We start from the raw sequence: 70271 nt of genomic DNA, 5'->3' as shown, positions 1-70271 counted from the left end.
CGCCATCATCCACTCCCTCTGTGACGCCCACCGTTTCGATGAAGCCCACAACATCTTCTCCCCTTCCTCTCCTCCGGCTTCCTCCCTGACTACCGCACCTCCAACGTTCTCCTCTCCCGCCTCCTCCCCTCTCGAACCGCGCACCGAACTTGGGCTTGTGCCCTTTCTTTGATCCATGCTAACCACGGCTTTGTTCCTCCATTGTCACCTATCACCGCTTAATGGATCACTTTTGCAGGTTCGGTCAACCCCAACAAGCACACATACTGTTCTTCGACATGAAGGGTAGAGGGCATTGCCCCAATGTGGTTTCTTATACTACTCTCATTAATGGGTACTGCTTAATTGGTGGAATTGGTGATGCCGCAAGGTGTTTGATGAAATGCTTGATAGTGGTATTGCGGCAAATTCTTTGACTTATAGTGTTTTAGTCGGCGGGTTTCTTAGGATGAGGGATATAGAAGGAGCAAAGGGAATGATGTGCCAGTTATGGGAGAAGATGAGGGTTGAAAGGGAGGCTTCGATGAAGATGGCAGCCTTTGCGAATCTGGTTGATTCTCTGTGTAGGGGAGGGTTCTTCAATGAATTGTTTAGGATAGCCGAGGAGTTTGCATTAGGGGGCAGTTTGTGTGAGGAGGTTGCATATGGACAGATGATAGATTCACTCTGCAAGGTTGGGAGGTATCATGCGGCTGCTAGGATTGTGTATATAATGAGGAAGAGAGGATTAGTTCCGAGTGTAGCATGTTATAATTATATTATACATGGGCTTAGCAAGGATGGTGATTGTATGAGAGCTTATCAGTTATTAGAGGAAGCTGAATTCGGATTCTTGCTTTCTGAGCATACCTACAAGGTGTTGGTGGAAGCTCTTTGCCAAGTGCTGGATGTGGACAAGGCAAGGAAAGTTCTTGAGCACATGCTAAGTAGGGAAGGCGTCGACAAGACTAGGATTTACAACATCTATTTAAGAGCTCTTTGTATTGTGAATAATCCAACAGAACTCTTGAATGTGCTTGTGCTCATGCTTCAAAGCCAGTGTCATGCAGATGTGATCACACTTAACACAGTTATCAATGGATTTTGCAAGGTGGGGAGGATTGATGAAGCTCTAACGGTATTACAGGACATGTTGAGTGGTAAATTTTCCGCTCCAATGTTGTGACCTTCACTACTATAATTTCTGGTTTATTGGACACTGCAAGAGTTGATGAAGCTGTTGAGTTGCTCCATAAAGTAATGCCTGAAAATGGTGTAAGACCGAGTGTTGCGACATATAATGCTTTTCTCCGAGGCCTATTCAAACTAAAGAGGCCAAATGATGCATTGAGGGCCTTCAATAATATGGCAAGTAATGGCATTACTGCAGATAGTACCACTTATACTGTTGTGGTAATGGTCTATGTGAATCTAACCAAATAGATGAAGCGAAGAATTTTTGGCATAATGTTATATGGCCTTCAGGGATTCATGATAATTTTGTTTATGCAGCAATTCTAAAAGGGTTCTGTCGCACCAATAACTTTAATGAAGCTTGTCATTTTTTGTATGAACTGGTAGATTCTGGGGTGTCTCCAAATATATTTAGTTATAATATTGTGATCAATTGTGCTTGCAATCTAGGTTTGAAAAGGGAGGCTTACTAGATTGTTAGAGAGATGAAAAGGAATAAACTCACACCTGATTGTGTGACATGGAGGATTCTTGACAAGCTACATGGCAAAGTGAGGACGCACAATCATTTTGAAGATCGAAATTTGTCAACACTCTATGACAGAGCTTCACTTGGTACTTGATGGATGGTGCTGCCATTTTTTAGACCTTGGTGGGATTGATACCGTCTTGAATTGATGTATGTTGCATGCTTTAATCCTACATTTGTGCCTTTGGACAAGTAATTATTTTTAAATAAAGAAAGCTACATATCATTTACATAATTCAGCATCTCCAAGCCATAAAGTTCATTTTGTTTGTTTTACTTGTTCTTTAACAAAATCCTTAAAGCATAGAATACTGAAAATGAAAACAGAAACCAAACAATACCGGGCTCCCTTTGCAAGAGCATCTGATGCAGGTTGTGGCCTCCCACACTCAATGTACAATTCCGACGCCCTTTCGAGAGAAGCTCACAACTTCTCTCCAGTTTCTGAGTTCCTTTGCCATATTAGCAGCTGATTCCATGTGCTTAGCTGCATCCCAAGGGCTGGTTTACTTGTCAAGGACACAGAAACACAGAATCCTTTCACAGTGATTATAGAACAACCAGTTATAAATAAGGATACGAAGCAAGCATCTCTTGTCCCTTGGAAGCTTTCTCATATGCTGCTTTTGATCTCTCATAATCCTTGGCAACTCTAAATCGATTAGCTGCCAAAATTAAAGAGTTACATGCTTTAATTTTCATACATCTCTATCTATATTATCAGAATTTAAGGTATGAATAAATAATGTTGTTTTACCAGCCTGTTCATAAAGGGAAGTAGCACTACTCCAATCTGCAGCCTAAAATACTACGAATTTTAAGGACATCCTATCAGACTAGCCACGAAAAAATTTAAATAAATAAAATACCAAAAAAGCAATAAAGATTCAGCAGTCCATCATCCATATTTTACACAAGATTTAATTGGGGAATGCTGCAAAAGTAAGGAGACAGGGAAACAGATTATCAGCAAAACATTTGCTATGCAGCCGAAAAACTGGAGAACATACAGAGTTAGAAATAAAGAGCATCCAGTCAATTATCAAAGCCTCATGAAAGATGAAATGCTAGAAAAAATAATTAAGAGTGAATTCAAAATCGAAATTGAAAATATTATTAAGAGAGGATGTAATTAGAATAATTAGCATATAACAATCATTGAAGTAATCAAAACAAGAGGATGTGAATTTAGTTACAGATCTAAAAGTGAGAAGTTAGAATGCAAATTGAGAAACAGATCGAGGAGGCGAAGGCACGTTAATGGATAAGGAGAAGCTACCAGAGCAAAAGCTCCAGGAAGGAGGAGAAGCTCGCAGGAGCAAAAAACGGCGTTTTGCACGGCGGCAGATTAGACTCTTTCATATTATTTCCATTTCTTAATTGAAAAATTAAAACTTCGAGAAGAAAGAAACTAAATTGAGAGATACCTGAATTGATCTACCGAACTAAAGCAGAAAGCCAGAGTGAGTCCAGACAAGAGAAGAAATGTTGCTTCGACTTCGAGCAGACACGGAAGCAAGACACGGCGAGATCACCCACCAACGAACGCGAGACATGGGGAGGAGCAGAGCAGTAGTGACGGCGCACGGTGAGAAGCAGAGAACCAACGACGGTGCACGATGATCAGAGATAGGGACCACAGAGGGAGAGGAATAGAGAACCAGCGACTTGGTAGAAGGAGGCAAGAACCCTAGCAGAGCCAAATGTCTCGTCTCTTTTGAAACTGATTAAAAGAAAAAGGAAGAATGTGTAAAAAGAAAAAATACAGGGGTAAATGTTTAATTATAAATTCTTCCAAAAATACAAAAACGGAGTGCTATTTATAAATATTTTTATGATGGTTAATGTTACTCCCACATAAAAGTAGGAGTAACGAATCCGTAGCCGTAATTTTATAGCTTATTATTATTTTCATAGTTAATTATAACAAGTTCTTGACCTCAATAAAGGAGAAGAGAGTTCTAATAGAAATAAAAATAAAAAATAAAAAACAGCAATAAAATATACATTGACACACATTTTATATTTATTTTTTTTCACCTACCATATCATACACAATATTAGTGATTAGATTATGTAAAATCAACATTTAATATTGAAAAGTATTTGTTATCATCGTTATTTTAATATTCATTCTCTTTTATAAAAAAAAATTATCTTTTGAGTTATTTATCCAAACGCTACAATTTTAAAATAAGTACTTTTATAACTAAAAATCCAAACACAAAATAACTTATTTATAAGCTGCTATTAATAAAATTTCTTATATTTTAATCTCATTTTCTAAAAAAACTTATTTAAATTATTTACCAATTGGGCTTGAAACATAAATCTAAAGTTACTATCGAGGGAGAAGAAGAGAACAGCCACCAGACACATGCACGATGCGTGTCCCATGGTACCCAAATCTAAGGCTCAGATTAAATTATGAGAGTTTGATTTCTTGTAATTCAAATCTAGTCATTCGATTGTTGAACGCGTGTCCCATGGAACCAAAAACATGAGGCTCCTATTTGTTGGGATGAAGCTGTCCGCCAGACTGGTTAACACACCAAGTTTCAATGGTTAAAATACTATTGTGCTGTCAATATCAAAATTAAAAAATACAAAAAGAAAATTTAAATGTTTGTTATGATACAATGTAAAATGTATCTAATGTTTAAAAAATATACATTACGACACCGTAAATATTTAGTCATATTTCAAGAATGAGACCTAAAAGGGTTAATCACTATGATGAGCAAAAAGTAGAGTTCATGGATATCAGCGCGTCGGATCGTTCAAGTAATATTACGGTGAGTGGATATCATTTTCACGAGAATTAACAGAATTGAGCACGCAAATATAAAATTATACTAATTAGATCAATAAAACTTAGAACTGTTGAGTGCTGAAATCTTGAAGACTTGTTGGAAGAGTAAAATCTTGAAGAAACTTGAAGACTAGGGTTTTAACTTGCTTGAGACAGTACATGTGATTGTTAGAGGAAAATATATATGATGGAGAAGTCAAGGGTTTTGGAGAGGCTTAAGTCTTCAGAAGAATTAAACTTAGTTTTCTCTGTTCAAAGCAAGCAAGGATCGTTTACGACGAATCTTAATTAACCAATTTTCAATTCCTTGACTCCTCAGTTTTTCCTTAGTTAATCAAAAGCCAATGTCTTGGTTAGTTGATTAACCGAAGTTAAGTACAAAAATTGATTCAATTCCACATAAGATTCAAGAATAGTCCTTAAGTCGGATTATATGTCATGTAACCAAGCTAGTTCTGTCCAATTGAATCTTATATGAAAACACAATTTTCGAAAATCGTCCTAATCTGAATTATATGTCATGTATTCAAGAGTAGGGTAAAAAAAGTCATTTGCTGTGTCGCACACTTTTAAAACGCTATGTCTAGTCAATTTAGAAAGAGTTTTCAAGTACAATTTGGATATATGCTTTGTCGAATCAGTAAGTGAATTCAAAACAGGATTAGCAACCATTCAACACTACTAATTCTTTAAGGATGAAGAATGAAATACTCAATCATAAACAGATCAATGCAAGCTTTAAAATAGAAAGAAACTTAGATTAATAATTCATAGAAACAAAAACAAAGCCCCTAACCCTTTGACAAAGAATTAGTGATTCATGAAGAATGCAAAAACACAAAGATGAAAAATCTGCGGAGAAAGCTCGATGCCTCCTTTGTGAATGTAATTCACTTGTTATACCTAGGTTTTTCTAATTTAAATTCAAATTGTAATTTTATCTTAATAAGAATAATTAAGATCATCTCTAATTAATTTAAATCTTAAATGTCAAAATAGAATTAAAAGAAATTCAGAACTAATTAATTACAAAATCTTCTTTAATCTTCAAAATTAAAATAAAATCTTTAAGGTTAGACTTGTGATGAGTCAACATCAGACAAGACAAATTTAGGCTAGTGTGGCACACCCATGACTCCTTGTGGCACACCTAAATTGGACAATACTCCCAGGCTTGAAATTGGGTTAGGGTGTGGCACGCCCACTGCTCTCCCGTGGCACGCCCTTGCCTGATTCCATAGGGCATGGCATGCTCTTGTGCTCTTTTTCATGGGCATGACACTCCCCTCTTTCTTGTGTTAGAGCATGGCATGCATGGTGCCTGGCATGGCATATTGGGTGACTTCTCCTGAGGGCATGGCACGACTGGACTTGATGATGCTAGGGCGTGGCACACCCTCTTTCCTCTCCTCCAAGGCATGGCACTCCCTGTTCTATGCTTCTTTGTATGGCTTGATCCTTGTATTATTGGCTCGTGGTTCTTCATGCTAAACTTGCTCCTTGATTAACCTTTAATTTGCCACTTGATTTACCTGTCTTTTAATTATAATTCCTTAAAAATACTTAGCAAATATCTTAGTAGTACAAAACACTTAAAAGTGACAAGATTAGAAGATAAGACTGTAATTAAACCAAAGAAAACAATGAATGAAAGTAAGAAAAACAACTAATGATGTGAGCACATCACAATGCCAAACTTAAAACTTTGCTTGCCCTCAAGCAAAAGGAAAAGGAAAGAAAATAATTGAATGGAAGAGAATTGAATCTTCTTGAAGTTCATGTTCTTCTTGAGGGTGGGGTTTAGCAAACCATGTGATTATAAATAGATTCTCTTCTTTCTTAATGAATATTGAAGTCTTGAGAGTGAGGAATCCTTTAGAACTGAAGCTTGGATGATAATATGAGATTTCTTTCCTTTAGCTTTGATTGATTCTTGAATTCTTTATTTATAATAGAGAGAGCCTTTTGGTTGACAACTCTAAGTGTTCAGTCTCAAGACAACTCTTGATAGTGGACTTTTGATCAATAATCCCGGGCTAGTTGATCCAAGTTACCGGGTGATAAAGCACTCCACATATCTAGTTACCCAAGCCTCTCCTTGACACGGTCGCACCACAAGCATATAGCTAAAGACTTTAAATTCCCAGACATCGATGTCTAGAGTCTCTTTGGGCTTCTAAATATTTTGTCTCAAGGAAATTCTTAATTGTGGGCTTTGGATCGATAATTCCGGATCAGTTGGCCCATGTTACCGGGTGACGAAGCACCCCTCGGATCTAATTACCGGAGCCCTATCCTTGGACAATCAATACCACAAACACATAACTAGGCTCTTTAACCATTGATACTAAGAGATTTGCAACTTTGATTTTCTTTTGATCTTTTCATTTTTCTTTTTTTTCTTTGCTATTTAACCAGTGAACCGCCAAAACTGACCAGCTTTTTTCTAGGATTTTTGGTTCGGGTATATAAGCTCTAACGCGTCATTCCCACGCCACCCCCACCTATTTCTCTCATCTTTGAGAATCAGAAACCTTACCCTAACCTAAACCCAGCCTCCAGCCCACCATCATAATCTCCCATGGCCGAACTCTTCTTCTCCGGTAGATGGTGCTTTCGCTGCCGGCGGGAATCATGGGTGCTATCGCGCTCTTCTCATCGCCAATCCCTTCTCATCTTTCCTCTTCTCGTCACTGTCGCACGAAGGAAGCGTTGACCCCGTGGCATCACTATTGCGAAGGTTGCCCGGTCGATCGTCATCTCTTCAAGCGTGCGCTCTCTCTCACACACTCTTTCTGTGTCTAAGCTTCGAGCTTTCTCGCTCTCTGTTTGAGTTCACTTCCCTTGTTCCGTTGTCATCAGCCTGTCACCTCCCATTCCTCCCTCACCGTCACTTTCCTTCCTCTTTCGCTGCCGGTAAGCGCTGATGCTTTAATTAATATTGGTTGGTTTGTACATTTGTTAATAATACCGATTTTGGGTTTTGGGTTCTTTGATTTCTGATTCTGAGTCTACTATGTTCCTTTCCCTTTTTTATGTGTAGTGTGTTTTCCACTTTTCTCTCCCTAGCACAATAGCATGAAAACTAGAGTAAATGAATGGAACACAAGCACAATAATGCAAACACAAATGTGATGAGGGTGATGGCGAATAAGTGATCGTGTTGACAACCTTACACACACATGTGCAATATCCACATAGAAGTACAGAGCATATGTGTTAATATATAGAACCTCAAATGAAATGGTAGATTGTACAAGATATACACATACATCACTGTTATCAATAACATGTTGACAATTTGGACAAGTTCTAGTAGGATTGCTTTTCTATAAAACTTTCCCACTTGCTCCAGATGCACTCTTTATTTTGGTTGCAATTCTACTTTTTGTCAGTCAATAGTCATGTATATATGTTTAACAGGATTTTGTGAAAGTTGAAAACTTATTTGTTAACGATTTTTTGATAGTAGAACATTATGTGTTTGTCACTATGTGCGCTTTGATTATTTTGAGTTATGAATTTTGATGTTTGAAATTGTTTGTGAACTTCTAATATTAAATTATAGATAATTTATTATGTGAAATTGTGAAATTTTGAATTTTATTAAGTTAGAAATTATTGAATTTATATATTTATATACATAGGTTTTCTAATTTTTTTTAATATTTAATTAAATCGGTTGAATCCCGGTTGAATTTTGGTCGAATCAGTGAACCATTAAACCAGTGACCTTACCGGTTTATTGATCGGTTTGGTTTTCGTAACTTTGAGAAAACCGCTGCTAGTGTTAGGGTTATAACTTTATTGGGTAAGAAACTCAAAATCATTAAAAGGCATATCTATATTTTTTAAATTTTTATTTTTTATTTAATTAATATGTGGTCGGGTCCACAAGTTGGTTCGGATTCCGAACTCCATAACCGTTACCCGAACTAATTACTAGAGAGAGGCATTGGTTTGATTCGGACCGGATCCGATTACCTGTTAGTTCTAGAACCAATTTAATTAGTTTGGTTCAGATTCGGATAGATAATAAGATACCCACTATCCGTACTCAACCCTACTATACATACAATATAGCTTAATATATTTAATTAGTTCTTCCAAAGATGTCCGATTAAAATAACTGAGGACAAAAAGGACACATACAAGGACAGTGTCTACTTTAGTACCGGGTATTACTATTTACTACTACCATAGATAAGCCAATAGTGGCTCATAAATCGGAATAAAGTTGCTTACAATGTTCAAATCAACGAGGTGTTTTGGCCTTTTGGGGGGTTTGGGACAAGTATTAACTCCATTTCAATAAAAAGGATCATATCCAGCTATAAGGCCGTACTTGATTTGTTCTGAACTTGTTATTATAATTAGAGTTAGGTACGATTTTGGTTCTCAACGTAGAGATCGAAAATCGATTTTGTCTCTGACCTTTTTTTGCTACAAAATGGTCTCCAAAATTTCAGTTTATTTTAAAATTATCCTTTTTTACCAATTTTATTTTTTTATTACTAAATTACCCTTCATTAAAAAATTATAAAAAATTATAAAATAAAAAAAGAAAGAAAACAAAAGGGAAGGGGAAGGGGGAATCACGCAGAGGGTGGGGGCAGGGAAGAAGAAGGGGGAAGGAGAAGGGGGGAGGACATGCCAGCGAAACCACCGAAACCACCGTCCACCACCGCTACAGCTCCTCTCCGTCGTCGCACCAGTACAACTGCAGTTCGCTGGCGTCACCGCTGGCTTGGATTCGCATCACTGCAAGTAGAGAAAGAGAGAAAGAGAAGCAGAGAGGAAGAGAAGAGAAGCACGAAGGCGCTGATGAAGACCGCGTCCAGCCACGTCCTGCTGTCGTCCTCATCGCGAACCGCCGTCATCAGTCGCGCTCGAGCCCTGTCCCGTCGCCGCCATTGGAGTGAGGTCCCGTCGCTATCGAGCCCTGTTGTTGCTTCTGCTTTTCTGCTTATGCTTTCTGCCTTCTGCTTCTATTTCTGTTTTTATTTTTGCTTTTGTTGTTGCTTCATCATTGTTGATTCACCATTATTGATTCACCCTTCACAATTGTTGTTGTTAATTTATTATTGGTGATACTGCTTCTGATTATAGTAAATTAGTAATTGCTTCTGATTATAGTAATTGCATGATGATGATTTTTTTGTTTTCTGAGTTCTGAGTTCTGCATCTGGGTTCTTGTTTTTCTGGTTCTTGTTTTTCTTGGTTCTTGACGATGATGATAATGATTTTCTAGTGTTTCTTTTGATGATGATGTTTTTGGATTCTTCTTCTTCTGGGTTTTTGTTGTTGTTGATCTTCTGATTTCATTATCTTCTGGGTTCTTGGTTTTGTTGTTGTCCTTTTGCTAATTTCATTATCCAATTATTGTTATTGTTGTTGTTGTGCTTCTGGTTGATTGTTTTATTGGTGTTGCTTCTGCTTCTGCTCCAACGTCTGGTTTAGCTTCTGGTTCTGCGTTAGTTGATTTTGGGAAGAAGGAGGAATGACATTTTTGTCCGAAGGACGATTTTAAAACTAAGTTAAATCTTTGGAATTATTTTGTAGTGAAAAAAGGTCGAGGACGAAAAAAATTTTCAACCCTTATTTTAAGGACCAAAATCGTACTTAATCCTTATAATTATAAAGGTAATTTGTTGTTCTAAACTTTTGGCTATTGTTGATTTATTCTCTTTGTTTAGCTCTGATGCTCTTAGCTCTGATACTCTTATAAAATTATTCCCGATAATTGAATCTTCAAATGTCAGGAACTTATAAGATATTATCAAATATATTTTTATTTCAGCGCAAATAGATATTTTTTAAAAATTATTTTTTATTCAGCTTTTAGAGTAAAAAAAAATAAAAAATAAATAACTTTCATTTTATATTAATTGTAAAAGTAGGTATAAAAAATTTAAAATAATATATTATTAAATTTAAAGGTTGACCAAAAGTTAAAATTTAAATGAAAAATAACATTTTCGTTTTTCTATTTATTGTTGTTTTTTTTTTGGTCAGGTATTTTTTGTTGTTAAACTCGCCAATTAATTCGTAAACTTGGACAGATATTAGTTTTGAGTAAATGCCCAAAATAGTCCCTGAATTTTAAATCGGTATTCAATTTAGTCCTTAATTTTTCTAAATGACCAACTAAATCCCTTAAATTCAGAAACGTGCATCTCCGTTAGTCCTTCGCAGAAGTGCCGTCAAAACATTGCTGATGTGGAACGTTAACTGCCATGTGGGCATTCCAGCTGTATGCTGATGTGTGCCAAGATTGAATTTGATTCAAATTGGTATTTGAAATTGTCTAATATTACCCAAATTAGTCCATTTCAATTATAAAACCCTAATTGTCTTCCCTTCTTCAAACTGTATGCTACGTTCTTCTGTTCTTCGACTTTCCTTCTCTTCTTCGACTTTCCTTCTCTTCTTCAGATGAAAAAAGTAATGTTATTTCATTAACAATCTGCTATTACACAAGCAGCAAGTATTTTGATTAGCAAAATAACTTACCTCCACCACCATTCATGGTCTTCCACAAATAATTGAATTTATGTCAGGCCAATATTGACCAATGCAATTATGACAATGGCAGCGATAAATGTGATGAACAAAATACTAGAAAGAGTGTGTATTTTGTAGTCCTACATACTAGCATATTTCTAATGTAACTACAGGACAATTGCACTAAATGACACAAGATCGCCAATAAACATTTGAAATGGTATTTTCCTATATCAAGCAAATTGCTGAATCTTCCTAGAATATCTCTTTGTGGAAGAAGGGTTTTAAAACTCAATTCTAAAGTCGTATCCAACAACTCCATCAAACACGAGCAAGGGGATAGCAAGGACTATGAATATAACAAGAATCACAATAATGGAGTAAAACGTGAGAGCAGTTGTGGCACCATAAAATATTGTAATAATGTTGAAGATAGAGGCTATGATAAAAACTAGTCTAATGTAAAGAATTACTGCTAAATTAACACTCCTTTTTTGGAATCATAATCAAGTAACACAATAGACATAGGATGTTGATAAAAAAATATAATGAGACATCATTTATTTTTCATGTTAATTGTATATGAAATTACCATTCATTTCCAACAAACTAGCCATAGAAAGATGCTGATGAGTACCTGAACAGCAAAGAAATTTTTGAGTATCTATCCATCCTATTCTCAAAATGCAGTGCAGTTGCATTTCAGGTAATTGAATAAGTGAACTTAAATCAACATCAACATCATTACTTATATCAATGGCACCATTTGGATCACCAAATACATTCACTTCTATGACATGGTCTCCATTAAAAGAACATCAAATTGAACATGCATAAAAAAGTAATACTTTGTCCCTCCCTTAGCAGGACTCCAATAATCCTCCTCAAACTTCCCAATAAACCCCCAAAATAGAAGGTAATTCAAGTAAAACTGGAAGTAGTAGTCATAGTTAATAGCTTCGTTGAAGCTTGCAACCTCATCAACATATCCATTTTTGGCACAATATCTCATCAATTTTGTCCTCCCTGAACTTAAATTCATACAAAGCATTGCTCAAATAAAAAGCCACAATAACATAATTGAAATCCCCATCTTTTTTATGCTTCACTTTACCAATAACTCCCTTTATTCCTTTATTCTTTTTTCTTTTTCTATCACTATAATGTTTTGAACATCATTGGAGCGATTTATCTCAATATAAATTACATCCAGACATTCAAGATTTGTATCAAAAAGAGTGATAGTGAGCGATAACAAAAACCTAAACACTCACCTTTCACCTTCTGCAATGTGCGAATACAATGATGCTTCATGCAAAACTTGCTCCACTGAATACAACCGGGAGTGCCACGGAGGGGCACTTGTGAAGCTCGACAATTGCGAGTTGAAGGAGATGAAGAGATGATGCAGAAGAGAAGAAAGTGTTTTTGATAGCAAACGGCATCGTTTGGCTGTTCCCCTTAAACAGTGTCACTTTTCAAATTGCCAACTAAGCATTTAACTGCACACATCAGCAGTATTATAACGTCTGGTAACTTTTGGACTAACGGAGATTTACGATTCTAAGAGTCAAGGATGCATTTGGTCATTTTAAAAAATGGAGGACTAATCTGAACCGAGTTGGGAATTTCAAGGACCATTTTGGACATTAACTCTATTAGTTTTTGAATAAATTCAGATAGACTCCGATGGACTTGCTTAAACACGACCAAAATTGGCGTTGAGTTTGCATTGGACGCCGCCCGTCTTGGCTAAAAACGAGGTCGTTTTTGGCCCAAAAAAAAGAAAAACAAGAGAGATTAACGTTACCCACTTACCCTACACCAAAAAAAAAAAAAAAAAAAAAACGTTACCCACTTACCCTAATTGGCTCGGTCACACCTTTCTCTCACTCTCCCCGTTCTCTCACTCTCACTCACTCTCTCAGTGTTCTGACCTCTGCCGTCTGCCGTTCGTCGCCGTTCTCCGCCGGTCGCCTGCGTTCTCCTTCGTCTGCTCGGCTTCGCGCACAGACGCACGTCGCTCTCTACTCTCTGCTTTGCCTCTCCTTACTTTCGCATTCTCGCTCTCTGTTCTGCTTTGATGCACGTCGAATCTCTGCCGTCCGCCGCGCTGCCGTCGTTCGTTCGTCCATAGCCGCACACGTCCAGACGTCCCTGCACGACTGCGCCGTTTCCCTGCCTGCACAACTGCGCTGCTTCTCCGCTCCATTCAGGTATGGTTTTTAAAAACAATTTCATAGTTGTTACTTGAGTTTCTTGCTGACTTACTGCATTTTTAGTTGTTAGTTGTTACTGACTTAAATTTTTTAGTTGTTCTGTGATAGTCTGAACTCTGCTTGTCTGAATTCTGATAATTGTTAATTCATTTTTCATAATTGTAATTTGCAAGGGAAAAAAGGTTGAATTTATTTTAGTTCTGTTGGAGAATGATGTTGATTCATGTCACTGAAAGCTATTGCAGTTGCAATTTTAGCAAATTACAGTGTTACTGTATGTGTTCTAGAACTTGTTATAATTGTAGTACTATTTTAACTTATTATGTGTTTTGAGGTTGAAATTGTTAATTTTGAATGCCTATATTTGAGTAAATATATATTATATATTATATACATATTTTTAAAAAAAATCATAATAGGTAAACTTGTATGAGTCTATGAGTCGAGTCTTCGTCAGTTCCGCGAGTATAAATATACTCGCGTGTTTGATAACCTTGCTTATATCAACCCTTGGAAAAAGAATATCAAAGCTTGTATACGGTGTACTGGTTCTTTCTATTTTTTTATTTTTTTTTATTTTATTATTTTCCTGAAGGAGAAAATTGATTTAGGTTGCTTGGTGAAGTTTCTGTTATGAATTTCTACTTCCTGATATGTTTCTAATTATCAATGTATTTGGACTTGAAATATCAGTAGTGGTTCTACAATCAATTTCGATTAGATCTATGTAGGGATTGGCTTCATATTGGCATACTTGGGGAACTTTTACCCCGTGAAGATTAAAGAATGCTCTGCTTGATAAAAAGCATACACTGAGTTTGAATTCGTAGTAAAATCTGTAAAGAATGATTAAAGGCCCGGTTTTCACCCGGTATAATTGTGACTATAAAGTGTTTAGGTTTCATTGTATCTCGGACCAGGTTAGGGTCTAAAAAATAGGCCTGGTAGGCTGGTACATATTTAGGGCCGGGCCTACCTGGGTTAGGACAAACCCGGTTTTACCCGGCCCATATACACCCTTGGCCTAATCTAGGTAATTCCCATCTAATGTCTCTATCTTTGTAATATTTCCCTTCATGACTACTAGTCCAATAAATCTTTTTGCTACTGATATTTCCTCCACTCTATTTGTAAATCCCGTTAACCTTGTCAGCCTTAGTTGCTGCAGTTCCCTGTACTTAGTTGCTTACTTTAAGTATGAAAACTTTGTCCTTGAACCCCAATATGAATAACTCTTAGGATCAATCTGCATCCAAAATAGTGATGAACATATATCAGTTAATTAGTTAAGAGATACTGCAAAAAAGCAATAGTATGATACGATTCATTAATTAACTGATTAACCTACCGTAAAAGAAAGTTGCTCCAAGGCAGGGCATAATTTCAAGGAGGAGACTAAGGCATTGATGCTCTTCAGCTCTTTTCATCCTTATGGCTTCTTGGCCAACACTGCTCCTTTAATTCGTAGAGTATGAAGTTACCACTTGAAGGAGAAGTTGATGGCCATATAAGTGCCCACAATAAAACCATTTGGACTTAAAAAAGTTGGTTTTATTTGACTAACATCACCTTAATGCTGGATTACTGAGTATGGTTCAGTGGTTCAGAAATTGGGTTTTCTCAATTCCTGAAATTAAGGAATTGTTCTTTCATTTTAGTTGAATTGTTCTTGCAATTGTAGCCTTTTAAGTTTTAGTATGCATGATTAGTAACTTTCATTGATAAATCTGAAATTTTGCAGATCTACAGTAAGAAAAATTGGACAGCTGTAGACATATACTCACCATTGAGAAAAGATGTCAGGTGGGTTAACCTGGAGGCACCATGCCGTAATTCAAGCTTTGTTGTCACGAGGTCCACTCAGAGAACGATTTGCACTCAATGTTCAAGGAACTCACTAAGAAATGCAGACAAGGACACATACAAAGAAGGGTGTTTATGATGAAAATTCATGTGCAGTTTTTTATTAATTTCACATGAAGTTAGTACAGAACCTGTTCGACCAAATGCCCCAAAGGAGCCTCTGTCCATTGGCTCATCGCGTGTCAATGCAATGCAATCACGCACCACTCATCCATAGTAAATCCAAACCCTTCTTCGTTCTCCCCTCTCTTCCATTCTCAACCACCATCCACAACCACACCATTCAACATGGACAACACCACCACACCACCACCACCTTCCACAACCGCAACCTTGCCGCCATCATCCACTCTTTCTGTGACGCCCACCGTTTCGATGAAGCCCACAACATCTTCTCCCTCTTCCTCTCCTCCGGCTTCCTCCCTGACCACCGCACCTCCAACGTTCTCCTCTCCCGCCTCCTCCCCTCTCGAACCCCGCACCGAACCTGGGCTTGTGCCCTTTCTTTGATCCAAGCTAACCACGGCTTTGTTCCCTCCATTGTCACCTATCACCGCTTAATGGATCACTTTTGCAGGTTCGGTCAACCCCAACAAGCTCACATACTGTTCTTCGACATGAAGGGTAGAGGGCATTGCCCCAATGTGGTTTCTTATACTACTCTCATTAATGGGTACTGCTTAATTGGTGGAATTGGTGATGCCCGCAAGGTGTTTGATGAAATGCTTGATAGTGGTATTGCGGCAAATTCTTTGACTTATAGTGTTTTAGTCGGCGGGTTTCTTAGGATGAGGGATATAGAAGGAGCAAAGGGAATGATGTGCCAGTTATGGGAGAAGATGAGGGTTGAAAGGGAGGCTTCGATGAAGATGGCAGCCTTTGCGAATCTGGTTGATTCTCTGTGTAGGGGAGGGTTCTTCAATGAATTGTTTAGGATAGCCGAGGAGTTTGCATTAGGGGGCAGTTTGTGTGAGGAGGTTGCATATGGACAGATGATAGATTCACTCTGCAAGGTTGGGAGGTATCATGCGGCTGCTAGGATTGTGTATATAATGAGGAAGAGAGGATTAGTTCCGAGTGTAGCATGTTATAATTATATTATACATGGGCTTAGCAAGGATGGTGATTGTATGAGAGCTTATCAGTTATTAGAGGAAGCTGAATTCGGATTCTTGCTTTCTGAGCATACCTACAAGGTGTTGGTGGAAGCTCTTTGCCAAGTGCTGGATGTGGACAAGGCAAGGAAAGTTCTTGAGCACATGCTAAGTAGGGAAGGCGTCGACAAGACTAGGATTTACAACATCTATTTAAGAGCTCTTTGTATTGTGAATAATCCAACAGAACTCTTGAATGTGCTTGTGCTCATGCTTCAAAGCCAGTGTCATGCAGATGTGATCACACTTAACACAGTTATCAATGGATTTTGCAAGGTGGGGAGGATTGATGAAGCTCTAACGGTATTACAGGACATGTTGAGTGGTAAATTTTCCGCTCCCAATGTTGTGACCTTCACTACTATAATTTCTGGTTTATTGGACACTGCAAGAGTTGATGAAGCTGTTGAGTTGCTCCATAAAGTAATGCCTGAAAATGGTGTAAGACCGAGTGTTGCGACATATAATGCTTTTCTCCGAGGCCTATTCAAACTAAAGAGGCCAAATGATGCATTGAGGGCCTTCAATAATATGGCAAGTAATGGCATTACTGCAGATAGTACCACTTATACTGTTGTGGTAAATGGTCTATGTGAATCTAACCAAATAGATGAAGCGAAGAATTTTTGGCATAATGTTATATGGCCTTCAGGGATTCATGATAATTTTGTTTATGCAGCAATTCTAAAAGGGTTCTGTCGCACCAATAACTTTAATGAAGCTTGTCATTTTTTGTATGAACTGGTAGATTCTGGGGTGTCTCCAAATATATTTAGTTATAATATTGTGATCAATTGTGCTTGCAATCTAGGTTTGAAAAGGGAGGCTTACCAGATTGTTAGAGAGATGAAAAGGAATAAACTCACACCTGATTGTGTGACATGGAGGATTCTTGACAAGCTACATGGCAAAGTGAGGACGCACAATCATTTTGAAGATCGAAATTTGTCAGCACCCTATGACAGAGCTTCACTTGGTACTTGATGGATGGTGCTGCCATTTTTTAGACCTTGGTGGGATTGCTACCGTCTTGAATTGATGTATGTTGCATGCTTCAATCCTACATTTGTGCCTTTGGACAAGTAATTAAGCATTATTTTTATATATTATAGACAGCAATATAGCAAGTACCATCTGAGTAGCAGTCAAGTCTTTGTCATATAGTGATGGATAAAATAATTAAGAGTGAATAGAGATAATTGACTGGATGCTCTTTATTTCTAACTCTTAATTATTTTTTCTAGCATTTCATCTTTCATGAGGCTTTGATAATTGACTGGATGCTCTTTATTTCTAACTCTGTATGTTCTCCAGTTTTTCGGCTGCATAGCAAATGTTTTGCTGATAATCTGTTTCCCTGTCTCCTTACTTTTGCAGCCTTCCCCAATTGAATCTTGTGTAAAATATGGATGATGGACTGCTGAATCTTTATTGCTGTTTTTGGTATTTTATTTATTTAAATTTTTTCGTGGCTAGTCTGATAGGATGTCCTTAAAATTTGTAGTATTTTAGGCTGCAGATTGGAGTAGTGCTACTTCCCTTTATGAACAGGCTGGTAAAACAACATTATTTATTCATACCTTAAATTCTGATAATATAGATAGATATGTATGAAAATTAAAGCATGTAATTCTTTAATTTTGGCAGCTAATCGATTTAGAGTTGCCAAGGATTATGAGAGATCAAAAGCAGCATATGAGAAAGCTTCCAAGGGACAAGAGATGCTTGCTTCGTATCCTTATTTATAACTGGTTGTTCTATAATCACTGTGAAAGGATTCTGTGTTTCTGTGTCCTTGACAAGTAAACCAGCCCTTGGGATGCAGCTAAGCACATGGAATCAGCTGCTAATATGGCAAAGGAACTCAGAAACTGGAGAGAAGTTGTGAGCTTCTCTCGAAAGGGCGTCGGAATTGTACATTGAGTGTGGGAGGCCACAACCTGCATCAGATGCTCTTGCAAAGGGAGCCCGGTATTGTTTGGTTTCTGTTTTCATTTTCAGTGTTCTATGCTTTAAGGATTTTGTTAAAGAACAAGTGAAAACAAACAAAATGAACTTTATGGCTTGGAGATGCTGAATTATGTAAATGATATGTAGCTTTCTTTATTTTCTCACTATGCAGTGCTTTGGAAGAAACCATGCCTGAAGAAGCTATTCAGCTATATACTGATGTCATTACAATTCTTGAGGAAGATGGAGGAGGACAAATGGCCTTTGATCTCTATCGTTCTGCTACTGCTGTTTATATAAAACTTGAGAAGTAAGTCTGTGTAGTAAAGTATGAAGTTCCATTCAAAATTTTCTAGCAATTTTCCTTGAATGCTGATTTTGCAACATTTTCCAGGGTATGTTTTCTGTAACACAAAGGTATTTGGACGCTGCGCCTCTCCAATTGAAGTTCGGCTTAGCAGCTTCCAAGTGTAATGCTACCAATAGCCAGTGCAAGGTTAGGATTGATTTAATTTTGCATTCTGCATTTGAACTGTAACTGTATATATATTGTATGTTGCTGTGATGGAATTTTCTTGTTATTTTTAGGGAGAAATTCCTCTAACAGAGATGCTCATAAATGCAGGCATATCTCAGTGCAATTATTATCTACCTTTATACTAATGACTACAAGCAAGCAGAGATGTGTTATAATGACTGCTCTCAGTGAGTTTCTGCCTCCTCTCTTGTTAGTTTCCTTTACTATAAAAGATTGAATGTCACTTTAATCAATTATTAATATCTATGGATAATATGGTTGTGTGGTGTGTCTAGGATTGATGCTTTTTGCAAAAGTGACCAGAATCGCTGTGCTAGCAATCTCCTTGCTGCATACTCAGATGGAGACATTGAAGAAATCAAACGTATCGCCCAATCGAGCAGCATTTCAAATCTTGACCACTCGGTAACCTAAGTTTGTATATATTACATTTCCTGTGTATGATCATATTCAGATTTCATACAAGGTGGTTTTAGAAGAAGTTCTAATAACTGTTCAGTCAGAAAATTCATACATCAGAGAATCAATTTTTTAGAGTGTAATACCGATATCGGCTTCTAAAAGATTTTTAATCCTCAACAAATTTTAATTACCAAATCAGGCTTTAACCTTTTATTTTATTAGACGTCAAATTTTGGTAAAAGGTTAGACAAATCGATCCCTATTATTATGTAACAAAGACACAACAGTTGCTAAAAATTTTTAAAATCCTCGTATTAGTTCTTCTATATTAATGAACAGTTTGATGTTAAGACCGATTAAAATATTTGAAGAACAAAATATTTGGCTACAAATTTTCTTAGAAATTAATTCGGGATATTACTTATTTTTCACACTACAAGGAAACCTAATTTCAGCGACTATATAAGGGGAGCGGTCAATTAGAACCGCCGTCGCTGCTACCCCAAGTTCACATACCCGCGGTTGATAGCAACCCGCCTCTGAGAAACAAATCCGGCGGCGGCCATCGTTTTCACTCCACGGCGGTTCATGGTATTCGCGCCATTACTTGCTCAGACCGCCTAATTTCTCTTTCCTTCGCACTTCTCGCTAGCTCCACTACCCACTACTATCTGCCATTACCCCAATTTTTCATTCTTTCCAAACCTAGCGCGCCCAGAACCCCAAGTGCAGTGAAAAGAAAATCTTCGTTCAAACAAAAATCTGCACGAATCATTGATTAGCAAGACTATACCCATTTGTTTCTATCCTGGTAAGCTCATTGTGTATTTCTTTATTCTTTTCTGATTCAATTTTATGCTTCTTCTAGTTAATAATCACTGATAGATGATTATCTTATTTTCTAGTTATTTCTCCTTCATGTTCAGTGCTCTGAATGCACGAATTTCTCTCCTGGAAGTGCAAATTTCTGCAATTTAAGGTTACTTTGTCTCTTTCTCTACTATTAGGAATTTAGGGGTTTATTGGATATAAATTGTAAAGAGAAATTTGTGCTTTCTTTTTTTGGTATTAGAATGAATTCGTACTTATTACTTAATTAATTAAAAGATAATCTAGCTTGAAACTAATAATGGAAAATTGTTCGATGAAGTAGTGCGCTTGAAGAACAATTTCTGTGATTTGATTTGTATTCAATTTGTCTAATTTCATTGATGAATTCATCATTGGGATCAGAATTGCATATTTGATCATATTTTCTGTTTAAATTAGTTCTCAATTGAGGTATAAATTATGAAGTAAAATGAGCAACTAAGAGAAGAAGGGAGGGTGTGTTTGTTTATTTGTGAGCAAAGTTAAAAGAGAGGTATTTGAAGTGTTTGATTAATTGGATTTTGCAGGTTTTAATCTGAAATTATTATCCTTTCTGGTCTATATTCTTAGCAAAGGGAGCCAAATTGAGTCAAGACCAACTTTGACACAGGTAATAATTATTAGTAATTTTTAGATTTGTCAAATTTTGTTGATAAATATTGATAATTAAAGTTAGCAAACATAGATTATTTATTTTATTATGAATGCTAGCCCTGTTTGGTATTGATGTATTCATACTTCTATAGTCAAATAGCTACTGCCAAGTGCCAATACTATCCCTTTGTCTTTGTGTCGTCTTTACTTGGTAAAACTTTAGTAAATTAAAGTTGTACTATAATGTATCTATATTCTATACTTATCCATACCACTAGTGCTTGATATTAAGGGTCCCAATTTTTTTATTTATTTATCAAACCTGAGAGCCTTGCATTGCATCACGCTGTAATAGGAAATTGTGAGAGATGCTTGAAGAAAATAGTATCCAAACCATGACACAAAAACAAGTGTTAAAAAATAAAATGAACACGTGTTATATGAATTGCCTACAGCCTGATAGCTTCTTTAGTTTATCCCTTCTCTATTTCTATAAATTTAAAAAGAAAAGAAAAACTGGGCAATTTAAACAAAATTATCCTTTAAGATAATAATTTATACTACCATTAACAGTTAAAAACTTCATAAATGGCAAAGATAAGATATTCATGTCCATGGATGAAACATCAATTAAGTTTTTTTTAGTTTAGTAGTGTAAGTATATACTTTATCCTATACTTTTAAATAGTGATGACCACAAATAACAAGTTCTAATGACCCTCTAATATTCTTCTAACGTGTTAATATCTTAGCTGTTATGAATAGTTACCTAGTTACCTTATAATATTTACTCTGGAGTGCTGCTAGCTAGCTAATATAAAATGTGAACCGGATACGAAGGCAAGGCATGTGCAGCAATAAGTTCCCTAAAAACAAATTAATAGAAGGCTATAAATTAAGCAACAAAACAAATAAAAGAGAATAAAATATTTACAGGAAAAGAAAAGATGAGCGTAGAGACCACTGAGGAATCATGAGAAGACATGTATGGTGCAGCACTGCAGCCAGTGGTGCATGTCCTTGATCACATTGGGGCAGTGACCAGTGAGGGCTGAGGAGATAGAATATTTAAAGAAAAGAAGAGCATTAATGAATAGGTAGTGGGCTAATGCAGTCCAAATTCTTAACTCCAAGGAGGTGGAATTGAATACCATGAAAGGAAGCCATAGCCCATAGCCCCTAGCCATAATAACATACAACAATATCAACACTATTAAGAGAAAGGAATAAATTTAATTAAACCATATAGTGTTATTGTTACATTACTATTCTGTTTTTTGTTGATGTCACATGCATCTGCTGCTGTCTTCAGCTGAAACCAAAAAAGGTCTTAGGGAAGATTTCAGGATTTAAACTAATTGACAACTTAAACAACCCCAGAGAAGAAATTGGACATAAGTGCAAGCTAAAGAATAATTTAACCTGATTTTTTTATTATTACTTTACATGCTCTTCTTTGATTACAAATGAGATGGATGAAATTAGTTCTTTACATAATCTTAAAACAGCTAATTTTCTATCCACTACTTCTCTTTCATCTTCTCTGTTCTGTACCTTTTTTTTTGACATTTTACTATATACTTCAATAGATCATATGATGTAGAGACGCCATGCAGAGAACAATAAGCATTAGTCTATTGAAGCATAGACCAATCCACTTTACATCGCGAATAATGACTAAAACAATTAGTATTATGCTAACTGCGAAATTTAATGGAGACATACTCATCAAAGTTGGTTGGTGACGGAATTACCCTGTTGTTTTTTGTTTTTATAAACTGTTTCAATTAGTAATTTTATCAAGTATTTTAAAGTATATATTAGTTAAAAAATTTTTATTTATTATTATAATTGTTAGGAAAAATTTAAAGATTTAGCTAGACAATACTAGAAATAAAAGAGAAATAGTATTTTTTATTTTTAAGATTGATTCACTTATTATTTTATTAGTATTAAATTGAAGATGAGTGGTACTTAATTGAGAAACAAAGATATCAAGGGCATTTCTCGAAAGAATGAAGTAGATCAGGAATTCAATAGTTGAAGCATGCATTGGGCTATTTTGTGTAATAGATTTGTGTCTAATTATTTTGTTGTTAAGCTGGTCTTGAAGTTAAAATGTCTAGTTTTTAGTGCATAGCTAACTAACTAATTATGAACTTTTTTTTGGAGGGAATTGAAAGAATGGAGAATATGCAGTAAATAGTGATGAGGCATTAATAGTTAAGACTTAAAAGTAGTACCATCTCTCTCTTACTTTCTTTGTGAAACTGCAAATGCAACTGCATCTGGAACTGCTGCGAAATATGTCTGAAATTGATGCTATGTACAATAATATTTATTCCAACCTGTAGGTGCGGTAAATGCATGCAATGACATCCAAATTTTATTATTTTAGGAGAGGGGGAAGGGGCAGGTTTTTGGAATTGTATTTTTGATGTGCGTTTGTGAGGATAACAATCCAACCTCTTGTGGGTTTTGCCAACCTACATAGCTACTATCTTTCATCCATGTTAATTCATTTTTCTGATTCTTATTTTTTTTCCTTTCGCAGTGAAGGCTGTTTTCTTTGGAAGTAACATACCTACCTATTCCATTTTACTTATCTGCTGATTTTTTTTTTGAAAAACAAGTAAGTAACATCTCTTTTTCTATGGTTGGTAGATTAGTATTTTAAAAAATATATATTTACATAGTTGTTACTAAATAGTGCACATGGCTTTAAACCAGAACAATTTACTTTAAAGCTATGGAAGTTCTGGATAAATCGTGGATTAAGAGACCACGAAATTCTCTTGAGTATGCACAAGGTGTCTCAAGATTTATTGAGTTCGCTTTTGCACATCATTCAGCCGATGGAACAATCATATGTCCATGTAATGCATGTGCTTTTAAGAAGTGGCTAACAAGGGACGAGGTGTATGATCATTTGATTTGTACACAATTTCCAATAGGGTATACATTTTGGTTTTATCATGGAGAGCGCTCGATAGGAGAAACTAGCAACGTCTCAAGTAGTATTTTTTCAGATGTACAACAAAATTCTATGGCCGACGAGCAACATCCTATGGTCGAGGTTGATTCAATTCGAAACTTGATTAGTGAAGGTCTAGGAGTTGGTGGGAACATAAAAAATGGAACACCCGTAATAACAAATGAAGTCATTGATGGTGATGCTCAAAGATCGATGCCTAGTGAATCTCATGAAAGTCTTGAAGCGAAAGGGTTTAGCGAGCTACTTAAGGATGGAGAAGAGGCATTATATGAAGGGTGTACAAGATACTCGAAGTTATCTTTTCTATTGAAGTTGTTCCATATCAAATCCCTCTGTGGTATGACCGACAAGTCTATGAAGATGATTTTAGAACTATTGAGTGATGCATTCGAATACGCGAGGATTCCAAGTTCTTTTTATGAGGCAAAAAAGATCATTTCTAAACTTAGTTTGGATTGCACGAAGATACATGCTTGCCCAAACAATTGTATGTTGTATTGGGGCGAAGATGAGAACAGGGAGACATGTAAGGTCTGTAATAGGTCTAGATGGAAGACAGATAAGAAAAAAGGTCCAGCTGAGGCATCGAGTATTATTGGTAACAAAAAGAAGAAGCATCCGGCAAAAGTTCTTCGTTACTTTCCTTTAAAATCTCGATTGAAAAGATTGTTCTACTCGTCAAAGACTGCGGCTGATATGCGATGGCATGCTACAGCTGAGAATAAGGATAACGCAATGAGACATCCAAGAGACTCTGAGGCCTGGAAAAGGTTTGATTTGGAGCACTCAGACTTTGCATCCGATCCACGAAATGTGCGTCTTGCATTAGCTACCGATGGCTTCAATCCACATGGAACTTTGAGTGCGAATCATAGTATTTGGCCTGTCATTCTCATTCCGTATAATACTCCTCCATGGACGTGTATGAAATCGACATCATTCATAATTTCAATGATCATTCCTGGCAAGAAAATGCCAGGAAATAACATAGATGTTTATTTCCAACCTCTAATAAAAGAGTTAAAGGAGTTATGGGTTGAGGGTTGCGATGCATATGATGCTTTAACACAAGAAGTCTTTAAGTTGCACGCAGCTTTATTGTGGACAATTAGTGACTTCCCTGGGTTAGGGACTCTTTCTGGATGGAATACATACACAGGACTTGCTTGCCCATCTTGCAACTTTGATAACATCCCTCATCGTCTCAATCACAGCAAAAAGTATTGTTTTATGGGTCATCGTCGCTTTCTGGATCAGAGACACAAGTTTAGATTAAACACCGTTCAATTTAATGGAAGACAAGAAACAAGGCTTCCACCAAGAACATTATCTGGCAGTGAAATACTTTCACAAGTTGAGAATATTAATGTCACATTTGGCCGAAGAGAAGAAATAGGAAGAAGTGGTAAAAGATTACGCACTGGTGGAACTGTTGAAGGAGGTGGTACTCAACAATGGAAAAAGAAGAGCATTTTTTTTGAGTTGCCATATTGGAAGTCTAATTTGCTGCGTCACAATCTCGATATGATGCATATTGAGAAAAATGTATGTGACAACATACTATATACTTTGTTAAATGATAGTTCGAAGTCAAAAGACCACATAAATGCCCGAAGAGACCTTCAAGAAATGGGTATCAAGCCTGATCTGTGGCCAAGGGAAAATGGAAAGTATCCTCCTGCTATTTATACTCTGAACAATTTGGGTAAGAAGAAATTCTTGACAACTTTGAAAAACGTCACTGTTCCTGATGGTTATGCAAGCAACATATCAAGGTGCATTGACATAGACTCTCTTAAGTTGAGTGGGATGCTAAAAAGTCATGATTGTCATATACTTATGGAGCAATTATTACCGTTAGCCATGCGAACAGGTCTGCCTGATGAGGTCTCTGCAGTGCTTATTGAGATGTGTTCATTCTTTAGACAATTATGTGGTAAAGCGTTAAGTGCCCCTTATTTGAAAAAGTTGCAAGATCAAATTGTCCTCACGTTATGCCACATGGAAATGTTATTCCCTCCTTCATTCTTCACAGTTATGGTTCACTTGATGGTGCACCTTGTAGAAGAAGCTCAACTTGGAGGCCCTGTCCATTATAGATGGATGTACCCTATTGAGAGGTAAAATTATTAGCTTAGATCGTTATTTATGACTTTGTTGGATAGTATTTAATCTTCATTCCTGGATAGGTATTTAGGACACTTGAAGTCATATGTACGTAACAAAGCACAACCAGAAGGATCCATAGCGCAAGGATACTTAATGGAAGAAATTCTGACATTTTGCTCCAGATATTTAGAGAACATTGAGACTAGATGGAATCGACCTCGCAGAGTTGATGATGAACCAACCCATGAAGAATCAAATCCTTGGTTAGATACTTTGTTTCCTCAAGTAGGTAAACCACTTGGTGTTTCCTCATATTTCACTTTAACAGCCACCGAGAAGTTACAAGCTCAGCCACCGAGAAGTTACAAGCTCATAGACATGTGTTAACTAATTGCTCCATAGTTGACAACTATCTCCAGTGAGTATTTAAGCATGTTCTAATTCATATAAGTAAGATTTTTTTAATGACCTTTAATCCTAATATTAAGACATCTATAGGGAGTTTAGAAATATTGTACGAAAGCAATTAAGAAGTCGTACAAGAAATACATCAGAGATAGACAAGAAAGTTCATAGAGAGTTTGCAAGTTGGTTCTCTACCCGTGTGAGTCAAATACTTCCTCTTTGAAGTTATTTTTTAAGTCAATTTCCATCATATCAAGTTGATAAAAAAATTCGTCATGCTTTCTTAGATTGTTCGAGATCTTGATAAAATTGAAGAATCTAAGAGAACGGTATTTTTTAGTCTTGCCAAAGGGCCGATTGACCAAGCAAGAAGATTTTCTGCATATAATGTCAATGGATACAAGTTTAGGACTGTAGAACGTGAAAAAGGTTTAAAAACTCAAAACAGTGGTATTTTTGGAACATTTGGAACAAGAAGCTACTCCCGCAATAGTGATCCCAACATGAGGTTTGGAGCAGTTCCTTATTATGGAAAGTTAGTCGATATCATTGAACTTAATTATGATGGTATATTCTTTGTAACCTTGTTTAAATGTGAATGGGCTAATACCACAAACCCAAGGGCCATAAAAGTAGATAACTTAGGTTTTACCTCTATCAACTTTAGTAGATTGATACATACCGGTGAGCATGAGGATGATGAGCCATATATTAAGGCTAACGAAGCTCAAATGGTTTTTTACGTGGAGGATGAGAAAGAAAAAGGTTGGAGCATACCAATTCAAGTAAAGCCAAGAGACTTATATGATATGGGCAATGAGGATGAAGACATAATTTATGACAACGTGGGTTATCCATCACAAGATTTGGGACAATTTTTTCCAGATAACATTTCACATGTACCATTAGCAAGATCAATTATAGACGAAGAAAGTTTAGAATAATGTAAGTCTTTAGTTGCAAGTCATAGAGTGTTATGTATTGTTTTCTTTCGTAAGTTTATGTTTTATTACATATACTTGATAGTTTGATTTAGTAGTTTCTTGTTTCTTTGGTTGTTAGTTGATTAAATCAAGTACTATCATTTAAGTTTCATTATGTTATTGATATATTAATCTTAATATCTCTTGATACGTTGTAGAAATGACTAAGAGAAAGACTGTTTCTTCACGGAAGAATGCATCTACTCATGAGTTTGTTGATTCACCACCCGTTGATCAAAATGAGTCTTCTGAATCCATGGAGCCTGAACCTACTTTATCTACTGGTTCAGAAATTTCACATGTTCAGTTAGATGTACAAGGAAGAAAGTCCAATAAGTACTGGACAGTTGATTTGGAAGGTATGTTATTAAATTTAGTTCAATTATAGCACTGTATATTTAAACTTCTACAAGGAAAGAAGTATAATAATCTATGGTATACGACTTGAATCATATGATAGATGCAAATGGAGTGATTAAGGAAGGTCACTTAAGGTTGAAAGATGTGTGGGTGCTGTCTCGTGAGACTAGAATTATAGTACATTGGAATGAGCATGGCCAACCGATTGGTGAATCTGGTGGACTTTTAGGCTTGTTTTTGGGAGCTGTTGCTGGGAATTTCAAAAACTTTCCTATAAGTTATGAGAAATGGCCTTTGGTTCCAACAGAGCCATACAAAAATGGAGCTTATAGAGATATTATTCAGGTTCTTTTTTATTTAATTATTTAATAATAATTTAATTATCTTCAATACATGTACTCCTATGTTCTGGTATTGTGTCATCCAAGGACAATTTTAGCTGTTATTTATTAATGGAAATAATATAACTGGCCAACTCACTAAATGCCCTCTAATCTAATACTAGTTAAGTTTGTACTAATGTCTTTATCCTGTATTTCTTTTTTTTCTAATTAGTAAAATAGTATTTTAATATATACATATTCAAACAAGTTTAATTATTCTGTGTACAACTAAAAAGAACCTCTTAAGTTTGATTGACATTGGTGCAAATAAGATATGGAAATCATAAAATTATGTAGAAGATAAAAAGTAAAAAGAATTTTACTGTTTATGCATAATGTTAGACTTTAGTGTATCCAATGAGGTGTTCTAATATTTATATTTAAATCGGTATCTTTTATTTTGAATAACATTTAAAAGTTTGTTTAGACTTCATAGGAAAAAAAATATTTCACTAGATTTTTAGAAGTTTTTTGGTCTTTTATGGGATTTCAGATCAGGTAATTAGGTAAAATGCTCTACGAAGCTGTAAATGAGTTAAAATTAATTAAGGCTGGATATAATATCACATGACCTAACCTATCGTTTTGACATTTTTTTCCTATATAAATTTTTTTTGTCATTTATGTTGTCGTTAAACATTTCAGGGATTAGTATCAAGTTTTATGATTAGCAAGGTTCTAATTAAAAACTCTGGATAATGACTTTATTGGAAATATTTGAACATGAGGTTTATCCATATTAGTTTAGCATTATGCAGGTCCATTTGTAATTTGTTATCTAATTAAATTTTAATTTTTCATTTCTAATTAAATTTTAATTTTTCATTTATAAAATTTTGGAAAAAGAAGAACTAAAATTAAAAATTGAAAATTAAACTGCAAATCAAAGAAGCGCTAAAATTTTTTTTGAGTTGTTTAATATTACATAGCTCACACTTATAAATATGTATTGTACAGGGGTGATTGGTTTTTGGTCTATACTTCTTAGCATTTCTTGGTGCCATAATTATTTTCTTATGCCGCATGCCTCTTATGGCCATATTATGCTATTATTTTAGTTGTAAATTACATTTTGTGCATAGCATGAGTCTGTGAACATTTTTGTGAATTATGTTCCAATTTTAGTTATTAATAATTTTACCTGTAAGTTTATGTTACAATTATTCAAGTTAATTATTTTTATGTTTATACTATGTAGAGATTCTTTAAAGTTGATGATGGACAGCAAAAGAAGTACATACTACAAAATCTTGGCAGAAAGTGGAAAGATGATAGATGCAAATTATTTAATGACAATTATAATTGGAATCTTACTAGAGAGCAAAATATAGCAGCGTTACCAAAAGGATTTGGAGTCAGCTTGGAACAATGGGCAACTTTTATTGATTATAGGTTAAGGTCCAAAACTCAGGTAATTGTATGAGCACACATTCTATATTTCATTTTATATTGACAAGTTACTAATTGAATTTGCATGATTAGGATATGTGTGAGAAAAATGCAAGTAATCGAGAAAAACAAACAATTCCTCATACACTCGGATCCAAGACGATTGCTAGGAAGAAACACGAATTGGTTTGTGATCGAGTCCTTATCAGGATAATAATATGTTATTTAATTTTTACATGCGTTGAAATTGAATTTCCATTTATTGAATTGATAGGAAACTGCAAACAAGAGAGTTTTTACTAGAGCTGAAATGTATCCAATTAGTCATAAGAAGAAGGATGGATCTTTTGTTAATGATGAGGCTAGAGAGAAAAGTGTAAGCACTTTCACTTTATTTTGGCTTTGTTTGTTAATGAGAATAGAGATTATTCTAATGATGATGCATTTTTCAAATTCTTGTCATAGGAACAATTAACTTTGCTTCAAGCTAATGAGAGTTCTACTGATGATGCATATGCCAAGTTGTTTGGAAAAGAACACCCGGGTCGTGTTAGAGGTGTTGGATTTGGTGTTTGTCCATCCCAAGTCATGAAATCTTCTAATAGTTTCGGAGGGGTATCTTCTTCATGCAATCATGACTTTGATATGGATAAAGTTCGCTCTATGGAAGTAGAATTACAAGAGAATAAAGCAACAATTTCTTTATTACAAGCCCAGGTGACATATTTCATTAATCATTGTATGGGTGGAAAAGTACCACATGACTTTCCTACAGCTACAAATAATGGGGTAAATATTATATATAGATTTTTTTCCTTAATCTTTCATTGTGCATGATCTAGTAAAATTAGTTATTGTTGTTCATTTTCTTAATTTATGCAGATGGCTTATACCTTTTCATGTTAGACTTAAATTATTTAATTGTCTTTTTTTTATTCTAACATATTTTTATTTATTTTCAATCCTAGGTTGCAGACTCTCCAATAGAGACAAGGTCACATTCTACTATTCCATGAAGTAGTTGTAGAATTTTATAATTGAAGTGACACAAGACTTTTATTATCAAAGTAGCTCTTTTTTTAGGCATTTAGCTTAGTTAAATATTAGTAGCAAAATTCTTTTCTAATACAATTTTAGAATTGCATTATTTGAATTTACTTTGATATGTATATATAGGTGTTAAATACTGATTGTGTTGGATTTATGATTATGTAAGACTTATTAAATACATATTATATTTTGAAATGCAATGTTCATATTCTTTTGGTCAATTTTTCTATTTTACTTTGAGTTGTAGATTTTAATATTTGTAGTAGTTACTTTATTTTATTGCGATGGAAGCATTAGGAAGGAGTTTATGTATAAATTTAGTTATTTTTTTAAAAAAACATGCTGCCATTTTTGCGGCGGTTAAAAACCGCCGCGAAATTCAATTTAAAAGTTCTAACCGACCTTTTAGCGGCGGTTTAAAACCGCCGTGAATGTCCAACGGTAACTAAATTTTGCATTTTGCGGCGGTTGTTAAACCGCCGCTAAACACCTACTTTGCCTGGTTTCCGCGCATAGTGGCGGTTTTAAACCGCCGCGATTCGCTGAATGACTCTGGCGGCGGTTATTCCAGCGGTTCTTCAAAACCGCCGCCGTTGCAATGCCGACGGTTGTTCTGGCCGCGTTTTGCTCACCGCCGGGATCCGATTTTAGCGGCGGTTTTAACCGCCGCAACCCTCCAAAAAACCCGCCGCCGCTGCGCTGTTTTGTTGTAGTGTCACTATATATTTTGTTACCCTGTCCCTAATTACATTGATTTCTAATGTAAGCATACTGAGTGGTAAGAAGTAAGAGCTTGTGGCACAATTCTTGTGATGTGAACTAGCCTTTGTATGAAACTTAGTATGTGAGTTTTGAATTCTACAGATGATTAGGCTAGCAAGGAAACTGCCAACAGGAGATGTGAGTGCATTGAAGGGTAACACTGCCAGACAGGAAGACCAGCCTCTAGATGAAAATGACCTCACTTAACAATTCTCCGGGCCACATTTCTTTTATTAATTTTTCGTTTCTGACGTACCATAAGAATATTTTGATCTTAAGAACAATGAAACTTAAAAAGAGGATTGGTGCACCAAGTGTACCAAGTGTTCAATCTTATTCAATGTAAAGGTGACAAAAATTGTGAATGCTATGCTTTATAAACATGTCTTGGTATACTAGGCCCTGTAGGAGAACAATACTGAAATCTATTAATATATAATCTATTAATTAATATATAATAAGAGAGTAGTAGATGGTTAGATGATTGACAAGTGGTGTTTTGTATAATAAACAAGTGTTACTCTTTATTGCATGACAAGTGGCAAAACAACCAAAATCAATAAAATATTAAAAAATGTAAATATCTAAAGATTATTAAAGAACTCAGGCATGAACAGAAGAATTGGCGGGATTTTTATTCAAAGTGAAATTCAAAATTATTTTGTTACAGCTGTCCCCTGTCCTCATATATATGTTAGTTAAACGGTGAGAAAAGGAAAGGAAGAAAGCAAGAAACTGACAGTCACATAGAAGAGGGTAGCTAAAAGAACAAGAAATCGACAGTGAAGAAAGAAGGTCGAGGTCGCAGAGAAGAAGAAAACGACCGTGAAGAAGGAAAGGACGACGGAAGAAGGAGAAGAGGATGGCTACCACAGCGACGGTCACAGAGAAGGAAATTAAATGGACAGAGAAAAGAAGAGGAATGGTGATGGAGTCCACCGTCGCTGTTGGATCCGCATAGCTGCGTCCTCCGCAGGACGGTGTTGCAGCCGTTTCTTCGCCGGTGGGTGCTGCGAATGAAGGATGGTTAGTTCTCTAGCTCGGACATACTTTATTTTGTTGTTTGATTGATTGAAAATGCTAATCGAAATTGAATATGGCTTTTCGTGTTGCAACAAAATAGGGGAGCCACAGAGACAAGCTTTTGGTGGTTGAAGTCACTCTCTCAAAGCATCAGAAGTGGCGGAGGAAAACTCAAATCATGTTGGGACTGGAATCTTAGTGCAGGTTTCTCCTGTAACTGATGGAAACTCAACTTACTCTGTCCAGTCATTTGCAATTGATTATGAATCATATAAAAAGCTCCCTAAATTACTGTACCCAGACAGAGTATTATTCTATCTTTTCATTATTGGGTTTTGATTAAAGTTTGGTGTTATTAGCAATCTTATAAGTTGATTTTTAAGACTGTTGTGACTGTGGCTGTTGATGCAGCAACAAGGAGAAAGAACAGTGACAACAATGGGTGGTGTTGCTGCTGTCCGTAAAGAAAGAGCAGCTAGCAGCAAGTTGACGACACCGGTGAAGAGAACGGAGAGCTTTGATATCCTATCGTGGGTGGTATTACAGAGGTAATTTATTTTTTTAAGTCAGAATAGCCACAAAAAATCATTTTCTCTGTGAAATCAATGAAACTAAGGAAGTATTTCTTTGACCTTTAAACTTTACCAAAAGACTGTGTTATCATATATATTTGAAAAAGTAGAACACGTTTAGGAAATTTATGTTATCTATTTTTTTTTATTTTGCAGTGGTAGCAAGTAACTAGGAGTTAAAATCATATTTAGGACATTCACTGATTTGCTGTTGTCAGTGACTACAATTGTGAATGAACTAGACAAGACCTTGCACCACCAAAGAATAAGCCACTTTCTGAAGGTGAGTAGAGGTATAATAGGAAAAATAAAAATGCTTGCCTTATTAATGCCCTTGATTAAATTGGTCAGTGTTAGTTATAGTGATTGTTGTGTTTTTTGTTCAAAAAAGGGATTGCTTCAAATCTGTAATTGTGGTAACTGATTATGTGTTTTGGCCTTTTTTTTTTGTTTAATAATTGAATAGGACGAGGTACTACTCTTTTGTCTACTACTAGACATTTGTAAATCTAGACTTAGATTTCATTGTTTGCTTGAAACTCTAGATGCAAATTCATAATAAAAAAGCACTCATGTAGAATATTTTGGTAGTTGAATTTTTAAATATCTTAAATTAGGCTTTAAAAGGACAATTTATTTTTAATTTTTTCTGCTGTAGACATAGTTCCCACTTTAGATAATTGTTTATATCATTGCAGCAGTAAAAAGCACCCCAATAAGACATGTTTTTGAAAAAAGCAAGATGTTATTGGGCTTGCTAGATGGAATCCCAACAATGTTAAAGGGTGAAATTGCAATTGTAAGATGCTAATTATAGGTTCATATTTTCTGCTTTTCTACTTTTCTGTTTTTTCAGACCTTTTTTTATTTATTTTTAAACTGTTTGCTTTTTGATTTTTTTTTTTTAAATTTGTTTTCCAGATTTACATTGTGCTTTCCATAAGTTGACAAAAAAAGTGAGGCTCACAAAGTAGTAGCAGCCATACTCTCAAAAGAAAGAACTAAGATAGATTTTATGTTTTCAGTTAAGATTTTATGTTTTTCCTTATTGCATGTTTGTGCAGTGAAAAAGAACTTGATTAGTTTGGAGTGCAGAAAAATCCTCCACCTTTGGCTGTGTCCAGCAACTAAGAATTGCATATCAACATCTGAGAATGTCACTGTTAATTTTTTTGGTGGATATATATTTACAAATATAAGACTATAATCAGTTTCGCTTGCCTGTGATGTGTTTTGCTAAAGCTATAACCAAGAATTTTATTATTATCTCAAATTGCTTGGGTTGTTTATTCATGTTGCAATTGAGGATTTAGATATATTTTGCTTTTAGCAATGATAGTGATTGCAAGTAGAAGATAGTTACTTGAAGTTTATCTTAAAGCTTCTCTTATTAATAGTGTCTTGGGGCTTGGTTCAAAGTTGGAGAGGAAAATGGAAGGAAATTGAGCAGCTCACCAATGAGGTATTTTATTTTATTTTATTTGAATACTCATAAATTAAGAAAACTAAAAAATAAAATAGCTTTATGAAACAGAAACTTTTTCCACTAACCCATATACAACATGTGTTTTCCTTTAAACAAAAATGCCTTCTACTGAATATTTGCCACCATATTTTTCTTTGTCATTGGGTTTGCAAGTTCTAGCCTTTTTCCATGGGATCAGAATTTGTATCTTCTTTTTTATGCTAATTATATATAGATGGAAGATTAATATGTAGTTTACTACTTGAAAAGGCGGAAGAAAATTATAAAATGGCTGTTTGGTCTCTAATTTTATGTTGCTCTTGATTATAGTGTTGGATTGTGATTACAGATTTTCCTATATCTTGATTTACTTTTAGCACTGTGTAGGGGAATGAAATAATGAACACCTAAATTTTTTAAATGGGTTTATGATGCTTTGAGTTACATCTCAAATAGGTGTTGTTATTTTCGAATGGTTTCAGAGTTGGAGAAGGGATTCAAGGCCTGTTTGCTGTGATATCAGTCTTTAATAAATTAATCTTCTATTGGATATGAGTGTTCGATCTACTATGGTACTATGTAAGGCTTTGAATTGACATATATATAGTGAAAATAAAATTGTGATTCAATAAGAGTAAGAAAACATCATTTGTATATATTCAGTTTCATTATTCGGTATCCCGATGATAAGGATGCTGAGGTTGCTGGCAGCGCTGCTGGAGGCGGTGCTTCTGCTGCAGTCATGGCGGTTAAGGATAGTATGGCCATGGGATGATAAAGTCAGTTCCATATGAACATAAAAAGAGGTGTTGAATTTGTTAATTTTTTTTTTTTTTTGAGTTCTTGATTTTGCTTTTGTGAATTGTGCAATTGATTGATTTTTATGATTGCACCTTTTTTTTGGTTTATGCTAATGATTTGAAGTATGCGTATTGAGTTTCAGCATGATCTGCAAAGTCATGATTTGATCATACGCTCATAACTAATTAATAAGTTGCTCTTAGCTTAGCCCATGCTATCAATTATTGTTTATTTATTTGCAAACTTAAGCTATGAACCAAACTATGCCTAAGTTGAATTAATCATCAGGTTATTAACATGTTCTGATCAATTTTGCTCAGGCTTTTGTGAATACTCAAAAGCAAAAACAATTTTGAATCTTGGAGAGCAATCTTTTTCATAGTTCCCGTACCCAAATGCAGTTATTATTCTTCATTCTATGATCATTTAAAATATTCTAATATCTATATATGTATGTAGGTTGATTTGGCATCATTAACAAGAACAAGGTCCTACAACTTCGTGAATTAGCCGCACGCTACTCTTTATTTTTCTCAAAGAACAATGAAAGGTGGCTTTTTGATTGGGAAAGCCTCAGGAGTATCACAAACTGGACAAGGGTAATCTTTCATCCCTCTTACTTATTACAAACTCCTTATATATACCTCATTTTGTGTTGATGTGTTTGGTTGTGAGAAAAAAGGATCAAATAGAATTTTTTTAATCCTATCTATGATTTCAGTTAAGGCATTCTTATTTGTTACTTTGTTTAGACAATTTTAAATATTTTGTTATTCAGGTAATTTCTTCATGTTTAGTTGTAGATAATTACCAGCTAATTAAATTTAGCAACCAGCTTTCTTTTAACATAGTAATTCACAGAAATGTGTATTCAAGCTATGACTGCAAAGAAGGGGTTCCTTTGAGAGTGCCCCTTCTATGTGCAAATACATTACAAAATATTGAAACTTTCCCCATTTCAAATCAATGATTTAAATCTCTCTCTTGCTCTCATTCCTCATTTTGCTCTGCAGCACTGAAGAAGTAGCTTCAAATTTTTTGCAGCACTGAAGAAGTAGCTTCAAATTTTTGGGATTCATTTGGTGTTTATTTTCATTTGCTCCCCGTATTGGCACCGTCTACCTCTGCCGCCTCAGATGATTTTCCTCTGTCGAATACAATAACTACAACAGCAACGCCAAATACAAGAACTACCAGCATAGGGTAGCCTGGTCCGACTCGCAGAAAGTCCTAGCCTTAACCTTACACAGTTCGCACTTCTTCATCATATCTACCTTCACTGTTTTGAACCGTGTTCATCATGCCTCAGTCTCAAAGAAGATACATTTCGGTGAGTTTTTTTCACTATTTTTCTTTTAAAAGCTTATATAATTGTTTACATCTACCAAATACTCTGTTATAAGGCTCTGAAATGTCATATATATAGTGAAACACGACGTATTCTTTGAAATTGTGATTGAATCAGAGTAAAAGAGTTTTGATTTTGGTCAAAATTACCTATCTTTACTAACCCATGTTCTCACCGAAACAGAGAAGAAGAAAGCTAGGGGCCTTCCACGAAATGCAGGCCAAGGTTGACAAAGAGATGGACGGTGTTTAAGGTTTTTATTCCCCTAAAATTAGATTTTCATTTATTTAAGCTGATTTGTTTCATCTTATCTGTTAATTTTTATTGAAGATGGAAACCTGACTTTTACCCTTCAGGAGGCAAATTGAGACAGTTAATTTCTTTTTTCAATATTTCTTTTCTATATGTGAAATCACTTGATATGTTGTGGTATGTAATTCTAAAGGTGTAAACTAGATAAAATTTAAATGGAAAAATATAAGTTGATTGTCGATAAGCTGTGATCTATGGTTGGAAAGTGTGATGGAAATGATTGAGATTATGGTGTTGTGGTAACATGTAGGTAGATGAAGAGGATTGTTGTGCAGAGATCCTAACAAATGCTATTATCAGGTGAGATGAATGAGCACTCTCAATGGGTGGATCCAGCAGCGACACAATTGCTACCAAAGGACTGCTCATGCCAAGGGACAGCAAATAGGAGAATAACTTGAGTTCAGGCTTATTGGTCCTAAAGATGAAAGAGCAAATTAATTTATGAACGAGATCTATTTGATATATATTATAATCGGTGTGAATCATTTAGTACATATCCCATGACCTATGATCTCCTCCTTGCTCCCCTATTTTCGAATGGTGCCACAGGTTTCATCAAACTCAGTAAAAAAATTGTAGATTCTTCTATGATTATTTCTACGTGTTTTCAAAATTAAATATATTTTCTCATATCTAATTAATGAGCTTTGTTTTTTATAATTGCAGTTGGATTATTAGTATCAAAAAATTAAATATATTCTCATATCTAATTAATGAGTAATATTGTGTGTTGGATTGTACTGACAATAGCTTGGTGGTTAGTAGAATCACTACTATTCTTGATAAATGATATTTGAGAAGAGAAAAAATCTCATTGATCTTGAGATAGATACGAGTAAGAATAATTTTACTAACTTATATGTTTAGTTGTAGATAATTTACTAGCTAATTGAATTTAGCAACTAACTTTCTTTTAACATAGTAATTCACAGAAATGTGTACTCAAGCTATGTGTATTGTTGCTGTATGTGCTTCAAGATGTTATTTTACAGTTATAAGTTGGGTTTACCCTTGACTTTTGAGTAAACAAAGCTCAAAGCTCAAACCTACAAGAATGCACATTTATTTCAGAAAAGACAGTCAAATTATCAGGCTGGCGCAGCAAAGATGTGGGCCCTGGGAGAGGAACGAGAAATACCAATTCAGGTAGGAATACAACAATCTTTCCATAAATATTGGATTATGAATTTATGAAACGTAAAGTATATGATGGATTCTGGCACACAGAGTACATCATTTTCTGTCAGATACATTGAATATGTGACTAATTTACAAGCATGGAGGATAAAACTTTTGAAACATAAAATAAAAAATAAATGTCAAAATACGTGGACTGCTGCGATTGCAAAAATACATAGACCACTAAGTTGAGCATCAGAATTTACTACCAAATTATGAATATTTTGAGCGTTTTTTTCCATTTCTTTTAGACACTATCTTTTTGGCTTTTGAGACTATGCATGATGATAGGATACTATTTAGCATTTTTGAAGAGATGAATTTATATATAGAGAATATGATTTTATATGTGATTTTGTATGAAGAAATCTTAAAGACTATATAAGACATGTATTAACTAGCCTTATAATGACATATATCTTACATTAGGACTGATTTGCTTCTCTCCTTTTCTTTTCCTATTCTCTTTTTTGTACCTCTTTGGACATCTGTTTGATTTTACAAAGCGATATCAATGCAAATTTATAGATAGCTAGATTAATTTGTAACAATTCATTCAAAGCATCCAAACAATAGGAAAAATAAAATGGCTAATATTCAAAATGATTCCTAAAGATATCATGTATATGTTAATGAAGTTTTTTCAAAAATTGTGTCTAAATTTAATTTACCAAATATATTAATGTAAGTCAAGTTTGTCTTTTAATTAACTTTTTATTAATACAAGTAGGGGAAGAAAAAATTGCTTGGTGCAATTTCCTTCTATGCGGTTTAATAACAAATTGTGCCCTGTAATCATGTATTTCAAAATTAAGAATAAAAAATAAAACTGATTGAATGGATTGCCACCAAAGTCCAAAACTTCTTTGTGTCCTTTGTTGTGTGTGTGATTGTAGTAACGTTTGGCAGATAAGATACTGAATATAGTAGGCCGATGCTGGCGAAGGAAAGAGAAGATGGTGACAAGTGGAAGATAGAGTGGTTCGGAAGAAGAGGAGAGGAAGGAGAAGCCAGTGGAGGGTGAGAACAAGATTAAGCACAAAATGAAGACTGCTTTATAGTTGGATGTTCTGTAGAAAACTTATGCTGGTAAGTGAATGTATTTTAGCTATTTTTGAACAATATTGTAATATTCCTTTTATTTTGTTGGTTTTTTACATGATTTTAGTGGGTTGTGAAGTAAATTTTTTGTTGAAACGTTAAACTCTGTAGCCGTGTTGTGCATTTCTTTGGTTCAGGGGAGGCTTACCCTTTAGAAGTAGTGCAAGCTGAGTTATTTTGAGAGTACTTTCGAGTATTGACAAGTGGTAGTTAGGAGCTTTATTTTGGGCATACTTTCGAGTAAGATATTTTTGTTAAAAGTTGTTCGAATGCATTCACTTTGCCAGTAATTTCTATTGCCATGCCTTTATAAAAATCACCTGCACTACTGAAGATCAGTTTAAAGATGAATGCCATCAACCTATTCAAAAGAGACATCCTAAATCTCAATATTAAATTGGCAGAGTTTCCTGCTTGATGAGAAAGAGGCGAAGTTATCACACTACAAGAGGTAAGCATGTTTAATTCTCTCGAGACCTTAATGAGATATAAATATTGATTTTTTAATTAGTTGTTATTGAAGTATGGAAGGGAGTATTAGTTCATTGAGCAATTTTGTAAGGAAAAAATTCTCAGATGTCAAGAGGCATACATTCATCTCCTGCTTTTAGTAGTTCTCCTAATCTTGAAGCATTGGCAATTGAAGCAAGTAATGTTATGGAGAACATTTTTGTACATGCAAGTGCTCAATAATCATGGTAGGTAGATTTAGCATCTTAAAACGAATATTCCTATACCAGCCATTCTACTCATCCGTTTAATTATTTTTTACAGATTTTTTAAAATTAAAAAAAACAACAAAGATAACATTCTTAGCACACTTATATGTGTCCATACAGGACCAATGTACGGTGAATTTTTTGTTGTTATTTTTCAACACATCTAAAATTGTGCAATTCAGATTGAAAAAGTATTAATTGAAATCGTCTTAAATAAACAGTAATTTTCTACTATTAGAAAGTTAAAAAAGGCTTAGGCATCTCTGATGAATTTTCAATTGGCTTTATTTATTTGTTTTTTCTCGGTTTAAATCTCTATTATATTATGGACTGTGTGGTCAATCACAGAAGGAGAGGACCTTCATTGTTTTAAATACAAAATAAGGAGCAGCATTATAAAAAGGGTGAATAGGATGGACGAAAATCCAAATAAACAAATAGGTTAACTACAATTAGTAAAGACTCTTACCGAATATTTAAGAACTAGTAAAGACTCTTACCGAATATTTAAGAACGGAGAGAAGTCAACAAATAAATTTGTGTCGAAAAAAACAAATTTTTTAAATTTGGCTGAAAGCCTTCGCTACCTCTTTTTAAATTCGGAACTTCAACTAAGAAACAGATTCAATTCATAGACTTACTATAATCGTGTAAGTGATGTAAAAATACTTTAGTGACAGTAACATCATTAATTTTTTAGCTTAGATTCTTTAGGTTACACTTAGTAAGGATGAAAGTTATTATTTTATAAATGAGAATTGAAACTTAATTTGTAAACATAGATACTTGGTGGTTGACTATTTTTTTCAACTTTTTTTTTTTTGAGATATCTGTAAAACCTACTTGGATCATTTTTTTTTCATTTGTTGAATATCTTGGTGAATAAGTGCATTGGTTTTGTTGCTGCTTCTATCTTTTTGATCTGCCAACTGAAGTATATCCACCTACTGAAAAATGTGAGATTCGAGATCATTGATGCTGAAAAAAAAGCAAACAGAACTTCACAAATAGAGGGTTTTAAGATAATTAACCAAATATTTATCAGTTATAAGTCATCAATCTTTTATCACAAGTACATTGTAAGCTGGCTCTTAAAATCTTTTTAATTAAAGATTAGTGTTTAAAAATTGTATGGGTCAAGGGAAGAATGTCATAATAGTTTCTTTGATATGTCTTTTACAGTACTCTCATGTCACATTAGATTGGAAGTGTCTATAGCAAAAAATATTTGCAGTAAGTAATTCACTTAGTATTTTATTTTTGACATTTTTATTGTTGATCCAATTTAGTATATTTAATCATATTTTATAAATGTGATATTTATTCAATGGGTTTTCTATTTGATTTTATTTTGTTTATTTACTTTTTTTAATGGGTAAACAGGCTTTCTATTCTTCTTTGGGAGCAAAATTATAATTATGTGTTAAAAAAAACTATTGAACATATAAATAACAAATGAAGAATTTAAATTTTTCATTCTGTTGATATGTAAAAGACAGATTTTTTGCTATGAAAAATGACAAGAGTTCTTAAATTATTGAGTTTTATTTTAAATATTTTTATATTCTTATTTTTTATATTTGGATGGAAGGTAACAAAAATAATATTTATTGAATGTCTCTAAGATATTGAAATGATGAGAAAACAAGTTCGTTAATTTTATAAGATCTACATATGCTTTCTTACCTTTATTTATAAATAACAATATGAATTAGCGAGTTTTGGTGGTTGTTTGTTAAAGATTATGGAAGAAACTATATTATATTATAGTCTATATTAATGGCAAGGACAATTGGCCAATAGTTGATTTTAGAAAATTTTACTATACCAATTTTTCAGCCATAGAAATCTAAATGTATAAGCTTTTCTATAACGGTATTCTGGCAAGGTTAGATCAAACAAGCTCATTTAGTTAAGAAGAGGTGAAAATTCAACATAAATGATCTTTTGCTTTTAAAAATGTACATATGCAAAAAAAAAGAGAAAGAAAAATAAAAAACATTAACACATTAAATAAAAAAAATAAAAGAGAAAGAAAAAATAAAAAAACTAACAAAAGAATACGAAAAAGTGAATAAAAATGTTATTTTTTAGTTATGCTAAAAACATTCATTGATGAGTGAAAAAAAAAACATTCATTGATACTACTCCAACATAATTTAAATTCTATAAGATGGTTGACTCATAAAAATTATATCCTTTGAGAGGCTATGTGTGCAAATTGGTTGAAGTTGGTATTATGCGTGATTATGTTTGTGAAACATTAATCATAAATAATTGTAAATTCTCTCATTTATATTTTTCTGTTATTGGATAAAAATTATAAATAATTTGTTCCTTAACTTTTTTTGGTCTGTTTGTTATTAGGAGTAGAAAAGATGTAAGTTAAAAAATATTTATCGGATTAAACATCAATATAACAAAAAAGATTGAGAAAAAAATGCTTTTGTATACTAAATAAATTAATTTTTTCAGTAAATATATATTAATATTTTTATATACAAACTATACATAAATATAGTAAAGTAAATTGAGTACAAGATTTGTGTATAACAAGAACCACACATTAGGAGTCTAATAATATAATGAAACGTTACTTATATTAGTTGGTATTTATATATTGTATAATTATAATATAAATTATTTTTACTAAAATTTTAATTTTAATAAAAATAATTTAATTTTAAAATTTTAATTTTTTTTAAATTGTATAACAGAGAGTGTAACAATATTTATTTAAATATAAAAATATAATAACTTTAATATTTAAGTAGAATCTATTAATATGAACTAAAAAAATAATAAAATTATTTTGGCCTCTACGAATAGAAGATGTAATAACCTTATATATTATACAATAAACTTTTAATTTTTTATATAACAATTTTTTTTAAAATTAAAAGTAATAACTATTATTAATTATAAATAAATATCAATAAATTTTATGTAATAACTATTATTATTAATAGATAAGTATCAATAAATTTTTATAATAAAATAATATTTGGCCCGGGCGTAGCCCGGATTTTACACTAGTATGAACTTAAAAGAGAGTAGCCAAGGACTTGAAAAGAAGATTTTTAAATATTATTTCTGAATTGTTTCACTTAAAGAGTGATTACATACAGAATATAAAGATTATTTACAACCTAATTAAGGAAAGAAAATAACAGGTAATAAAAGCTATTCAAAACAAATCTGCACCAAATCTATCCTAATATAAACAAATATGTACTAATTATAGAATAATTACAACACAAGGGTTGAAAGTGAAACACATTATTTGAGGAGCAAAGTTCTCCATGTATTGTTTCTATTGATATCAATCATCATTTATATATCAGCAGCATTTCTTTTTCTGTTTATATACAGAAATTTAGAGATAAATGGAGATCAGTAAAGATGAAATCAATAAAGTCTAATTGACACCAAAAGCTAGCTTAAAAAGAAAAATATAAATATAAAAAAGAAAAGTATAAATGGAACAAAGGCACTAGCAACTACAATGGGTGTTTAATAGCATTAGCCACCTCTAACTAACAAGTTCACTCTATTACTAGGAACAAAAGAAAATTTTATATCTTGGCCTTACCCAGAATTTTCTTCAGTTTAGTTATGAATGGACCTAACTACTGAATAAATTGAAAAATGACTAGAGAGATCTTATTCTTCTTTTATCTACAACCTTTCTGGATCTCTTCGATCAACGCTACGAATGCCGCTCTCCATTGAGTAACTTGTGAATCAGAGCTAAATAACTTGAGCATTGCACTCAACTCGGCAGGACTGGCCTTTTTTAGGAATCCTTGTAGCAATGACTTCATCTCTTCAAATGAACGAAAATGTCCTTCTATGTTATCTTCTTGCTCCTGCTTTATCAAATTGAAGCCGAAAAGTTTGGTCTTGACATCACCCAGAGAGTTGCTTGAACCATTTGAGCACTTAGAGGCATCATTTCCACTGCCTGAAGATTCAGAGGAAAGTTCTTTGTGATGCCAGTACTCTACACATTGATGACTGGGATCTTGAGCTTCAATGGCCTGAAATTGTTTGCCGGAATTGATTAAAACTTCAGAAGTTAGATCATAACTTCCTCAGTGGCTGAAAAGATCTTCAATATTTGAGATAGCGTTACCTGAATAATGGATGGCTTAAGGAATCCGAACATTTTATGACCACTAATGCTTTGCAAAACCTCCAAGGGAGGGAGTTCTTGTTCACCTAGACTCTTACACCTCTCGATCTCAGCGTTTAGTCTGTCAAGAATTGTTTCCCAACACTTATCCGCTGATGTGTTTGTGAAAGCTTCAGTTGGATGTTCTTCCATGGTAACCTGGAATGTATTTTACAAAATGTGTAATAAAGTTCGATCAAGAACTAGTCAATCATAGGTGTAAAACCAAAGAGAGATACAAGGTCAGAAATAATACCTTGAAAAGAGGACCAAGAAATCCAGCATCAGAGATTTCAGAAACATAATTACAGGGTCTTGTTGGATCAAGAATACTAAAGAACTTAACGCGGCTCTTGAATCCTGGATAAGTTTACCAAAACAATAAAAAAGTTGCTCTTCAAAAAAAAGAGTGCTCTGTCTTCGACACAGAATATGAAAGCTGGCTTATCCTGTAGTTATAAGTAGGAGAACGGAGAGAACACAATTAGCAATATTTATTTTAGTTAACAAGATCATGCATGATGAACAAGTAGCTTTTCAGTTTGGGATAAAAACCATTTGTCAAGCAACATTTTCACCACTCACTCAGCAGAAACTATACACTATTTATCAAGATGGTGTTTTCTGTTTTCGTTTCATGTTTTACCACTTCTTCCTAGAGTCCTAAAAACTGAAAGCAGAAACAAAAAACAAGAACAAAAGCCAAACAAACACTAAGAATTTCACATGGTAACCTTGAGTTTGTTGGGCACAAAATTATGTGAAATCACGTAGTATTTTCTAACAACCTCACATGAAAAAGTTGCAATGTTTTTAAATAGCAACTAACTTCTTTCAAAAACTTTGCTTTTAATATAAAAAAATGCAAGATCTGCATAGGCATAAAGAAATATCGAAGACTTTAGAAAGTATAAGCTGTCTGGAATATGGAATCAAATTAAAAGTTACAAAATTGCAGTCTTTATCCTGAGATGTGATCAAATTGGATGGAACTACCTCCATAATGGCTTCAACAAAATCAACCAGGAATCCCCAACTTGATGACTTTCAAGGCATCATCATCGCACAGGTTCCCATGAAAAGATTGCACGAATTCCTAATCGAACGCCAAAAAACAGAGAAAGCGCATCAAGCATCAAACCACAACACCAATAAAATCACAACGATAATAGCAAATTAACCAAGATTTAATTGGGGAAGGCTGCAAAAATAAGGAGACAGGGAAACAGATTACTAGAGAACATACAGAGTTAGAATTGCTGTCATCCTTGAGAATGTCTGTCAGCAGTCTTGCGCGGCGGCGGCGAGAATATGCCAGTGAGATGTGCAGGAGAGGAAGAGGAAGAGAGAAATGCAGGAATTGAAATTGTATGAAAACCCTAGCGGACCTTTTCTTCTCTGAATGCTTCTAATGTAAGAATGAAAAGAAGCAGGGAGCGGCGGCGGCGGAGGCGTACGAAATTTGCAGCAGAGGAAGAGGATGAGAATGGCAGGATTGAAGTTGAATGAAACCCTAGCTACTTCTCTTCTCTCAATGCCTCTGAAATCAAAAAGAAAGGGGAGGGCAGAGTTAGGTTTTTCAATCCACACTCTATTTTGGAAGGAGATTTTTCAATCTTGTTGATGCTCTCCAAGAACTCTAATTTCTCTCAGTTTTTCGTACTCAAAAAAAGAGAAAAGGGACAAAGTTAAAAAGATCAATAATTAAAAGGATCAAAATAAAATTAGTAACTTTTTCAAAAAAAAAAAATGGAGTATATTTTGTAATTATTTTTATGAAGGTTAATGATACTCCTACAAAAATATAGGATTAAGGAATCCATGGCCTATAATTTTATTCCAAATGAAAGGGCCAATAAAATAAAATTGAGAAGCCTAGTTTCGTCATCACTCACCATCATTTTTCTTTATACATTTTGTGCTTCTCACAAAGTTGATCAGTTCAGCTAGAGTTTTCATTCTTCCTTTATTGATTTTCTTCAATTTAAAAAACGAAAATTTTTTTATACTTAAAAAATTGGGTTTTAATATTTTACTTGATCTGGGTTGAAGAATTGTTGGGTTTTGGAGGAAACAAAAGAAGAAAATCCCAAGTTTTCTGAGGAAAATGATAAATGGGGGTTTGATTGGATCGAGAAAAAGACTTGAACTTTGAAAAATTCAGACAATTTTCCTGGTTTTATTATTATTTTTCTCTTTTGTTTTCTGGGAAGAAAATGTGGATCTCGCAAAAGATTTTGATTTGGTCTAGGTAAGAGAGAGGAGAAAAGAAGGAGTCAACTTTTTTTTCTCACTGCCATTGAAGAAGAACTGAAGAAGAATTTCAAAGGTGAAATTGCTTTTTGGGTAGGTTCAAAAAGTGCTGCTTTATTCATTGTTTAGTTTGGCAAAGTAGAAAAAATGGAAAAGACTTTAGGTGCATTTTCTAACTATACTATTGAGTTGACTCGGAGAGAAAAAGGGAGAAAGTGAAATAAGAGAAAAAAAATTGAAAGCTAGATGCAAATAGATGCTTAGATACTATGCTGTCATGTGAAGTTAAATATTCAGCTTCTGTGTGTTTATGATTTCTCCCCCTAACTTTTATGAAATGCATTTAAATGTTTCATCTATGATGGATGTCCTTTTTATTTACCTTTTAGCTTTAAATACTAAAATTGCTTAGTTGTTTGGTTGTGTAGTATTTAAAGATCACATGGATTTGGGATTATTGTTTTGTGATGATTTTGTTATTACTTTGTGTTTCTATGTATGTGACATCTTCAATTCTCTTCACCAACCCAACGAAACGAAAAATGTACAAAAAATAATGAAAAGTACTATCATATTCCCTTCTTAAATGAAGCAACTTTACATTTGTTGAGTATTTTTTTTATGTTGTTCTGATCATTGTCTTCTCTTCTTGTTAATTGTGAAAATGGTTCTTGATGCTAGTGCTTGATGACTTTGTTTTAGTTGCTTGAGAGTGATCAAAGGCTATGCTCTTTTAAACCCTTTAAACCTTAAACAAGGATTTTTTTTTAATGTGAGTTACAGGCATTTCTTGCTCCAAAATTTGCAGCTGCATATGTTTTTTTTGGATATATACAGAAATTCAAATAATTGAAAGTGGAAAGGTTGTCATAACTTCAAATATTATTATTTTAGTGAATCAAAATGGGGATTCAGTTCTCCAGCCTCGTGCCGTGCTGCGTAAATTCACAAGTTAAGATATCTGTTATTGAAGTTCCGCATACTGGTAGGTAACAATAATACACTGTTAATAATATTATGGTGCATTATGTTCTGCTCAGTAATTTCAAGAAATTGTGGTTCATAGATGTTTAATGTAATGTTTTCTTTTCCAGGAAATGAAGATAGAAGTGAAGCCGATAATGGGCCTGCATTTCGCGAATATACATTTGAGCAACTTAAGAATGCGACATCCGGTTTCTCTGTTCAGAATATAGTATCTGAACATGGAGAGAAGGCTCCAATTGTTGTGTATAAAGGGAAGTTGGAGAATCAAATGAGGATTGCTATTAAGAGGTTCAATAGGAATGCTTGGCCCGATTCTCGGCAGTTTTTGGTAAATGTTACCTTTCTTTCTTAGTGGATTCCAAAACCACACACTGTAACTTTCAATCCTCACATGGTATTGGTCTCAATTTTAGTTAATAAGGATAATTTCATTTTGTAACTTCATAAGGAAGCTAGATCTGTTGGCCAGCTTCGTCACCAAAGATTAGCGAATTTACTTGGTTGTTGTTGTGAAGGCGAAGAGAGGTTGCTTGTGGCCGAATACATGCCCAACGAAACACTCGCAAAACACCTTTTCCATTGTAATAGCTTCTTTCATGTATATGATTTGTTCTTTTCTTTTAATAATTGGAAAACGAATTGGTATGCCTTGAATTAATATAGTGCTTACTATTTTGTTTTTATCTGCTTTGTCACGAGTCAATCCTGGTGCATTGTTGGTGCATAATATGGGATTAGTACTATCCAATAACTGAATAACATTCATCTTGTTAAGAAAATTAGGTTTTGTACTGTCAAAATACAAAATAGCACTCAAACTAAACAAAAAATCATAAATAAATCTTCCCAAAGAATTATGCTAGCTTCAATATTTGATGATTATCTTGTTTTCTGGTGATGGTTTTCATGAACATACTGCTGAGTCTATGATATGCAAATAATTGATGTTTGTCTCTATATCAGGGGAAACTCAACCGATAAATGGCCAATGCGACTGAGAGTTGTTCTACATCTTGCAGAAGCTCTGGAATACTGCACGAGCAAAGGACTGTGCTCTATCATGACCTTAACGCATATAGAGTTCTATTTGACGAGGTAAAATTTTGTGTCTTCCTTGTGTATGTGTCTAATGTAATTAAATTAATACAAATCCTGTGTTAGAATTTTGCAGGATGGTAATCCTAGGCTTTCAACTTTTGGCCTTATGAAGAATAGTAGGGATGGGAAAAGTTATAGCACGAATTTAGCATTTACCCCTCCTGAGTATCTCAGAACTGGTATGCCATTTTTCTTCAGTAGTAGCATTGTGTTGATATTAAATTGAAAAATCAGTCTTTTCATTTTAGAATATATGATCATTAATCGTTTGTAAGAGTAGGATGATAACAAAATTTTAATAATATTTTTCTTCTGTAGGTAGAGTAACACCAGAAAGTGTAATATATAACTTTGGAACTCTTTTGCTTGACATTCTGAGTGGGAAGCATATCCCTCCATGTCATGTAAGTCATGTTACTTTAGGGAAAATCGTGCCATTGAAGATTGCACAATTTTATTTCTTTATATATCCTTTGGTGTGTAAACTTGAATATTATATGTAATGTGACAAGTATCTCTAATTTTTGAAAATGTTGGAGCAGGCTCTTGATTTGATTCGAGACAGAAATCTTCGGATGCTGACGGATTCTTGCTTGGAAGGACAGTTTTCTGATGATGATGGAACCGAGTTGGTGCGCTGGGCATCTCGATGTTTACAGTACGAACCAAGAGAGAGGCCTAATCCGAAGTCATTAGTGGCTGCTTTGGCCCCTCTTCAGAAAGAGACAGAGGTTGGTATAATACTGTCATTCATTTGATTTCTTCTGTTATCTTTTTATTTCTTTTAGGTTCCTTCACATGAATTGATGGGTATTCCGCATGGTTCTACTTTAGCTTCATTGTCTCCGCTCGGTGAAGCTTGTTCAAGAAAGGACCTGACTGCCATTCATGAAGTTTTGGAAAAACTTGGCTATAAAGATGATGAGGAATTGCAAATGAGGTTCTCTATCTAAATTTGCTATATGCCTCTAAAATTGTTTTGGAAAAAGTTTAGTGTGCTTATGGTTTATATTTTCTGTTTTCAGGATTTTGTGAAGAAAAAAGAGAAATCAGTGTTCTGTTTTCATCTCGTGTTTCTCTTTTTCTTCACAAAATCCTGAAAATAAAAAACACTGAAAATTAAAATGAAAATGCAAACCAAAAGCATCATGTGTTCTTTTTATATTGACTTATTCAGACAAACTATTAAGTAATATGTAATTTTTTATTTAACTTTTACCTTATTTCTTGTCGTGTGCTAATTTGAGTTTTTCTCTGTTGTGATGCTACAGTTATCTTTCCAGATGTGGACTGATCAAATGCAGGACATGCTAAATTGTAAGAAAAAAGGCGATGCGGCTTTCTGGCAGAAAGATTTTAGACTTGCAATTGAGTTTATACACAGGTAGATTTCTCATGGGGATGCTCAATCATCTAAATTTGTCTTACCTTTCTTTTTTAGTCCTTAATGAACTATGAATAATACAATTGCAAGTTATATCCTTGCTCATGTGAAGTTTACGTAAGGGTTAGTTGTACTTTTCCTTGCCCTTAGAACTTTATGTCATGCACTTTAATACTTGAATTCTAAAAATGTGCAAATTGACACTCTAAATTTCTCCAGATATGCAAATTAACCATGTTAACAATTTTTTTCATCAGTTGTTAACAAAAGTTTAAGGTGCCACAGTTGCATATTCGAAAAGTTTAGAGGGTCAATTTTCACATAACACAATGTTTTCAGGGGTCCTTTTTGCACATTTTTAAAGTTTAGCAGTTAAAGTACATATAAGGTAAATTTTAATTAACCCTTTACATAATGATGAATAGTTTTTGATTTTTAATTAAAATATTCATTAACAAGATAGAGTAACATTCAAGAACATAGCCTTTCTGTTATTTGATCTATATATGCACACACACATAATGACATAAATATTGTTGTGTTATATATCACTAGAGTAAGACCTTATTTATCTAATGCAAAAGTAGATTAAATTAGTTTGGTAAATGATATGTGAAAACTTGTATTCAAATGAGAAACAATAATAGCAACAAATCCATGATTGTTTTGCATATCCTCTCTACAGTTTCGTCCCTCAAAAGTTAAAAATCACAATACCATACCTTGATCGCTATTTTAAACAAAATAGATTTCTCTGTTACTTTCAGTTCATTGATGCCGGAACAATGGTTTCTCCAACGGTACATGCGCGTCGCAGTTTGTGTTATCTCATGAGCGAAATGCCGCAGGAAGCGCTAGGCGATGCAATGCAAGCGCAAGTGATTTCCCCTTTGTGGCACATTGCATCTTATCTTCAGTATGTTTCATTGGGTGGACTTGGAATGGAGCATGAAGCACAAGTAGCACTCAAAGAGGGAACAACATTGGAAGCCAAAAGGAGTGGACAAAAATGAAGAGTGTGTTTTGTACATAACACAGTTTCATTGCAATGGTTATACTTATACACATATAATTATCATGTATTATTCAAGAAACAAATGATGAGTGTAATTGGTGATTGAACACCCTTACCCCTTTTTATTGGGTAGGCTTGGATGTTGGTTAAGTTCTTATCCATGATTTGATTTGATTAATGATGGAGCATTAATACAAACTCAGCATCATTTTATTTCTTTAATAACAGGAAGGAAAAAAAACTGTGAAATGTGGAAATGTTCATTCTTATTACTATTGAGCACTTGTAAAAAAATATGAAGAGTGAATACAAGAATGGATGCCCGAGTCAAGAGTCAATTTTTTTTTGTTGCCAGTTAGGTATCATTTTTCTAACTAAACACAACTTTTTGCTTCTTTCTTTTTTTTGCCCTTATTTTTCTTTTTGGAAAAAAAAAGAGGAATAAAACAAGGAAGAGTACGGAGGAAAAAAAATGCAGACAAGGACACATACAAAGAAGGGTGTTTATGATGAAAATTCATGTGCAGTTTTTTATTAATTTCACGTGAAGTTAGTACAGAACCTGTTCGACCAAATGCCCCAAAGGAGCCTCTGTCCATTGGCTCATCGCGTGTCAATGCAATGCAATCACGCACCACCACCTTTCTCATCCATAGTAAATCCAAACCCTTCTTCGTTCTCCCCTCTCTTCCATTCTCAACCACCATCCACAACCACACCATTCAACATGGACAACACCACCACTCCACCACCACCTTCCACAACCGCAACCTTGCCGCCATCATCCACTCCCTCTATGACGCCCACCGTTTCGATGAAGCCCACAACATCTTCTCCCTCTTCCTCTCCTCCGGCTTCCTCCCTGACCACCGCACCTCCAACGTTCTCCTCTCCCGCCTCCTCCCTCTCAACCCCGCACCGAACCTGGGCTTGTGCCCTTTCTTTGATCCAAGCTAACCACGGCTTCGTTCCCTCCATTGTCACCTATCACCGCTTAATGGATCACTTTTGCAGGTTCGGTCAACCCCAACAAGCTCACATACTATTCTTCGACATGAAGGGTAGAGGGCATTGCCCCAATGTGGTTTCTTATACTACTCTCATTAATGGGTACTGCTTAATTGGTGGAATTGGTGATGCCCGCAAGGTGTTTGATGAAATGCTTGATAGTGGTATTGCGGCAAATTCTTTGACTTATAGTGTTTTAGTCGGCGGGTTTCATAGGAAGAAGGATATAGAAGGAGCAAAGGGAATGATGTGCCAGTTATGGGAGAAGATGAGGGTTGAAAGGAGGCTTCGATGAAGATGGCAGCCTTTGCGAATTTGGTTGATTCTCTGTGTAGGGGAGGGTTCTTCAATGAATTGTTTAGGATAGCCGAGGAGTTTGCATTAGGGGGCAGTTTGTGTGAGGAGGTTGCATATGGACAGATGATAGATTCACTCTGCAAGGTTGGGAGGTATCATGCGGCTGCTAGGATTGTGTATATAATGAGGAAGAGAGGATTAGTTCCGAGTGTAGCATGTTATAATTATATTATACATGGGTTTAGTAAGGATGGTGATTGTATGAGAGCTTATCAGTTATTAGAGGAAGCTGAATTCGGATTCTTGCTTTCTGAGCATACCTACAAGGTGTTGGTGGAAGCTCTTTGCCAAGTGCTGGATGTGGACAAGGCAAGGAAAGTTCTTGAACACATGCTAAGTAGGGAAGGCGTCGACAAGACTAGGATTTACAACACCTATTTAAGAGCTCTTTGTATTATGGATAATCCAACTGAACTCTTGAATGTGCTTGTGCTCATACTTCAAAGCCAGTGTCATGCAGATGTGATCACACTTAACGCAGTTATCAATGGATTTTGCAAGGTGGGGAGGATTGATGAAGCTCTAACGGTATTACAGGACATGTTGAGTGGTAAATTTTTCGCTCCCAATGTTGTGACCTTCACTACTATAATTTCTGGTTTATTGGACACTGCAAGAGTTGATGAAGCTGTTGAGTTGCTCCATAAAGTAATGCTTGAAAATGGTGTAAGACTGAGTATTGCGACATATAATGCATTTCTCCGAGGCCTATTCAAACTAAAGAGGCCAAATGATGCATTGAGGGCCTTCAATAATATGGCAAGTAATGGCATTACTGCAGATAGTACCACTTATACTGTTGTGGTAGATGGTCTATGTGAATCTAACCAAAGAGATGAAGTGAAGAATTTTTGGCACAATGTTATATGGCCTTCAGGGATTCATGATAATTTTGTTTATGCAGCAATTCTAAAAGGGTTCTGTCGCACCAATAACTTTAATGAAGCTTGTCATTTTTTGTATGAACTGGTAGATTCTGGGGTGTCTCCAAATATATTTAGTTATAATATTGTGATCAATTGTGCTTGCAATCTAGGTTTGAAAAGGGAGGCTTACCATATTGTTAGAGAGATGAAAAGGAATAAACTCACACCTGATTGTGTGACATGGAGGATTCTTGACAAGCTACATGGAAAGTGAGGACGCACAATCATTTTGAAGATCGAAATTTGTCAGCACTCTATGACAGAGCTTCACTTGGTACTTGATGGATGGTGCTGCCATTTTTTAGACCTTGGTGGGATTGCTACCGTCTTGAATTGATGTATGTTGCATGCTTCAATCCTACATTTGTGCCTTTGGACAAGTAATTAAGCATTATTTTTATATATTATAGACAGATAAATATAGTCTTCTCATTAATAAAATACAAAATTTCTACCACAGTTCCATTATTATTTATTGATCTAAGTCCATTTATAATTTCTCTTGGGTTGGTAGACAAATGGCCCATCAGCTTTCACAGCTGTTAGAGCTTCTCTCTTAGTTTTTTATTAGCTTTAACCATGAAACACAAAGCCAATGTGTCATGTCTGTCTTTAGTTATATAGTAAAATCATTTTACTATATAACTAAAGACATTTTAGACTTTTTATCCATCACTATATGACAAAGACTTGACTGCTACTCAGATGGTACTTGCTATATTGTTGTCTATAATATATAAAAATAATGCTTAATTACTTGTCCAAAGGCACAAATGTAGGATTGAAGCATGCAACATACATCAATTCAAGACGGTAGCAATCCCACCAAGGTCTAAAAAATGGCAGCACCATCCATCAAGTACCAAGTGAAGCTCTGTCATAGAGTGCTGACAAATTTTGATCTTCAAAATGATTGTGCGTCCTCACTTTGCCATGTAGCTTGTCAAGAATCCTCCATGTCACACAATCAGGTGTGAGTTTATTCCTTTTCATCTCTCTAACAATATGGTAAGCCTCCCTTTTCAAACCTAGATTGCAAGCATAATTGATCACAATATTATAACTAAATATATTTGGAGACACCCCAGAATCTACCAGTTCATACAAAAAATGACAAGCTTCATTAAAGTTATTAGTACGATAGAACCCTTTTAGAATTGCTGCATAAACAAAATTATCATGAATCCCTGAAGGCCATATAACATTGTGCCAAAAATTTTTTGCTTCATCTATTTGGTTAGATTCACATAGACCATCTACCACAACAGTATAAGTGGTACTATCTGCAGTAATGCCATTACTTGCCATATTATTGAAGGCCCTCAATGCATCATTTGGCCTCTTTAGTTTGAATAGGCCTCGGAGAAAAGCATTATATGTCGCAACACTCGGTCTTACACCATTTTCAGGCATTACTTTATGGAGCAACTCAACAGCTTCATCAACTCTTGCAGTGTCCAATAAACCAGAAATTATAGTAGTGAAGGTCACAACATTGGGAGCGGAAAATTTACCACTCAACATGTCCTGTAATACCGTTAGAGCTTCATCAATCCTCCCCACCTTGCAAAATCCATTGATAACTGTGTTAAGTGTGATCACATCTGCATGACACTGGTTTGAAGCATGAGCACAAGCACATTCAAGAGTTCTGTTGGATTATCCACAATACAAAGAGCTCTTAAATAGTGTTGTAAATCCTAGTCTTGTCGACGCCTTCCCTACTTAGCATGTGTTTAAGAACTTTCCTTGCCTTGTCCACATCCAGCACTTGGCAAAGAGCTTCCACCAACACCTTGTAGGTATGCTCAGAAAGCAAGAATCCGAATTCAGCTTCCTCTAATAACTGATAAGCTCTCATAAATCACCATCCTTGCTAAGCCCATGTATAATATAATTATAACATGCTACACTCGGAACTAATCCTCTCTTCCTCATTATATACACAATCCTAGCAGCCGCATGATACCTCCCAACCTTGCAGAGTGAATCTATCATCTGTCCATATGCAACATCCTCACACAAACTGCCCCCTAATGCAAACTCCTTGGCTATCCTAAACAATTCATTGAAGAACCCTCCCCTACACAGAGAATCAACCAGATTCGCAAAGGCTGCCATCTTCATCGAAGCCTCGCTTTCAACCCTCATCTTTTCCCATAACTGGCACATCATTCCCTTTGCTCCTTCTATATCCTTCTTCCTAAGAAACCCGCGGACTAAAACACTATAAGTCAAATAATTTGCCGCAATACCACTATCAAGCATTTCATCAAACACCTTGCGGGCATCACCAATTCCACCAATTAAGCAGTACCCATTAATGAGAGTAGTATAAGAAACCACATTGGGGCAATGCCCTCTACCCTTCATGTCGAAGAATAGTATGTTAGCTTGTTGGGGTTGACCAAACCTGCAAAAGTGATCCATTAAGCGGTGATTGGTGACAATGGAGGGAACGAAGCCGTGGTTAGCTTGGATCAAAGAAAGGGCACAAGCCCAGGTTCGGTGCGGGGTTCGAGAGGGGAGGAGGCGGGAGAGGAGAACGTTAGAGGTGCGATGGTCAGGGAGGAAGACGGAGGAGAGAAAGAGGGAGAAGATGTTGTGGGCTTCATCGAAATGGTGGGCGTCACAGAGGGAGTGGATGATGGCGGCAAGGTTGCGGTTGTGGAAGGTGGTGGTGGAGTGGTGGTGTTGTCCATGTTGAATGGTGTGGTTGTGGATGGTGGTTGAGAATGGAAGAGAGGGGAGAACGAAGAAGGGTTTGGATTTACTATGGATGAGAAAGGTGGTAGTGCGTGATTGTATTGCATTGACACGCGATGAGCCAATGGACAGAGGCTCCTTTGGGGCATTTGGTCGAACAGGTTCTGTACTAACTTCACGTGAAATTAATAAAAAACTGCACATGAATTTTCATCATAAACACCCTTCTTTGTATGTGTCCTTGTCTGCATTTTTTTTCCTCCGTACTCTTCTTTGTTTTATTCCTCTTTTTTTTTTCCAAAAAGAAATATAAGGGCAAAAAAAAGAAAGAAGCAAAAGGTTGTGTTTAGTTAGAAAAATGATACCTAACTAGCAACAAAAAAAATTTTGACTCTTGACTCGGGCATCCATTCTTGTATTCACTCTTCATATTTTTTTACAAGTGCTCAATAGTAACAAGAATGAACATTTCCACATTTCACAGTTTTTTTCCTTCCTGTTATTAAAGAAATAAAATGATGCTGAGTTTGTATTAATGCTCCATCATTAATCAAATCAAATCATGGATAAGAACTTAACTAACATCCAAGCCTACCCAATAAAAAGGGGTAGGGGTGTTCAATCACCAATTACACTCATCATCCAATCATTTGTTTCTTGAATAATACATGATAATTATATGTGTATAAGTATAACCATTGCAATGAAACTGTGTTATGTACAAAACACACTCTTCATTTTTGTCCACTCCTTTTGGCTTCCAATGTTGTTCCCTCTTTGAGTGCTACTTATGCTTCATGCTCCATTCCAAGTCCACCCAATGAAACATACTGAAGATAAGATGCAATGTGCCACAAAGGGGAAATCACTTGCGCTTGCATTGCATCGCCTAGCGCTTCCTGCGGCATTTCGCTCATGAGATAACACAAACTGCGACGCGCATGTACCGTTGGAGAAACCATTGTTCCGGCATCAATGAACTGAAAGTAACAGAGAAATCTATTTTGTTTAAAATAGCGATCAAGGTATGGTATTGTGATTTTTAACTTTTGAGGGACGAAACTGTAGAGAGGATATGAAAAACAATCATGGATTTGTTGCTATTATTGTTTCTCATTTGAATACAAGTTTTCACATATCATTTACCAAACTAATTTAATCTACTTTTGCACTAGATAAATAAGGTCTTACTCTAGTGATATATAACACAACAATATTTATGTCATTATGTGTGTGTGCATATATAGATCAAATAACAGAAAGGCTATGTTCTTGAATGTTACTCTATCTTGTTAATGAATATTTTAATTAAAAATCAAAAACTATTCATCATTATGTAAAGGGTTAATTGAAATTTACCTTATATGTACTTTAACTGCTAAACTTTAAAAATGTGCAAAAAGGACCCCTGAAAACATTGTGTTATGTGAAAATTGACCCTCTAAACTTTCCGAAATATGCAACTGTGGCACCTTAAACTTTTGTTAACAACTGATGAAAAAAATTGTTAACATGGTTAATTTGCATATCTGGAGAAATTTAGAGTGTCAATTTGCACATTTTTAGAATTCAAGTATTAAAGTGCATGACATAAAGTTCTAAGGGCAAGGAAAAGTACAACTAACCCTTACGTAAACTTCACATGAGCAAGGATATAACTTGCAATTGTATTATTCATAGTTCATTAAGGACTAAAAAAGAAAGGTAAGACAAATTTAGATGAATGAGCATCCCCATGAGAAATCTACCTGTGTATAGAACTCAATTGCAAGTCTAAAATCTTTCTGCCGGAAAGCCGCATCGCCTTTTTTCTTACAATTTAGCATGTCCTGCATTTGATCAGTCCACATCTGGAAAGATAACTGTAGCATCACAATAGAGAAAAACTCAAATTAGCACACGACAAAGAAACAAGGTAAAAGTTAAATAAAAAATTACATATTACTTAATAGTTTGTCTGAATAAGTCAATATAAAAAGAACAGATGATGCTTTTGGTTTGAATTTTCATTTTAATTTTCAGTGTTTTTTATTTTCAGGATTTTGTGAAGAAAAACAGAAACACGAGATGAAAACAGAACACTGATTTCTCTTTTTTCTTCACAAAATCCTGAAAACAGAAAATATAAACCATAAGCACACTAAACTTTTTCCAAAACAATTTTAGAGGCATATAGCAAATTTAGATAGAGAACCTCATTTGCAATTCCCTCATCATCTTTATAGCCAAGTTTTTCCAAAACTTCATGAATGGCAGTCAGGTCTTTTCTTGAACAAGCTTCATCGAGCGGAGACAATGAAGCTAAAGTAGAACCATGCGGGATACCCATCAATTCATGTGAAGGAACCTAAAAGAAATAAAAAGATAACAGAAGAAATCAAATGAATGACAGTATTATACCAACCTCTGTCTCTTTCTGAAGAGGGGCCAAAGCAGCCACTAATGACTTCGGATTAGGTCTCTCTCTTGGTTCGTACTGTAAACATCGAGATGCCCAGCGCACCAACTCGGTTCCATCATCATCAGAAAACTGTCCTTCCAAGCAAGATGAATGTTATTCAGTTATTGGACAGTACTAATCCCATATTATGCACCAACAATGCACCAGGATTGACTCGTGACAAAGCAGATAAAAACAAAATAGTAAGCACTATATTAATTCAAGGCATACCAATTGGTTTTCCAATTATTAAAAGAGAAGAACAAATCATATGCATGAAACAAGCTATTACAATGGAAAAGGTGTTTTGCGAGTGTTTCGTTGGGCATGTATTCGGCCACACGCAACCTCTTTTCGCCTTCACAACAACAACCAAGCAAATTCGCCAATCTTTGGTGACGAAGCTGGCCAATAGATCTAGCTTCCTCCTGAAGTTACAAAATGAAATTATCCTTATTAACTAAAATTGAGACCAATACCATGTGAGGATTGAAAGTTACAGTGTGTGGTTTTAGAATCCACTAAGAAAGAAAGGTAACATTTACCAAAAACTGCCGAGAATCGGGCCAAGCATTCCTATTGAACCTCTTAACAGCAATCCTCATTTGATTCTCCAACTTCCCTTTATACACAACATTTGGAGCCTTCTCTCCATGTTCAGATACTATATTCTGAACAGAGAAACTGGATGTCGCATTCTTAAGTTGCTCAAATGTATATTCGCAAATGCAGGCCCATTATCGGCTTCACTTCTATCTTCATTTCCTGGAAAAGAAAACATTACATTAAACATCTATGAACCACAATTTCTTGAAATTACTGAGCAGAACATAATGCACCATAATATTATTAACAGTGTATTATTGTTACCTACCAGTATGCGGAACTTCAATAACAGATGTCTTAACTTGTGAATTTACGCAGCACGGCACGAGGCTGGAGAACTGAATCCCCATTTTGATTCACTAAAATAATAATATTTGAAGTTATGACAACCTCTTCCACTTTCAATTATTTGAATTTCTGTATATATCAAAAAAAAACATATGCAGCTGCAAATTTTGGAGCAAGAAATGCCTGTAACTCACATTAAAAAAAAATCCTTGTTTAAGGTTTAAAGGGTTTAAAAGAGCATAGCCTTTGATCACTCTCAAGCAACTAAAACAAAGTCATCAAACACTAGCATCAAGAACCATTTTCACAATTAACAAGAAGAGAAGACAATGATCAGAACAACATAAAAAAAATACCCAACAAATGTAAAGCTGCTTCATTTAAGAAGGAAATATGATAGTACTTTTCATTATTTTTTGTACATTTTTCGTTTCGTTGGGTTGGTGAAGAGAATTGAAGATGTCACATACATAGAAACACAAAGTAATAACAAAATCATCACAAAGCAATAATCCCAAATCCATATGATCTTTAAATACTACACAACCAAACAACTAAGCAATTTTAGCATTTAAAGCTAAAAGGTAAATAAAAAGGACATCCATCATAGATGAAACATTTAAATGCATTTCATAAAAGTTAGGGGGAGAAATCATAAACACACAGAAGCTGAATATTTAACTTCACATGACAGCATAGTATCTAAGCATCTATTTGCATCTAGCTTTCAATTTTTTTTTCTCTTATTTCACTTTCTCCCTTTTTCTCTCCGAGTCAACTCAATAGTATAGTTAGAAAATGCACCTAAAGTCTTTTCCATTTTTTCTACTTTGCCAAACTAAACAATGAATAAAGCAGCACTTTTTGAACCTACCCAAAAAGTAATTTCACCTTTGAAATTCTTCTTCATTTCTTCTTCAATGGCAGTGAGAAAAAAAAATTGACTCCTTCTTTTCTCCTCTCTCTTACCTAGACCAAATCAAAAGCTTTTGCGAGATCCACATTTTCTTCCCAGAAAACAAAAGAGAAAAATAATAATAAAACCAGAAAAATTGTCTGAATTTTTCAAAGTTCAAGTCTTTTTCTCGATCCAATCAAACCCCATTTATCATTTTCCTCAGAAAACTTGGGATTTTCTTCTTTTGTTTCCTCCAAAACCCAACAATTCTTCAACCCAGATCAAGTAAAATATTAAAACCCAATTTTTTAAGTATAAAAAAATTTTCGTTTTTTAAATTGAAGAAAATCAATAAAGGAAGAATGAAACTCTAGCTGAACTGATCAACTTTGTGAGAAGCACAAAATGTATAAAGAAAAATGATGGTGAGTGATGATGAAACTAGGCTTCTCAATTTTATTTTATTGGCCCTTTCATTTGGAATAAAATTAAGGCCATAGATTCCTTAATCCTATATTTTTGTAGGAGTATCATTAACCTTCATAAAAATAATTACAAAATATACTCCATTTTTTTTGAAAAAGTTACTAATTTTATTTTGATCCTTTTAATTATTGATTTTTTAACTTTGTCCCTTTTCTCTTTTTTTGAGTACGAAAAACTGAGAGAAATTAGAGTTCTTGGAGAGCATCAACAAGATTGAAGAAATCTCCTTCCAAAATAGAGTGTGGATTGAAAAACCTAACTCTGCCCTCCCCTTTCTTTTTGATTTCAGAGGCATTGAGAGAAGAGAAGTAGCTAGGGTCTCATTCAACTTCAATCCTGCCATTCTCATCCTCTTCCTCTGCTGCAAATTTCGTACGCCTCCGCCGCCGCCGCTCCCTGCTTCTTTTCATTCTTACATTAGAAGCATTCAGAGAAGAAAAGGTCCGCTAGGGTTTTCATACAATTTCAATTCTTGCATTTCTCTCTTCCTCTTCCTCTGCTGCACATCTCACTGGCATATTCTCGCCGCCGCAACCTGCGACTGCCGCCGCACTAGCTGCCGCCGCCGCGCAAGACTGCTGACAGACATTCTCAAGGATGACAGCAATTCTAACTCTGTATGTTCTCTAGTAATCTGTTTCCCTGTCTCCTTATTTTTGCAGCCTTCCCCAATTAAATCTTGGTTAATTTGCTATTATCGTTGTGATTTTATTGGTGTTGTGGTTTGATGCTTGATGCGCTTTCTCTGTTTTTTGGCGTTCGATTAGGAATTCGTGCAATCTTTTCATGGGAACCTGTCCGATGATGATGCCTTGAAAGTCATCAAGTTGGGGATTCCTGGTTGATTTTGTTGAAGCCATTATGGAGGTAGTTCCATCCAATTTGATCACATCTCAGGATAAAGACTGCAATTTTGTAACTTTTAATTTGATTCCATATTCCAGACAGCTTATACTGTCTAAAGTCTTCGATATTTCTTTATGCCTATGCAGATCTTGCATTTTTTTATATTAAAAGCAACGTTTTTGAAAGAAGTTAGTTGCTATTTAAAAACATTGCAACTTTTTCATGTGAGGTTGTTAGAAAATACTACGTGATTTCACATAATTTTGTGCCCAACAAACTCAAGGTTACCATGTGAAATTCTTAGTGTTTGTTTGGCTTTTGTTCTTGTTTTCTGTTTCTGCTTTCAGTTTTTAGGACTCTAGGAAGAAGTGGTAAAACATGAAACGAAAACAGAAAATACCATCTTGATAAATAGTGTATAGTTTCTGTTGAGTGAGTGGTGAAAATGTTGCTTGACAAATGGTTTTTATCCCAAACTGAAAAGCTACTTGTTCATCATGCATGATCTTGTTAACTAAAATAAATATTGCTAATTGTGTTCTCTCCGTTCTCCTACTTATAACTACAGGATAAGCCAGCTTTCATATTCTGTGTCGAAGACAGGGCACTCTTTTTTTTGAAGAGCAACTTTTTTATTGTTTTGGTAAACTTATCCAGGATTCAACAGCCGCGTTAAGTTCTTTAGTATTCTTGATCCAACAAGACCCTGTAATTATGTTTCTGAAATCTCTGATGCTGGATTTCTTAGTCCTCTTTTCAAGGTATTATTTCTGACCTTGTATCTCTCTTTGGTTTTACACCTATGATTGACTAGTTCTTGATCGAACTTTATTACACATTTTGTAAAATACATTCCAGGTTACCATGGAAGAACATCCAACTGAAGCTTTCACAAACACATCAGCGGATAAGTGTTGGGAAACAATTCTTGACAAACTAAACGCTGAGATCGAGAGGTGTAAGAGTCTAGGTGAACAAGAACTCCCTCCCTTGGAGGTTTTGCAAAGCATTAGTGGTCATAAAATGTTCGGATTCCTTAAGCCATCCATTATTCAGGTAACGCTATCTCAAATATTGAAGATCTTTTCAGCCACTGAGGAAGTTATGATCTAACTTCTGAAGTTTTAATCAATTCCGGCAAACAATTTCAGGCCATTGAAGCTCAAGATCCCAGTCATCAATGTGTAGAGTACTGGCATCACAAAGAACTTTCCTCTGAATCTTCAGGCAGTGGAAATGATGCCTCTAAGTGCTCAAATGGTTCAAGCAACTCTCTGGGTGATGTCAAGACCAAACTTTTCGGCTTCAATTTGATAAAGCAGGAGCAAGAAGATAACATAGAAGGACATTTTCGTTCATTTGAAGAGATGAAGTCATTGCTACAAGGATTCCTAAAAAAGGCCAGTCCTGCCGAGTTGAGTGCAATGCTCAAGTTATTTAGCTCTGATTCACAAGTTACTCAATGGAGAGCGGCATTCGTAGCGTTGATCGAAGAGATCCAGAAAGGTTGTAGATAAAAGAAGAATAAGATCTCTCTAGTCATTTTTCAATTTATTCAGTAGTTAGGTCCATTCATAACTAAACTGAAGAAAATTCTGGGTAAGGCCAAAATATAAAATTTTCTTTTGTTCCTAGTAATAGAGTGAACTTGTTAGTTAGAGGTGGCTAATGCTATTAAACATCCATTGTAGTTGCTAGTGCCTTTGTCCCATTTATACTTTTCTTTTTTATATTTATATTTTTCTTTTTAAGCTAGCTTTTGGTGTCAATTAGGCTTTATTGATTTCATCCTTACTGATCACCATTTATCTCTAAATTTCTGTATATAAACAGAAAAAGAAATGCTGCTGATATATAAATGATGATTGATATCAATAGAAACAATACATGAAGAACTTTGCTCCTCAAATAATGTGTTTCACTTTCAACCCTTGTGTTGTAATTATTCTATAATTAGTACATATTTGTTTATATTAGGATAGATTTGGTGCAGATTTGTTTTGAATAGCTTTTATTACCTGTTATTTTCTTTCCTTAATTAGGATGTAAATAATCTTTATATTCTGTATGTAATCACTCTTTAAGTGAAACAATTCAGGAATAATATTTAAAAATCTTCTTTTCAAGTCCTTGGCTACTCTCTTTTAAGTTCATATTTCAGTATTGTTCTCCTACAGGGCCTAGTATACCAAGAAATGTTTATAAAGCATAGCATTCACAATTTTTGTCACCTTTACATTGAATAAGATTGAACACTTGGTACACTTGGTGCACCAATCCTCTTTTTAAGTTTCATTGTTCTTAATATCAAAATATTCTTATGGTACGTCAGAAACGAAAAATTAATAAAAGAAATGTGGCCCGGAGAATTGTTAAGTGAGGTCATTTTCATCTAGAGGCTGGTCTTCCTGTCTGGCAGTGTTACCCTTCAATGCACTCACATCTCCTGTTGGCAGTTTCCTTGCTAGCCTAATCATCTGTAGAATTCAAAACTCACATACTAAGTTTCATACAAAGGCTAGTTCACATCACAAGAATTGTGCCACAAGCTCTTACTTCTTACCACTCAGTATGCTTACATTAGAAATCAATGTAATTAGGGACAGGGTAACAAAATATATAGTGAAAAATAAGTAATATCCCGAATTAATTTCTAAGAAAATTTGTAGCCAAATATTTTGTTCTTCAAATATTTTAATCGGTCTTAACATCAAACTGTTCATTAATATAGAAGAACTACTACGAGGATTTTAAAAATTTTTAGCAACTGTTGTGTCTTTGTTACATAATAATAGGGATCGATTTGTCTAACCTTTTACCAAAATTTGACGTCTAATAAAATAAAAGGTTAAAGCCTGATTTGGTAATTAAAATTTGTTAAGGATTAAAAATCTTTTAGAAGCCGATATCGGTATTACACTCTAAAAAATTGATTCTCTGATGTATGAATTTTCTAACTGAACAGTTATTAGAACTTCTTCCAAAACCACCTTGTATGAAATCTGAATATGATCATACACAGGAAATGTAATATATACAAACTTAGGTTACCGAGTGGTCAAGATTTGAAATGCTGCTCGATTGGGCGATACGTTTGATTTCTTCAATGTCTCCATCTGAGTATGCAGCAAGGAGATTGCTAGCACAGCGATTCTGGTCACTTTTGCAAAAAGCATCAATCCTAGACACACCACACAACCATATTATCCATAGATATTAATAATTGATTAAAGTGACATTCAATCTTTTATAGTAAAGGAAACTAACAAGAGAGGAGGCAGAAACTCACTGAGAGCAGTCATTATAACACATCTCTTCTTGCTTGTAGTCATTAGTATAAAGGTAGATAATAATTGCACTGAGATATGCCTGCATTTATGAGCATCTCTGTTAGAGGAATTTCTCCCTAAAAATAACAAGCAAATTCCATCACAGCAACATACAATATATATACAGTTACAGTTCAAATGCAGAATGCAAAATTAAATCAATCCTAACCTTGCACTGGCTATTGGTAGCATTACACTTGGAAGCTGCTAAGCCGAACTTCAATTGGAGAGGCGCAGCGTCCAAATACCTTTGTGTTACAGAAAACATACCCCGGAAAATGTTGCAAAATCAGCATTCAAGGAAAATTGCTAGAAAATTTTGAATGGAACTTCATACTTTACTACACAGACTTACTTCTCAAGTTTTATATAAACAGCAGTAGCAGAACGATAGAGATCAAAGGCCATTTGTCCTCCTCCATCTTCCTCAAGAATTGTAATGACATCAGTATATAGCTGAATAGCTTCTTCAGGCATGGTTTCTTCCAAAGCACTGCATAGTGAGAAAATAAAGAAAGCTACATATCATTTACATAATTCAGCATCTCCAAGCCATAAAGTTCATTTTGTTTGTTTTCACTTGTTCTTTAACAAAATCCTTAAAGCATAGAACACTGAAAATGAAAACAGAAACCAAACAATACCGGGCTCCCTTTGCAAGAGCATCTGATGCAGGTTGTGGCCTCCCACACTCAATGTACAATTCCGACGCCCTTTCGAGAGAAGCTCACAACTTCTCTCCAGTTTCTGAGTTCCTTTGCCATATTAGCAGCTGATTCCATGTGCTTAGCTGCATCCCAAGGGCTGGTTTACTTGTCAAGGACACAGAAACACAGAATCCTTTCACAGTGATTATAGAACAACCAGTTATAAATAAGGATACGAGCAAGCATCTCTTGTCCCTTGGAAGCTTTCTCATATGCTGCTTTTGATCTCTCATAATCCTTGGCAACTCTAAATCGATTAGCTGCCAAAATTAAAGAGTTACATGCTTTAATTTTCATACATCTCTATCTATATTATCAGAATTTAAGGTATGAATAAATAATGTTGTTTTACCAGCCTGTTCATAAAGGGAAGTAGCACTACTCCAATCTGCAGCCTAAAATACTACAAATTTTAAGGACATCCTATCAGACTAGCCACGAAAAAATTTAAATAAATAAAATACCAAAAACAGCAATAAAGATTCAGCAGTCCATCATCCATATTTTACACAAGATTTAATTGGGGAAGGCTGCAAAAGTAAGGAGACAGGGAAACAGATTATCAGCAAAACATTTGCTATGCAGCCGAAAAACTGGAGAACATACAGAGTTAGAAATAAAGAGCATCCAGTCAATTATCAAAGCCTCATGAAAGATGAAATGCTAGAAAAAATAATTAAGAGTGAATTCAAAATCGAAATCGAAAATATTATTGAGAGAGGATGTAATTAGAATAATTAGCATATAACAATCATTGAAGTAATCAAAACAAGAGGATGTGAATTTAGTTACAGATCTAAAAGTGAGAAGTTAGAACGCAAATTGAGAAACAGATCGAGGAGGCGAAGGCACGTTAATGGATAAGGAGAAGCTACCAGAGCAAAAGCTCCAGGAAGGAGGAGAAGCTCGCAGGAGCAAAAAACGGCGTTTTGCACGGCGGCAGATTAGACTCTTTCATATTATTTCCATTTCTTAATTGAAAAATTGAAACTTCGAGAAGAAAGAAACTAAATTGAGAGATACCTGAATTGAACTACCGAACTAAAGCAGAGAGCCAGAGTGAGTCCAGACAAGAGAAGAAATGTTGCTTCGACTTCGAGCAGACACGGCGAGATCACCCACCAACGAACGCGAGACATGGGGAGGAGCAGAGCAGTAGCGACGGCGCACGGTGAGAAGCAGAGAACCAACGACGGTGCACGATGATCAGAGATAGGGACCACAGAGGGAGAGGAATAGAGAACCAGCGACTTGGTAGAAGGAGGCAAGAACCCTAGCAGAGCCAAATGTCTCGTCTCTTTTGAAACTGATTAAAAGAAAAAGGAAGAATATGTAAAAAGAAAAAATACAGGGGTAAATGTTTAATTATAAATTCTTCCAAAAATACAAAAACGGAGTGCTATTTATAAATATTTTTATCATGGTTAATGTTACTCCCACATAAAAGTAGGAGTAACGAATCCGTAGCCTAAAATTACATATAAAAAAAATAAAATTAAAACTGAAATTTCAGACCACATTTGAATACAAATTTAATAATAAAAAATAGTGATAAAATGATAAAAAAATATTTAGAAGGAATATATATAGTAAGTTGTTCAGATGTAATATTGTCTGAAAATGTGGTGGAGGATCAATACTTCTATCAGATGTTTCATTACGTAAAAATGGTGAGACTTGGAACATTGCATGAGAATGATGGTGGAAGGCCAGTGCTTCTAGCAGATCTTGTGTGAAAATAGTGATGAAAAGTCAGTATTTTTCGTAGAGTCAAGAAGGAAAATAAATTTTTTTGTTTTAAAATTAATTTTTTTTAAGTAAGTGGTAGAATGACTTCTCAAGAAGCAAGAAGTCATATATTTCTACTTTTTCAAAAAGTTGCAAATTAACTTTTCGAAAAGTTAAATTTTTTTTTAAAATAGTGCCAAATACATAGATTATGACTTTTCATAATCCAAAAATTAAAAAAAGTAGCTTCTGCTACTTTCCAAACGGGCTCTCTTTCTCACTCTTAATCACTCTCACTCCCAATCCTCTTTCACTCTCACAAACCAGAAATAAAATTTAATTTGAAAGATTAACCATAGTAATGTTTAGGAGACTTAAAATCAAAGAAGTTAATCGTCTTAAACTTTACATTATTAATTATCTTAGTCAATCTAATTATGTAAATAATCAATTTTTAATTTTATTTTTCGGCGACGTTGAGATTGGCTAGTAAGAGAGAGACCGACGGTGCAATTAAATTTTAGATTTCTAATTAATTAAATCATTATTAACATACTTTAAGATTTAAAATTTCGAAATTAACAGCAACCGCGAATGGTTAAAATTTGAAAATGTAAGGTAAAAGAGTTTTTGTTACTTGATTTGGGTGGTTTTTTTTTAATTTTTGGTGGGCCAAGAAATTAGCCTGTGGTTCATGTTGTTCATATTCTCTATTGTCTACCAAACAGAACTGAATATTTAAGCTATTGTCGTAGTCGCTCCTTCGACCACCATCCCCGCTCATCGCCGTCGTTGCTTCACTGGACACCCTCATTAACGTGTTTGGGGTTGTATACGTGCCTCATGATTCTTGGGGGTGCTGCTGTTGTCTCGTCGCCATCATCCCTCCGTCGCTATGATTCTCCTCCTCCTCTTCTTCCTCTCCTTCTCCCCTTTTTCCAGATGTGGATATTCGTTTTACTAGATATATGGATGATTATTTTTATTTTAAAGTGGATGTTCATTTAGTTTGGATTGGATTTATGTAAATACAATGAAATTTGGTAGATGTTTATTTTACTAGATATGTGGATAGTTTTTTTTCATTCTAAACCGATGACTTGACGGAGAAGAAGTTCGGAGACGTTGAGCCGACGGCGCAATTAAAATTCAGATTTCTAATTAATTAAATAATTATTAACATATTTTAAAATTTAAAAATTGACAATTTAAAATTTTGAAATCAACAGCAACAGTCAATGGTTAAAATTTGAAAAGGTAAGATAAAAAGATTTTTGTTATTTGATTTGGGTGGAATTTTTTATTTTTGGTGGGCTAAGAAATCAACCTATTATTTAAGTTGTTCAAATTTTTTGTTGTTTATCTAGCAGAACCGAATATTTAAATATAAATATCTTTAAAGTTAATAATCATTTATCTATAAATAAACCTTTTGATGCTATATGCAACATTACAAGAGTATCAATGCTAAAAATTCTCTCGTTCTCTCTGTTCCTTTTTTTTCTACTCTATTGTATTTTTCTTCTATATTTCACGGAAAAAAAGAAAAAAAAAAGGTGTCTAATTCCAAGAAATTAAGCTTGAGGATAGAGAAATGATTATATAGATAACTCAAAAGATCCCTTAAACATACTATCTTTTGTGGAGACCACAGGTGCCCGATTCGTATTATCATAAATTAAAGAAAAAATAAGATAAAAATACATCCGAATTTTTATACAGTGAATAAATATATTTTTAAATTTTTAATGAGTTATTTGTATATATTAAAATAAAATTTTGTTGTCAATTTTACTCTTTCATGACCTGAATAATTTTTCCGACAATAATAAAGGCCAGGTGACACAATATTATGTGATGCGGCCAATTTGGAGTGACAAAATAAAAAATAAAATTATTATATTATTAAATTTGTTGAAAATAAATATAAAAAAATGACATAATAAAACTATTGTTTATTTATCCTCTTCCTTCTCCAATTTCTTCAAACCTTAGAAATTCTAACACAAGGTGGAAAAAAAATTCTTTCTAAGCATGCATACTGCATCCATTTTCTAATGCTCTTCAACTCTTGATTAATTTCATTAATTGTCTGTAACATCTTCTTCATTTTTTCTTCTACTTTTTAGTTGCTTTCTTCTGCAGATCTCCATTTGCTTTTTTCACTCTACTCCTGAATCCCACAATTTCTTCCAACATCAATAACTTCATCAGCCCAAATGAAATAATCACACTTCAATTCAACCTTCTGCATCATAAATCTGACGACAATTTCAACCATTTCACATAAGATTCACAACATTTGTCCTCCCATAACGGATAACGAAAAAACAATCTTTCAAGGTTCCACTATGTAGCATACTCAAGCACTACTACGTTAAGTCCAATAGTCCATGCAGACACTTGCCATTATTGCAGTTGAACTTCTTCTTCTTCCTATTTTTTGGCGCAGGAGACGAGTCACCACAACTACTGGTACAAACATGAGGTATATTCTTCCTTCATTGAGAGTGTGATATTTTGATACATTAGAGTTTTCAAACTCCTATTACAACAAACAGGAAGAAGATGTACAAAAAAAATGAAGAGAATGAAGGATAAATTTTTTCACCCGGTGTTAGGGTTCTTAGGGTTCGAAGGAATTTGAGAAGGAACAGGATGAACAGTGATTCTATTACACCTTTTTTTATATTTATTTCAACAAATTTAATAATGTAATAATTCTATTTTTTACTTTGTCACCCCAAATTGGCCACATCACACAATACCGTGTCATCTGGCCTCCACTACCGCTAGAAAAATTACTCAGGTCACGGAAGGATAAAATTTACAAGGAAATTTTATTTTGGTGTGTACAAATGACTCATTAAAAAATTTAGGAGTATATCTATCCACGGTGTGAAAATTCTTGTGTACTTTTATCTATTTTTTTAAATTAAATAATTAAATTTGGGGCTTACACAATATTAACTAAAAATAGAAGAAATCTGTTAGTGCCGGATGAATATTTACATATCTAAAATTAACTCATTATAATGGAATCAAAAAGTCTAGCAATATGTTCGTGTGAATTTGTTTAGTTGAGATGTGAACTACGTAGTACGTACAGACAAGAGTTTTGTTATGTATTGGACTAACTGATTGGGTACTCATTACAAATAAATCAAAAAAAAATCACTAATGTCAAATTTGTTACGGATATTTACAGCTAAAAACTTTGCAATAAAGAAAAGAACAAAAGACTAGTACGAACACCAGAATATGAAAACCTATTCATTATTTATCAAATATCAATGTGCATTTTTTTACCCTTTACACAAGCAAAAAAGGAAAATGTGGAAAGTCAGCTTGGACCCCAAAAACAAAAATTATAAGCACAGCTGAACTTTCTAGAGGTTTTCTGACCAAATTGACTTTAAAAGACAACAAAAATGAACAAATATTAAGGCAAGCTCACCTAATCCTATA

General features: G+C 34.7%; 5 protein-coding genes, 3 long non-coding RNA genes, 1 other non-coding gene and 6 pseudogenes across 21 annotated transcripts in view; 9 read left to right on the top strand and 6 right to left on the bottom strand.

Moving 5' to 3' along the window:
- Window positions 1-1832, top strand: part of LOC112723048 (pentatricopeptide repeat-containing protein At3g18020) — a 1990-nt gene extending 158 nt beyond the window's left edge. The window contains 5 exon segments of the mRNA XM_029291772.2: window positions 1-50; window positions 53-196; window positions 199-363; window positions 366-1139; window positions 1624-1832. The exon segment at window positions 1-50 is cut by the window's left edge and continues 158 nt beyond it. Coding sequence (XP_029147605.2) covers window positions 1-50; window positions 53-196; window positions 199-363; window positions 366-1139; window positions 1624-1646 — 1156 coding nt within the window. The 3' untranslated portion in view covers window positions 1647-1832.
- Window positions 1833-2003: 171 nt separating this feature from the next.
- On the bottom strand, window positions 2004-2581 carry LOC112723031 (uncharacterized). Its single transcript, XR_003813209.2, has 3 exons — window positions 2460-2581; window positions 2283-2367; window positions 2004-2203 (listed from the first exon to the last, which is right to left on the bottom strand). It is a non-coding gene; the product is annotated as an uncharacterized lncRNA (long non-coding RNA).
- Window positions 2582-12839: 10258 nt separating this feature from the next.
- Window positions 12840-18120, top strand: LOC112741449 (pentatricopeptide repeat-containing protein At3g18020). 7 transcript variants are annotated; one of them, XM_029291769.2, is made up of 4 exons: window positions 12840-13234; window positions 14979-17294; window positions 17902-17986; window positions 18066-18120. In XM_029291769.2, exon 2 carries the CDS (start codon window positions 15214-15216, stop codon window positions 17236-17238), a length of 2025 nt encoding a protein of 674 aa, XP_029147602.1. In that variant the 5' UTR covers window positions 12840-13234; window positions 14979-15213; the 3' UTR covers window positions 17239-17294; window positions 17902-17986; window positions 18066-18120. The 7 variants fall into 7 exon arrangements, with proteins under 7 accessions (XP_029147602.1, XP_025646236.1, XP_025646266.1 ...); XM_025790451.3 differs by lacking the exon at window positions 18066-18120 and adding an exon at window positions 17759-17809; XM_025790481.3 differs by lacking the exon at window positions 18066-18120 and adding an exon at window positions 17759-17809 and having other exon boundaries at window positions 14979-17336.
- Window positions 17535-31428, top strand: LOC112723042 (gamma-soluble NSF attachment protein-like; annotated as a pseudogene).
- LOC112741414 (uncharacterized) lies at window positions 19613-30503 on the top strand. 7 transcript variants are annotated; one of them, XM_025790421.2, is made up of 11 exons: window positions 19613-19955; window positions 20050-20123; window positions 20542-20624; window positions 23163-23240; window positions 27259-27459; window positions 27561-27805; window positions 29042-29254; window positions 29326-29418; window positions 29507-29608; window positions 29698-30021; window positions 30201-30503. In XM_025790421.2, exons 5-11 carry the CDS (start codon window positions 27261-27263, stop codon window positions 30246-30248), a joined length of 1224 nt encoding a protein of 407 aa, XP_025646206.1. In that variant the 5' UTR covers window positions 19613-19955; window positions 20050-20123; window positions 20542-20624; window positions 23163-23240; window positions 27259-27260; the 3' UTR covers window positions 30249-30503. The 7 variants fall into 7 exon arrangements, 6 of the variants coding, with proteins under 6 accessions (XP_025646206.1, XP_025646214.1, XP_025646195.1 ...); XM_025790429.2 differs by lacking the exons at window positions 19613-19955; window positions 23163-23240 and having other exon boundaries at window positions 20045-20123; XM_025790440.3 differs by lacking the exons at window positions 19613-19955; window positions 20050-20123; window positions 20542-20624; window positions 23163-23240 and adding an exon at window positions 26017-26130.
- Window positions 31429-31944: 516 nt separating the features above from the next.
- Window positions 31945-34907, top strand: LOC114925084 (uncharacterized). Its single transcript, XM_072208360.1, has 7 exons — window positions 31945-32047; window positions 32222-32373; window positions 32479-32615; window positions 32796-32922; window positions 34037-34101; window positions 34587-34683; window positions 34768-34907. Exons 1-4 carry the CDS (start codon window positions 31945-31947, stop codon window positions 32806-32808), a joined length of 405 nt encoding a protein of 134 aa, XP_072064461.1. The 3' UTR covers window positions 32809-32922; window positions 34037-34101; window positions 34587-34683; window positions 34768-34907.
- A 457-nt stretch (window positions 34908-35364) lies between these two features.
- On the top strand, window positions 35365-39564 carry LOC140178916 (uncharacterized). Its single transcript, XR_011871911.1, has 6 exons — window positions 35365-35504; window positions 35950-36235; window positions 36437-36506; window positions 36866-37714; window positions 38657-38836; window positions 38986-39564. It is a non-coding gene; the product is annotated as an uncharacterized lncRNA (long non-coding RNA).
- A 3282-nt stretch (window positions 39565-42846) lies between these two features.
- LOC112741514 (uncharacterized) lies at window positions 42847-44143 on the bottom strand. Its single transcript, XR_011871912.1, has 3 exons — window positions 43998-44143; window positions 43703-43900; window positions 42847-43607 (listed from the first exon to the last, which is right to left on the bottom strand). It is a non-coding gene; the product is annotated as an uncharacterized lncRNA (long non-coding RNA).
- Window positions 44144-46859: 2716 nt separating this feature from the next.
- LOC112741503 (serine/threonine-protein kinase BSK3-like) lies at window positions 46860-50476 on the top strand (annotated as a pseudogene).
- Window positions 50477-50951: 475 nt separating this feature from the next.
- On the top strand, window positions 50952-52983 carry LOC112741484 (uncharacterized; annotated as a pseudogene).
- Window positions 52984-53445: 462 nt separating this feature from the next.
- LOC114924015 (uncharacterized) lies at window positions 53446-55679 on the bottom strand (annotated as a pseudogene).
- A 439-nt stretch (window positions 55680-56118) lies between these two features.
- On the bottom strand, window positions 56119-59817 carry LOC112723026 (serine/threonine-protein kinase BSK3-like; annotated as a pseudogene).
- Window positions 59818-60342: 525 nt separating this feature from the next.
- On the top strand, window positions 60343-62948 carry LOC112741523 (uncharacterized). Its single transcript, XR_003171494.2, has 5 exons — window positions 60343-60810; window positions 60961-61060; window positions 61608-61800; window positions 61898-62095; window positions 62191-62948. It is a non-coding gene; the product is annotated as an uncharacterized protein (transcript).
- A 277-nt stretch (window positions 62949-63225) lies between these two features.
- LOC112723014 (gamma-soluble NSF attachment protein-like) lies at window positions 63226-65303 on the bottom strand (annotated as a pseudogene).
- A 4760-nt stretch (window positions 65304-70063) lies between these two features.
- LOC112741407 (myosin-6) overlaps window positions 70064-70271 on the bottom strand; it is a 16722-nt gene continuing 16514 nt past the window's right edge. The window contains exon 39 of the mRNA XM_025790386.3: window positions 70064-70271. This exon is cut by the window's right edge and continues 385 nt beyond it. The gene's annotated coding sequence lies outside the window, so the exon portion shown is untranslated.

The sequence above is a fragment of the Arachis hypogaea genome, chromosome 2 (genome assembly GCF_003086295.3).
Source record: "Arachis hypogaea cultivar Tifrunner chromosome 2, arahy.Tifrunner.gnm2.J5K5, whole genome shotgun sequence".
Lineage (NCBI taxonomy): Eukaryota > Viridiplantae > Streptophyta > Magnoliopsida > Fabales > Fabaceae > Arachis > Arachis hypogaea.
The sequence above is the reverse complement of the archived record's forward strand: the minus strand, read 5'-3'. Positions and strand labels throughout refer to the sequence as shown.

What these genes read in the sequence shown, in the direction of transcription:
- LOC112741449 (XM_029291769.2), top strand. Translation starts at nt 15,214, where the DNA reads ATGAAGTTAGTACAGAACCTGTTCGACCAAATGCCCCAAAGGAGCCTC.
- LOC114925084 (XM_072208360.1), top strand. Translation starts at nt 31,945, where the DNA reads ATGGACAGAGAAAAGAAGAGGAATGGTGATGGAGTCCACCGTCGCTGT. An exon ending in TTGCAGCCGTTTCTTCGCCG is followed by an intron (nt 32,048 to 32,221) that starts GTGGGTGCTGCG and finishes TCAAAGCATCAG; the next exon opens with AAGTGGCGGAGGAAAACTCA. An exon ending in AATTACTGTACCCAGACAGA is followed by an intron (nt 32,374 to 32,478) that starts GTATTATTCTAT and finishes CTGTTGATGCAG; the next exon opens with CAACAAGGAGAAAGAACAGT.
- LOC112741414 (XM_025790410.2), top strand. Translation starts at nt 23,358, where the DNA reads ATGGAAGTTCTGGATAAATCGTGGATTAAGAGACCACGAAATTCTCTT. An exon ending in TGGATGTACCCTATTGAGAG is followed by an intron (nt 25,724 to 25,792) that starts GTAAAATTATTA and finishes ATTCCTGGATAG; the next exon opens with GTATTTAGGACACTTGAAGT.